The 56,401-nt window shown below is 38.1% G+C and overlaps 1 protein-coding gene across 2 annotated transcripts; it reads right to left on the reverse strand.

Annotated features, from left to right (window-relative positions):
* Window positions 1-3,342: 3,342 nt before the first annotated feature.
* zcchc2 (zinc finger, CCHC domain containing 2) lies at window positions 3,343-46,745 on the reverse strand. Of its 2 annotated transcripts, none has more exons than XM_061922173.1 (14): window positions 45,867-46,745; window positions 40,001-40,121; window positions 37,583-37,650; window positions 30,918-30,989; window positions 27,164-27,264; window positions 21,890-21,993; window positions 21,654-21,716; window positions 20,065-20,119; window positions 19,765-19,888; window positions 17,655-17,716; window positions 17,388-17,455; window positions 16,482-16,610; window positions 11,010-12,377; window positions 3,343-6,290 (listed from the first exon to the last, which is right to left on the reverse strand). In XM_061922173.1, the coding sequence occupies exons 1-14, from the start codon at window positions 46,581-46,583 to the stop codon at window positions 6,229-6,231; spliced, it is 3,114 nt and encodes a 1,037-aa protein (XP_061778157.1). In that variant the 5' UTR covers window positions 46,584-46,745; the 3' UTR covers window positions 3,343-6,228. The 2 variants fall into 2 exon arrangements, with proteins under 2 accessions (XP_061778157.1, XP_061778156.1); XM_061922172.1 differs by having other exon boundaries at window positions 37,583-37,653.
* Between the last annotated feature and the right edge of the window lie 9,656 nt (window positions 46,746-56,401).

Here is a 56,401-nt window from a genome sequence, read left to right on the forward strand (position 1 = left end):
CTGAAGGAACTCTCCTGACGGAATAAATAAAGTACTATCTAATCTATCTAATCCAGTGTTGCCGTAAGGCTGTGACGTAAGAGGTCTATATAAAGGTGGGTTGTGGAAGGTGAGATATGGGTATGGAGATAGGTGTAAAGAAGGGAACAATAAAGTGGTGGAGACCGGACCTGCTCTCATGACTCCCTTTTATTATTTTATTTTATCAGTACCCAAATTATGCGAACCCAGGACACTCGGCTACATTGGTGGCAACGGTGGGATTATTTTAACTGCTGTGTTGAAAAAAAAGAAGAAGAAAGTTTTATACGGGACACGTAAGTTTCGAGTTAGCTGCTAAGCTTCCCGGCCATTTTGCGGACACGTGGTGTGGTGACCACGACTCTTTTTAAGCCCGGAGGCGCTGTTTGACGGACACTCACACGGCATGAATGTCGAAAGTGGACTTTTTGTTTAACCGCTCCTTTCACCGACGGAGGGAGCCGACAGCGACTGCAACCAGGAGCTGGTGAGGATTTCCGGATCCTCCCGACTCGTCCCGTGGGAGACTGGGGGCAGCTTTTAAACAAAGACAATTAATGGACCGGTTCGGGGCCAACCTGTCGGCGAGTGTGCGTGCTCCGGGGGAGAGCGTGGAGGTGTTTGCTGCGGGCGTGGCAACCAGCCGGGTTGCGGAGGCGTTCCCGCGGTCTTGCTGCTGGCCCTTCGCGCTGAGAGACAGCCGACGGTGGCGTGAGAAGTACAGAGCGTGTCGGACCCGTCGGTGCCCTTAACGTCCCCGTGGGCGGGTCCCAGGTTTGTCGGCCCACCCGGAGGGTGGTCATGGACGTTCTGGATGTGGCCCGGAGGTTCCCATGGGGGCCCAAGGGTGTTTCCCCTTCAATTAGACTCTGTATGTTGCTTGAAAAAAAAAGGACGCGCACCACTGCCTATAACCCCAAGTCTGATAGCATGATGGAGCGTCATAAACGGACTATCTTGCAGGGGGTCACTGGGGCAACCTCCTGCGCACCATCGGACAATCTCGCTGGGGGCGACCTCCTCCACATAATTGAACTATCTTACAAATGGGGCGATTGGAGTGACATCCTTCGCATCTGGGAGTTTTTGCATGTTTTGAGGGGCCAGTGTGTTAGCCTATGCAATACGGTGTAAAAAAATATATTGTTGATTTATTTTGATTTTTTTTTCTTTTCTCTGTTCTATTTCCCCTTGTTTGTTACCTATTTTGTTTGTGATGAAACGGGGACGTTTCTAATTGAGGGGGGGGGACTTATGTAGCAAACAGTTCAGGGTGTCCCTCCAGTGTTGCCGTAAGGCTGTGACGTAAGAGGTCTATATAAAGGTGGGTTGTGGAAGAAGGTGAGATATGTGTATGGAGATAGGTGTAAAAAAGGGAACAATAAAGTGGTGGAGACCGGACCTGCTCTCATGACTCCCTTTTATTATTTTATTATTTTATTTTATCATTACCCAAATTATGCGAACCCAGGACACTCGGCTACACTTCTTTTTTGTTTGCTGTACCAAGGCCATACTTTATTCTGGAACAAAAAAATAAAACCATGTAAAATACAGCATTTTATCGCATTTCATAAATAGGGTAGCCCTAAATCACTAGTGTCTCAAAGGGCTGCACAAACCACTACGACATCCTCGGTAGGCCCACATAAGGGCAAGGAAAACTCACACCCAGTGGGACATCGGTGACAATGATGACTATGAGAACCTTGGAGAGGAGGAAAGCAATGGATGTCGAGCGGGTCTAACATGATACTGTGAAAGTTCAATCCATAATGGATCCAACACAGTCATACCTTCAATGACAACATTGAAGGTATGGAAAGCAATTTACCCTCTCACGTATTCATTTTCTTCCATTTACTCACAGAAAATGGTGGCGGACGTGATCTAAGGCACGCCACCCTCGCCACACACACACACACACACACACACACACACACACAGGTACAAAGTCATATACATTCGTAACAATATATATCAGTGAACGCACCACCCTAACCAGCTTAACACAACACAACACGGCGCGTTCTGGCGAGTCCCCAATTTTCATGTTGACTTGAACTCAAGATGATGTTGACCGCCAGAATGCGGTTTTTATTATAAGATAAAATTCTGAACATTACAAGCTTGAAATTACAAACCTGAGCTTTTGCTTTTGTAGTGTATGCTGTCGGATCTGACTGGGCCACAGCGGCGTGTGGTAACCGGACCCTGATGCGTCGTCCACGGACTCGTCCTGCTGCACGTGTTGTGTACAAATCGTCAAACAAACGTTCGAACTTCTGACTTCGACTTCGGACTGCCGCCCCCCTACCGCCCCCTTCTTCCTCACCGCCCCCACTAACACTAATAATTACAGTGTTGTCCGGCTGAATTTGAGTGTTCGAAGGTTTATTCTTCGGTACGGCTTGAGTTTGAAAATACCGGCACTTTACTTCCTGGTATGGCTGATGGGATTTGTAGTCCTTTAATGTAGTTCTGCTTATATGTGTAATGTGTGACTCAAACAGAGCGCCTGTGTTCTCTGTTTCTTTTAGTATGTTGTCCATGAATCACGGCGACATTATAAATAATTCTGATCACATTCAAAACATTATATGACATTAATTAATGGTGATAATAAAATGCTAAAATTATTAAGTTAGGATAAAATCACAGTGATTGATAATATTGTATCATTGATATCATTGTTGACAACAATATGGTTCAGTTGATTAATTCATGTCTATTATTTACATAATGATGATACAAGTCATTGTTTTGTTGTGTTCATGTTTACTTTTAGGCTATTACCTGCTGCTGCTACTGTTGCTGTGATAGTACCAAATAAAAAGAGCAAAAAGTGCACAGCGAGTAATTCCTTTCATGCTGAGGGACGACCTTATTCAGAGAGTCAATATGGAAAAAATTGAACAATATATATATATATACACACATATGTACATTTATATATATATATACAGTAAATATATATACATGTATATATTTATGTATACACATGCATATATACATATGTATATATATGCATGTATATGTATAAATGTATGTGTTTATATATGTATATATTATATATACATATGAGTATATATGTATATATATATGTATAAATATGTTTATATACATGTATACATACACACATATGTAAATATATGTGTTTATATACATGTATATATACCCACACATTTATATATATATATGTAAGTTTATATACATGTGTATATATACACACACATATATTATATATATATATATATATATATATATATATATATGTGTGTGTTGGTGCATGGGACCCAATAAGTGACCCTTAACAAAATATTTCTTATTCCATGTATTGCTTTTAATTTAAATGAAAAGTTTGCATAAAATCCAAATCCTGCTAAAAAAAAACATGTCAGACCTTCCAGTATCAAAGTACAGTAAACATTTCAACTGAGCAGGAAATAAGAGTACATACAGTATATGTACACGTCATAATAACCCATGAGTGTGATTATATGATTGACAGGACATCACAGGGGGTTAACATGGCTGGGATGAAGTCCTGCTCAGTGACAGTTGGTGTGAATGTTGCGTCTTGTGACTAACTGGAGGCAGCTGGGATAGGCTCCAGCTTCCACACCATCCAAAACAGGCTGTGTTAGAAAACATAAGATTTAACGTGTGGCATAAACCCACTTAAGTTTAAAAAAAAAAACCTTTTCAATGACATGGCTGCTGTGATTTTAATCAAGTGTTTGATCCATAAAAAAGATTCACTGATCTATTTGCAGCATGCTATAGATTTAGAGACTTACCAATAATACAAAAATGATGTTGCTGTCTCAATTGGCACACTTCTGGATTCTGAGTGCACAAGTGCAGCACACTTTTAGTAGCAGGATGATACAACTGCTATCAGTTGCATATATTTATTTCATGTCTGTTCAGTCAGTTCTTGCACTGGAAGACTTTAGGCGTCAAAATGACTAGAATTGTATGCAACAAGAGTCTGAAAAATTAAATAATTCCAATATTTAACACAGTGGTTCCTAACCTTGTTGGAGGTACCGAACCCCACCAGGTTCTGATGCGCATTCACCGAACCCTTCTTTAGTTAAAAATAAAATGTTTTTTTTTTTTTTTCAAATTCAAGACAAAGTTCTAGGTTTTTGGTAACACTTTAGTATAGGGAACATATTCTAAGCGACAAAGTCTTAATCTTGTCATGATCTGTGGTCTGGATCATGTTTTTGTTAGTTTTTGGACTCTTTTAGTTCCTGTTTGCGCTCCCTTGTTTTGTTTGGTTACCATGCCGACTTATGATTTTCACCTGCCTCTGGTGTTCCGACCGTGCACCTGTTTCTAATTAAGACCCTTATTTAAGCCTGTCTTTGCCAGTCAGTCGGCCTGGCGTCATTGCTTGTTTTCATGCGATAACGACATTTCGTGTTGCTCGATTCATTCCGTGTTTATTTCTTGCCACAGTTTTGTGTTCGTTCGAAGCCATAGTTTATTTGTTTCATGCCACAGTTTTGTGTTTGTTCCCCGCCATAGTTTGTTCGTGTACCTCATGCCCTGCCAAGATTTATAGAGTTAATAAATATGTTCCTACCTGCAAGCCTTGTCCGGAATAGTCCGTTTGCATCCCAGGAGAACAAACAAAACCCCCCCATGAAAGAAAAATCATAAGTCGGCATGGTAACCAAACAAAACAAGGTATCGCAAACAGGAACTAAAAAATAACAAAACCATAATCCAGACCATAGATCATGTCAAATTTAGAATTATTTGAACACTAGGGAAACATATTCTAAGTAATAAAGACTTAATTTTGAGTTATTTGGTTAGGGTTAGGGTTACGTACTTACTTAATAATGACTAGTTAAGAGCCAATATGTTACTAATTTGCATTTTAATAAGCAACTAATTAATGGTGATTATGTTCCCCATACTAAAGTGTTACCATGTTTTTTTTACTGGTGCACAAAATGAACCGTGCATGAACATCACCTTCTTCAAACAACAAGACCAACACAGTGCATAAACTCACAACAAATTACACACCTGCCAATCAGTCAGCTGTTGCCGTATCCGTAATACGCCGATAGGGAGATGTTTGTATTTACAGGATGAGTCGGGTGTGTTTTGACCTCCGCCGAACCCCAGAGGCCGACTCACCGAACCCCTAGGGTTCGATCGAACCCAGGTTAAGAACCACTGTATACCAAGGAAGTACACTCAGTAAAGTGCACGGACAGAAGTATTGCCATTTGAGACGCTTTAATCTTTCAAGTTCAAGATATTTTAGTGAAAAGTTTGTCATTCACAGCAAATATTAATAATAAAACAATATTAAATTATAGCTGGCTGATTTTAATTCATCTGAACTGGACTAAGAAATGCTTTTTTTTTTTTTTTTTTTACAGTATATGAAAGTGTACTAAGCAGAGTAAAGCCTTGCTTGAAATGTTCAAACGTTTTAGTGCACTCAAAATATTTAAAACAAAACCAAAAAGTTCCAAACAGTAACTGCCTTTGAAGGCAATTATGTCGCAGTTCATGCACTTATTACACCTCATCTTTGAAGTGTGCTTGCTCTTGGGACGCTGGAGCACTAAGAACAGTAAAATGCAGTGCACTGAAGAATACCAGGATGTTGCACTTAAAAAATGGTGAGTGCATTCTGATGGCCACTTAGCACCCTAGTAGTGGAAGGGGAGGGGCTTACTTGACACAATGGCGGCCGAGGAGCAACTAGCGGAAGTACAGTAAATACTTCCAATGGCCGAGTGTGCAATAACAGTAATAGACTTGGAACCGCAATCAACTGTCAACATTTGCACACTCGGCAACGTTAGTACGCGATAAACCTAGTTATTTAAGTGTACTTCAAGACAATGACAGTCATCTGTCAAAATGTGCACACTCGTTAGTACACAGTGTACTGACTTAAGTGTTCTTAATGAGCGTTGATTAGTTTCCTTCATCTTCACATGATGCCTTCAGGTACCATCAAACAAACAAGGAGAGAGCAGTATTAATGCCGACACAGCATAAACATGGCCTTTAAAAATGGCGTCCCCGACAATAAGTTAAATGTTTCCCGGCCTCAGTGCAAAAAGAGGATTAAGTTGAAGCTCATCAACAAGATTCAGGCACAAAAACCTCAGCTTTGTCCGCTCAGCCCGCTGTTGTCGTCATGGCGACAACATCTTCATGTCATCAGTAGGCGTTGTCGAGTGTCTCTGACAGCTGTGCTGATGCGTACTTTAACCGGAACCTTCCTGCAGGGAAAACAAAATCAAACACTTTCATCTGCAGCTCGACGCGCTTGTGTCGACGCGCTGCCGACCACGTCAACATAAGTGGTTGTCGACATGACCACAACTTGCTGTTGTTGATACAGATGTATCAATTATAGATGTACAGTATGCATGTACATGGGAGTACAGAGTACTCACAACTCTACAGACGTTATCAAAGTATAAATGTATACAAGTATAGACGTATCAAAGTATAGAGGTCTACAAGTATAAATGTAAGTATAGATGTATTATATAAGCATACATGTATACAAGAATAAACGTATCAAAGTGTAAACGTATCAAAGTGTAGATGTATATAAGTATAAATTTATATAAGACATATCAAAGTATGGATGTATATAAGTATAAATGTATACACGTATAAGTGTATATAGGTAGAGATGTACCAAAGTATAGATGTATATAAGTATACATATATACAAGTATAGACGTATCAAAGTATAGAGGTATACAAGTATAATTGTATGTAAGTATAGATGTATATAAGTATAAATGTATACACATATAAGTGTATATAGGTATAGATGAATATAAGTATAAATGTATACAAGTATAGATGTATCAAAGTATAGAGGTATACAGGTATAAATGTATGTAAGTATTGATGTATATAAGTGTAAAGGTATACAAGTATACCTTTACAGGTATAAATGTACCAAAGTATAGATGTATACATGTATACAAGTATGGACGTATCAAAGTATAGAGGTATACAAGTGTAAATGTATGTAAGTATAGATGTATATAAGTATAAATGTATACAAGTATAGACATATAGAGGTATACAGGTATAAATGTATGTAAGTATAGATGTACATAAGTGTAAAGGTATACAAGTATAAGTGTATATATGTATAAACGTACCAAAGTATAGTTGTATATAAGTATAAATGTATAAAAGTATAGACGTATCAAAGTATAGAGGTATACAGGTATACATGTATGTAAGTATAGATGTATATAAGTATAAATGTATACAAGTATAAGTGTATATAGGTATAAACATACAAAAGTATAGATGTATATAAGTATAAATGTATTAAAGTATAGACGTTTCAAAGTATAGAGGTATACAGGTATAAATGTATTTAAGTATAGATGTATATAAGTGTAAAAGTATAAGTGTATTTAGGTATAAACGTACCAAAGTATAAATGTATACAAGTATTAGTGTATATGGGTATAAACATACTAAAGTATAGATGTATATAAGTATAAATGTATAGACGTATCATAGTATAGAGGTATACAGGTATAAATGTAAGTATAGATGTATACAAGTGTAAATGTATAAAAGTATAAGTGTATATAGGAATAAACGTAACAAAGTATAGATGTATATAAGTATAAATGTATATAAGTATAGAGGTATACAGGTATAAATGTATGTAAGTATAGATGTATATAAGTGTAAAGGTATACAAGTATAAGTGTATATAGGTATAAACGTACCAAAGTATAGATGTATATAAGTATAAATGTATAAAAGTATAGACGTATCAAAGTATAGAGGTATACAGGTATAAATGTATGTAAGTATAGATGTATATAAGTATACATGTATACAAGTATAAGTGTATATAGGTATAAACGTACCAAAGTATAGATGTATAAGTATAAATGTATAAAAGTATAGACGTTTCAAAGTAGAGAGGTATACTGGTATAAATGTATGTAAGTATAGATGTATATAAGTATAAGTGTATATAGGTATAAACGTACCAAAGTATAGATATATATAAGTATAAATGTATACAAGTATAGACGTATCAAAGTATAGAGGTATACAGGTATAAATGTATTTAAGTATAGATGTATATAAGTGTAAAAGTATAAGAGTATATAGGTATAAACGTACCAAAGTATAAATGTATACAAGTATAAGTGTATATGGGTATACAATGAATTGATTAACGTGGACCCCGACTTAAACAAGTTGAAAAACTTATTCGGGTGTTACCATTTAGTGGTCAATTGTACGGAATATGTACTGTACTGTGCAATCTACTAATAAAAGTATCAATCAATCAATCAATAAACATACTAAAGTATAGATGTATATAAGTATAAATGTATAGACGTATCATAGTATAGAGGTATACAGGTATAAATGTAAGTATAGATGTATACAAGTGTAAATGTATAAAAGTATAAGTGTATTTATACCTCTATAAATTTATACTTATGTACATCTATACTTACATACATTTATACCTGTATACCTCTATACTTGTATACATTTATACTTATATACATCTATACTTTGGTACGTTTATACCTATATATAAACGTACCAAAGTATAGATGTATATAAGTATAAATGTATACAAGTATAGAGGTATACAGGTATAAATGTATGTAAGTATAGATGTATATAAGTGTGAAAGTATAAAAGTGTAAGTGTATATAGGTATAAACGTACCAAAGTATAGATGTATAGACATATCAAAGTATAGAGGTATACAGGTATAAATGTATGTAAGTATAGATGTACATAAGTATACATTTATAGAGGTATAAACGTACCAAAGTATAGAGGTATACAAGTATAAATGTATGTAAGTATAGACATATCAAAGAAAAGATGTAGTATATAATAAGCATACATGTATACAAGAATAAATGTATAAGTGTAGACGTATCAAAGTATATATTTATATAATTTTAGATTTTTGTATGTATACATTTCTATAAGACGTATCAAAGTATAGATGTATATAAGTATAAATGTATACAAGTATAAGTGTTTATAGGTAGAGATGTACCAAAGTATAGATGTATACAAGTATAGACGTATCAAAGTATAGAGGTATACAAGTATTAATATATGTAAGTATAAACGTATCAAAGTATAGATGTATATAAGCGGAGATGTATATACCTATTAATTAATTAAGCATATCACAGTATAGACGTATACAAGTACACGTGTATATACAGTAGGTATAGATGTATCAAAGTATAGATGTATATAAGTATAAATGTATACAAGTCTAGACATATCAAAGTATGGATGTATATAATAGATAAATATAGACGTATCAAAGTATAGATGTATATAAGTGTAGATGTATATAAGTATACATTTCTATAAGACATATCAAAGTATAGATGTATATAAGTATAAATGTATACAAGTATAAGTGTATATAGGTAGAATTGTACCAAATTATAGATTTATATAAGTATAAATGTATACAAGTATAAGTGTATATAGGTATGGACGTATCAAAGTATAGATGTATACAAGTATTAATGTATGTAGGTATAAACGTATCAAGATGTAGATGTATATACATATTAATGTATATAAGCATATCAAAGTATAGACGTATACAGGTACAAGTGTATATAGGTATAGATGTATCAAAGTATAGATGTATATAAGTATAGATAAATATAGACGTATCAAAGTATAGATGTATCAAAGTATAGATGTATATAAGTATGGATAAATATAGATGTATTAATGTATAGAGGTATACAAGTATAAATGTATGTAAGTATAAATGTATCAAAGTATAGATGTATATAAGTGAAAATGTATATACATTAGGGGTGTAACGGTACATGAAAATTTCGGTTCGGCACGTACCTCGGTTTAGAGGTCACGGTTCGGTTCATTTTCGGTACAGTAAGAAATCAACAAAATATACATTTTTTGGTTATTTACCAAATTTGCAAACAACTTGTTGCTCTGATTAAATAAAATGAAAAAACATTTCTTCTACATATAAAAAGTTTAACATTAAACAGTTTCCATTGAAACTGTTTAATGTCAACTCATCATGATTGTATCAACTTATTACAGCATTTGGGAAGCCTGTAGTATACTTTTATTATGTAAAAGGCTGCTACATTACTAATGATTCATGTAACTATAGCTGAAAAAATAGTACAATTGCAATAGGAGAGACTATTCATCCCTAAACACAATGGAGTTCAATGAAATAACAGGCTTTGCTGTCCCTAACACACGCACACGCACGCGCACACACACACACACACACACACACACACACACACACACACAGAGAAATGAGCTAACGTTACGCTAAAAGCTAATTAGCCTTCATCTCAAGCCTATACTGTGAGCGAGCTGAGCTGCAGTTTAAGTTTCTAGAAGGTCAACGGGCTCATAGTGATGTTTGTAATAGTTGTGACGAGGAAGTGTTTAGTATAATTTGGGTAGAGTGCGCTGCACCCCTGCTAAACGAATATCTCTGCTCGACGCTAAAGCATTGACTACATCGTTCTGAAGTCTGAATACGCACTGCTGATTGGCTGTTACATCGCTCTGAATACGCACTGCTGACTGGCTTTGTATGTAACCAATCAGATGGTTGTGTGGGCGGGACAATGAGGCAGAGGCAGAGGCAGAAAGCAGAGCAGCTTGTGAAGACTTCTGCTTCCGAACTTGTTCGGTACGCCCGCGTGCCGAACCAAAACCCCCGTACCGAAACGGTTCGATACAAATACACGTACCGTTACACCCCTAATATACATATTAATGTATATAAGCATATCAAAGTATAGACGTTTACAAGTACAAGTGTATATAGGTATAGATGTATTAAAGTATAGATGTATATAAGTATAGATAACTATAGACGTATCAAAGTATAGTTGTATATAAGTATAAATGTATACAAGTAAGGATGTGTGACGGTTGCCTACCTTGCTGTGTAGATTCGATGGAGGGCTGCTTACAGTCCTGAGCATAATGTCCGCTCACACCACAGTTGCAACAAGACGTGCTGCCAGTCTTCTTGTTCACTCCTACGCCCCCCAGAGCAGCAGGGGGCAGCATCCCCACAGGACCGGGGTAGACCTGCTGGTAAACACGCTGGAAAAAGGCAGCTGCCGGCGTGATCTGATGCTGCAGGTTGTAGCTGGCGGCCGCCACCACCTGAGTGCTCAGCATGTGTGCCGGCACGTCGGCATGGCTGTGAGAATGCGAGTGGAGGGGGCTGTAGGGGTGGCTGGGGGGAGGGGCTGCGGCGTAGAAGGCGCCCCCGTTGGCCTGGTGGGGCGGCTGCTGGCCCTGGGTGAGGTAGCTGTTGATGCACAGGCTTGTGAGTTGGAAGAGAGGAGGCGGGACACTGAAGACCTGCCGTGCTGCTGCCGCCATTTGATGATTGGGAAAGAAGAACGGCGCTTGGCAGCCGCTCACGCCACCCCGACCGCCGCAGTTGTTGTGGCAGCCGCACGTGCCGCAGCCAATCAGCTGCTGCTGCTGCTGTTGGTGAGTTTGTTGGAACGCCAGAGGATTGCCACAGGAAGCGCTGGTGTTGCCGAATGACAGACACTCGCTGTGTGGCGCGCTGTGCGTAAGTGCTGGGCTGTGGCTGGGGGCGGGGCCCGGGGCGTGTGTGGGCACAGCCGGAGGAACAGCAGCTTGCACAAGTCCAGGAGAGGACACAGGTCCAGCGGCTGCTGGCGCACCTGCAGGGGGGTAAGCAGGAGGCAGACCCGATGGAAGAGTTAAGCCAGCGTGTTTGTTGTGAGAAGTCTCCCCCACAGGAAGTGCGGCCGTCAGGTTTGGATTGACGGCCGCCGCATCCTGAGGCAGCTGGGAAGACGGGAGGCTGATAGCTGCAGTCGTGCAAGTGCTCGGTGCCACTCCATCAGGACCACCTCGAGGTTGGGAAGAAGACATTTTGAACCTTTGGACCAAAGGCTGGAAACCAAAAGTCGGGATGATGTCCCTTTTCTCCGTTTCCACGTGGCCCGACATCACCGGAACCATGGGAGGCATCTGCACAGCCGCTGGACCGGAAGGTAGCTTTGCGTCCGGGAGAAGGCTTTTGCCGGGAGGCGGAGGAGGCACTACAAGTGAGTCACAGGCGCCGTTGGGGAGCACATACGGCAGAGGATGCATTAAGGAAAGACGGGAAAACTGAGTGTTCTCCATCATCATCTGGTTGCGAGGCGCTAGAGGAGGGTCGGACATCATGTCCCCCACTGCGCTTGGATCGGTCTGCTGGCCGAAGAACACGTCAGGACCGGGTAGTTTGCAGGAGTCATCAGAGTGGCAATCAGTTTCTATGGGAAGAGGATTTAAGAATAACAAAAACAATTAGCAGGCTGATAGTAGGAATTATGACAAAACTAATACTTTCCTAAGGCAGTGGTTGTCAAACCTTTTTCACTAATTACCACCTCTCCAAGTAGCACTGTCATCTTTAAGATACAGTAGCATAGTAGGCCTAGGAACTTATTTAAACAAGGCAAAAGTTGTATTTAACAGGAATATTTAATAACCGTAACACTGTAGCATTACACACAGTTTAAACAGCAACACTGTTTGAAAATAGCAAAATAAAACAGTGTACTTAAAGGCCTACTGAAACCCACTACCAACCACGCAATCTGATAGTTTATATATCAATGATGAAGTATTAACATTGCAGCACATGCCAATACGGCCGGTTTAGTTTACTAAATTACAATTTTAAATTTCCCGCTGAGTTTCTTGTTGAAAACATCGCGGGATGATGACGCGTACGCGTGACGTCACGGACTGTCAGGAAATATTAGCTCAGCACCAGTTACGGCTAACAGTCGTCTCTTTTCATCGCATAATTACACAGTGATTTGGACATCAGTGTTGCTGAATCTTTTGCAATTTATTCAATTAATAATGGAGACTATAAAGAACAATGCTGTTGGTGGAAAGCGGTGTATTGCAGCTGTCTTTAGCACCTAGACACAGCCGGTGTTTCTTTGTTTTTAACACAGAGCGGTCAAGCGAACATGTTTCTCTACGTCAACCAGCATGTTTTGGATGGGAAAATTGTGATATATATCTTACCGGAGACATCATTGGATTATTCGTCCTCCTGCAGTAGCTGTTTAAAAGGCAGCTGTGAGCTTGGCTCATCGGCTTCTCTCTGAGACTGCGTGTTTACTGCAGCCATCCAACCTCGAGATATGTCTTTACAATCTGACTAAAACACTATTAAAACAATAAACAGATAAGGGATCTTCCAGAATTATCCTAGTAAATGTGTCTAATTACATCTGAAACGCTCACACTGCTGCTGCCCGGAGCTGTCGCTTTTTATTTTATTTTATTTTTTTCTTCTAGTCCTTCGCTATCAATATCATCATCCACAAATCTTTCATCCTCGCTCAAATTAATGAGGAAATTGTCGTTTTCTCGGTTCGAAAATAGCTCTTGCTGATGGAGGCTCCCATTAAAAACAATGTGAGGACGTGAGGAGCCCTCACCCTTGTGACGTCATCGTCTGCGACTTCCGGCATGAAAACACATCATACGAAATTCGGGTTGGAATTATCCTAACTTCGCATGTCTTTGATGTCAGCTATACTTTGATTGGTGGATGGGGACGAAATTGAATAGTCTCGGAATGAAGCGATTGTCTTGCTGTTGAAGTAGAAGTAGAGTTATATACTGTTGAGTTTGTTGCTTTAAAACGAGACTGTCAAAAAAATAGGTACGGTCCGTAGTGTCACGTGTCGATGTAACAATAAAAAGAAGGGATCCATTTTAGAGAATATCAATACACCACCTCAAGTTTTTTTGTCCATCTCTAATTCAAAGTACCGTTTATATATTTGGAAAACTAAATTGCATAAGCATCCCTTGATTGAACAATATTACAGCACGTGTGTCAATATAAACAAGTATAAAATCATTCTTAACATCTTAACGAGCAGTTTCTTTCACAACATTACAGCTACTCAAAGTGTCAACTGCTAGCCTCAGACATCAAAAAAGAGAGGTAAAACAAAAGTCGTGAATATAGGGGGAAAAATGATAAATAAATACAGTGATAATGTTGAACAAGCAGAAATGCACAAAGCAATGTTTGTTTACAGTGGAAGTCTACTGCTTTGTCAGCACCTGCAGTGAGCAAACTCGTCCAAAAGATGGCGCCATAGCACAGATAACACACCCTTTCGTTTACGTTAGGTTCTGCATGTCAAAGTATTCCGATTTAAGGTGTGATGCATGAAAATGCACATCATAATCAAATCATTTTTTTCAGGGTCTGTGTTCACAGGAATGTACATGGATTTGTGGCTAATGTTGATGTTATATTTATTTTCAGGACACTGAAAATAAATATATTTTTTGTCAGTGTCTGCTAAGAAATATTCTGTTCCATGGACAAATTAAATACTTATGTATTTGAGGACGCGTCTTAGCATATAATTAAACATAAACAAAATGCAAATCTTAACGTTTGACATGGATAAAACAAAGACCTAAACATGGAAATATTGTAGGCTTTCATTTCATCCAGTGTGCCGTCTACTTTGCTTTTGGGTTATATCACACAGAACATGTTCTGCATACCAACTTTTTCGTATTATAAGTCGCTCCGCAGCATAAGTCGCACCGGCTGAAAATGCATAATAAAAAAGGAAAAAAACATATATAGGTCGCACTAGAGTATAAGTCGCATTTTTGGGGGAAATTTATTTGATAAAATCCAACACCAAGAAGAGACATTTGAAAGGCAATTTAAAATAAATAAAGAATAGTGAACAACAGGCTGAATAAGTGTATGTTATATGACGCATAAATAACCAACTGCCTGGTATGTTAACGTAACATATTATGGTAAGAGACATTCAAATAACTATAACATATAGAACATGCTATACGTTTACCAAACAATCTGTCACTCCTAATCGCTAAATTCGTTGACGTGTTTGTGTGACGATTGCTGACATACGCCTAGTTTCTTACGTGAATGAGATAAATGATATTATTTGATATTTTACAGTAATGTGTTAAAGGCCTACTGAAACCCACTACTACCGACCACACAGTCTGATAGTTTATATATCAATGATGAAATATTAACATTGCAATACATTCCAATAGGGCCGGTTTAGTTTACTACATTACAATTTTAAATTTCCCATGGAGTTTGCTTTTCAAAACGCCGCGGAATGATGACGCATATGATGACACGTGGGGGACATTTTAGCCCAGCACCACTTACGGCTAAAAGTCGTCTCTTTTCATCGCGCAATTACACAGTATTTTTGTTGCTGAATCTTTTGCAATTTGTTCAATTAATAATGGAGACGTCAAATAAGAATGCTTTTGGTGGAAAGCGGTGGATTCCAGCTGCCTTTAGCAACCGAAACACAGCCGGTATTTCTTTGTTTGTTGTGAAGCTTTAACACAGAGCGGTCAAGTGAACATGTTTCTCTACGTCAACCAGCAAGTTTTTGGATGGGAAAATTGTGAGACTTGAGTGGATTACGCGACCTCATCCTGCAGCTCAAAAAGGCAGCTGTGATATTGGCTCCTCGGCTTCTTTCAGAGACACTGGCGTTCACCGCAGCCATCCGACTTTCAGGTATGACTTTATAATCTCACTAAAATAATATTAACACAATAAGCAGATAAGGGATTTTCCAGAAATATCCTAGTAAATGTGTCTAATTACATCTGAAACGCTCCCACTGCCGCCGTCTGGAATTGTCGCCTTTTCTTTTTTTTTTCCGCTTCACTCTAACTTTCCTCATCCACGAATCTTTCATCCTCACTCAAATTGATGGGGAAATCTTCGCTTTCTCGGTCCGAATTGCTCTTACTGCTGGTGGCTCACATTAGAAACAATGTGAGGATGTGAGGAGCCCTCACACCGGTGACGTCACGCGCACATCGTCTGCTACTTCCGATACAGGCAAGGCTTTTTTATTAGCGACCAAAAGTTGCGTACTTTATCGTCAATGTTCTCTACTAAATCCTTTCAGCAAAAATATGGCAATATCGCGAAATGATCAAGTAAGACACATAGAATGGACCTACTATTCCCGTTTAAATAAGAAAATATCATTTCAGTAGGCGGCCTTTAATAATTTCAAACATAAATCGCTCCGGAGTATAAATCGCACCCCGGCCAAACTATGAAAAAAACTGCGACTTATAATCCCAAAAATATGTTAGATCCAGGATACTTATGTATAAACAAGACCTGGAGTTTGCTCGAAAGCATAGCAAGAAATAGACAACAGTTCCAGGAGCAAATACGGGTCTTACTCGAGAAAATGTTACACTTACTGTACTTTGATCAGTGAGAAAATGAGAGGACAATAACAGCACAACACAACGGTTCTTTCACAATCTCAGAAACACAAAACCATGACTTTGGGTTTTACCTCTGTTATTATCGTCCTCACTTTCCAGGCTCTCAGCTCCTCTGTGTTGAGGACTCGATGGAGAGCTGTAGCTCTCTGATGAAGTTTCACCAAATGTGTCCAGACCAGAACCCTCAACTGCAACCAAACCTGTTTTGTAGTAGAAACACACATTTAAATGACCACCTAGACTTACGGAGCTGCATTTGTGTGCATGGATTAGAACCACTAACAAATAGACAGCAGTGGACTTACTGTGTATATTGATTTACTTTCCTTTGTGTGCTTATTTTTATCAGACTTCAGAGTAGAGAATATCAACCTCAACTTATTTTTTCCATCTCTAATTCGAAGGACTGTTTACATATTTGGCAAACAATTGCATAAGTGTCAGTTAAACAATATTGCAGTATAAAACAGCAAGTGTAAATATAAACAAAAATCAAATAATTATAGTTGCATACTACTTACAGTTACAAAGTCTCTGAGGCAGAAGAATATTAGAACGTTTCCAGTAACAAACATGTCCGCATCATTCAATTTACTGAGTCCTGAGATTAACTTCATAAATGATTACCACTAATAGGTATCACCAAAAAATATTACCTCTCAAATTCTACATAAAAACAGCAGAAGTAGGTTAAAGATGGTTAATAATGAATACGTTAGTGATTTAATTACCTACCATTGTTCTTTGACTAATTTCACTTGATCAAACCCTTTAAAACATGAAATAATAAAAGTAGGTATGATTCCTGCCGATTCAGTATTCGATCAATGTTGGTGTATGCCAATACTAGAGTCTCCAATATCAGTATCTTATTGGAAGTGAAAAATGTGTGGCAAGACACTTCTATTGAAAATGCTTCAAACAGGAAACTGCTAACTTTTTTCAACTTGAACCTTACATCACTTGTGACCACCAACCTTTGATTTGAGCCAACCCAGCTGGCAGTAGATTACCATTGGTCAGACAAAATCCCTTTGCAGCATTTCTGGACACAAACAGATGGAAAACAACAGTGAAGAACAGACACAGGCTTTCAGTAACAATAAGTCCTGTTAATTTCCAAGAATATTTATTCTGATTTATTTGTCATATGTGTGCCAAAATCTGACGAGGAGTTTATCTCAACATTGTTAGTGTAATATCCTATAGTAAATGAAATATCCTTACTGCAGATTGCTACACACCTGTCATTGGGCAGGACTCTGTTCTTAGTCTTAGTGACTGGAAGGCTTCTCTTCTGTGTGTCCTGCAAATATACAGCAAGACAGATACAACGTATGACATCACTCTTCTCTGGAAAGGGTGTTTTCACTTTTTTCATTTTTTATTGACATCATTCAAATTAACTCTGATTCAGCATTTTTGGCACATTATGTTGGTGAATAAACAAGGCTCATCTTTAGAACTGCAATTTCGGGTGCATTCACACTGCATCGTAATGACGTGTCTTGCCCACTAAGCTCCGTTTACTCCAGAAGAGGAGGGCAGGATTTTGTTTTGATGGGCATGTCATGCGTCCAATCTCACGTGAGGATATCAAATCAAGTGAAACTAGAGATATTTTCTTTCAAAACTTCTAACTTTTCTTGATGCCCTTTTGAGCCCCTCAGTGCTATAGTGATCTAACTTTGTATTATTTTCCCCAAAAAATTTTAATCTAAAATTCACATTTTTAATCTAATTTAAATTTAGCACTGACATTTCTACTTTGGATTACACAGGCAGTCCTTTTGATACAACATTAAAGTGTCCCACAAATAATTATAATACACTACTGCAGTGGTTCTCAAACGGGGGTACGCGGGTATGATATAGACCAGGAGTCCCCAAACTACGGAATCAGCCCCGCCAGCGTCCAAAATCCGCCCCGTGGGAAGTCCCACAAAAAAAAAAGATAATGTTGTTTTTTTATTTTTTAAATCCGTCTTTTTTTAATCTATTTTCTACCACTTGTTACTCTCGGTGTCTCCTAATCTCCCAAGCAAATCATATTGTCCTTTACATGTGTAAGTAAACTTTGACCACGACTATATGTATGTGTGTATATATATATATATATCAATCAATCAATGTTTACTTATATAGCCCTAAATCACTAGTGTCTCAAAGGGCTGCACAAACCACCACGACATCCTTGGTAGGCCCACATAAGGGCAAGGAAAACTCACACCCAGTGGGACGTCATGGGAATACATCGGCGGCTACATCCAGCGGCCTGTGAAGCAGGGGAGTCTAGTAGCAGCGGGGGCCGTCTACGGAGCAGACGCCAGCGGTGTGATCGGAAACGCGGATGCCGAGCGGGGCTAAAAACAAAGCAGAAGGCTAATCCCCACAGAACACCACTTTCCTCCATCCCGAAGACGGATTTAGATGGAAAATGCGAGACTAGTGGTCTGGGTAAGGAGTCAGTTAAATTAGAACAAGTTTTTTCTGCTTTGAGTGTTTCAGAGTTGGACATGTGTTTTACTGAGGTGGCTAACTATGATGTGTGCAGTTTATCAAAGCAACAATATATATATATATATGTATATATATATATGTATATATATATATATATATATATATATATATATATATATATATATATATATATGTATACATATATATATATATAATACTTTAGGTCATATTTTCCATTCTTAGACTTAGACGAACTTTAATGATCCACAAGGGAAATTGTTCCACACAGTAGCCAAGTTACAAAGGATGGAAAGGATAAGGATGGTAAGGATAATGCACACAAGGGCACAAAAAGAGGGCGAAAACAATAAATATGAAATAGACTAATAATGTACCACAGTAGCAATGTAAAATATAACATATGTAATATTTACACATTATGAATACTGATAAGCCTTGGGCTAGGAATCCTCAAAACGGGGTCCTAGGGACCCCATCAAGTCATAAAAATGGGGTCTCACAGTAAATTTATGGGGGGGCGGGGTTCGGTGGTAGCGGGGTGTTTATTGTAGCGTCCCGGAAGAGTTAGTGCTGCAAGGGGTTCTGGGCATTTGTTCTGTTGTGTTTATGTTGTGTTACGGTGAGGATGTTCTCCCGAAATGTGTCTTGTCATTCTTGTTTGGTATTTTGGTTCACAGTGCGGCGCATATTTGTAACAGTGTCAAAGTTGTTTATACGGCCACCCTCATTGTGACCTGTATGGCTGTTGATCAAGTATGTATTGCATTCACTTAAGTGTGTGCATAAAAGACACAATTAATGTGGCTGGCCCGACTCGCTATTACTATGGAGGTAAAGCGGACGTGATGGCAGGTTGTAGAGGACCCTGCTCACCTGTTCACACTCCAGCGTGCTCCTCAAGGTGCAGCTTCTCTTCCTCCTTTCTGCTGGAACGCTGAGCTCGGCAACGTGAGGCCCCCTCCGACTGTCTCCCCGAGGGCCTTTAGTACAAGACGGACTAAAGACAATAAAAGCACAAAAAAAAAAACAGAAAGAGCTATCAATCTGTCAGTTCTTTACGTGTCCGAGCCGGGCGAGGTTTCCCGTGTTGGGTCAAATAAGCCGCAGTAGTATTGCATGCATGTTTGCCTGAAACTATTTCCTACTATTCAAAATAAGAGTTATTTTACTCACCATTGACTGGTACTCTTGGTTCCATGCTTCTTCTTGTCTCTCTGGCTGTATGATTCTAGGTTGAAAAAATATGAGAGAACATATTGTATAATTACATTTTGTATATAAAATGTCATGAGATACACAGAAAAAAATTAAAGTGAAGTGTGTTATTTCTGAATGTTTGGACCGGATTAATTGGATTTCCATAATTTGAGAAAGAATATAAATAATACTTTTTTAAATGCCCATCCATCCATCCATCCATGCATCCATTTTCTACCGCTTATTCCCTTTTGGGGTCGCGGGGGGCCCTGGCGCCTATCTCAGCTACAATCGGGCGGAAGACGGGGTACACCCTGGACAAGTCGCCACCTCATCGCAGGGCCAACACAGATAGACAGACAACATTCACACTCACATTCACACACTAGGGCCAATTTAGTGTTGCCAATCAACATATCCCCAGGTGCATGTTTTTGGAAGTGGGAGGAAGCCGGAGTACCCGGAGGGAACCCACGCATTCACGGGGAGAACATACAAACTCCACACAGAAAGATCCCGAGCCTGGATTTGAACCCAGGACTGCAGGAACTTCGTATTGTGAGGCAGACGCACTAACCCCTCTGCCACCGTGAAATGCCATTTTATCAAAAAGGTCTGATTCCAAGTGGGCCTTAAAGAATGTTCATAATGTTAAAGTACGTCATACAAATAATCTTATGTGAATAAAACACACTATAATGGAACTGTTGGTGTCTGACTTCTCTTGTATATTTAATGCGGTCAAGGTAAAGGATAATCTAACTTTCGAAGAGTCACAATTAGATGAAGATTTTTGCAATTTCACAGTGTTTTCCATACAGTCATTTACTTGTGGCGGCCCGCGACAAGTAAATTTAGGTCTGCCACAAGTCCAAAAAAAATCGGGACAAAAAATATTTTTCATTCAATATCTTGTGATACAGCCAGTTAGAACTTTGCCTTCCAAGTAATATTTTAATCATGTTCCACAAAACACGACTACATTAAGTGTTTTGAAAATTAAAGTTTTAAAATTGGGCAACAGTCTTTCTCAGCAGCACAAGCAAGCACGCAATGTATGTGGCTTTTTACTCTTTATTTCAGGGTAACCAAGTGACAGTGGCGCAGGATGGTGATCTCATTGTTAGTTTTTGTAAGGTGATATTTAATTGAATACGAATAACACATATTTGACTGTATTATAGCTAATTATATAGTATGACATATTAACACTGTCCCAGCCATGCCGCATAAGAGTCCGTGGGAAATACTGTCATTATTTTATGACTGTGTTTTAGATGTATTTGAAATGTTCTGTGTACAGTCTGACTGACCCAACTGTTCATTTAGATATTAGTTAAGTTAAAACTCAACTAACATCACCGTCGGAGGAAAGTAACTTTATCTAAACAGAGGACCACCAATAAAAGTTTTTTCCACATGACTAGTTAAAAGCAATAGCATTTCAAAACATAAACACACAAAAAAATGGTTAATTCCTCCATTAAACCCCAAATATTTTCAGTTTAATTGCAGCAGTAATTATAGCATCAAGGAGGAAAAAGAGTAGGTTGCTGAGCTGTCACCTTCATCCTGACTGGAGGCATCAGAAATATTTCCTTGGAAGTTTTTCCCCAGCTGGGAGTTGCCTGTAGAGAGAACATCACATAACACGTGTTGTAAAGTCTTCCCTGCAGTAGTCATCAGCTCTGATTATAAGTAAACTTGCGCAGAATTTTTACGGAATAGAAAAATGTCATGTTTGGACCTGTAGGTAAAGAACACAACATTTGATCAGATCAGCTGTGTTGAAAATACTTACATCGGCAGCAAGAGAGTTTTGTAGAGTAACTGGAGTCACAGTTGAAGAAGCTGCACACCTTTCTGGCCTGTCTGAAAATTGGAGGGGCAGCAAGGAACTTTTCCCTAAATGGAGTAGCACCAGGAAAAAAAATCATCAGAGATCTTACTTGGTGAACATGTTACATGAAATAAAATCACATTAACACCATTCGACATGTCCAGAAAGAAGGCCAACTTTTAATTATGTCTTTGTAATTAATAATAATAGCATCAGTCTTTGAATTATCAAATTTTTTTGTAGTCGACATGATGTGGTGCTTACTATGGATGCACAATATTTTATTTTTTAAGCCGACAATAGAGATAACTTGCTGCTTCTGAAGACAGATACCAATAACCAATTTATGTACTATTATTAAAATGTTTATTTGACTTTAGTTTGTGATTTGAGGCAGCTAATTTAGCAGCAGGCATATTTGTAGGCTTTAAAAACACTGTCATAGCGATAATGCCGTTACAGATGGCTGATAAGGTTTGATGTCCTGAAGCGCTGGTTTTTTTTCCTATTGTGTACGTATGTGCAGTGTGTAATGTGCAATTTTTTGGGGGATGCAGTACCAGGGTTTTCCATACATATAATTGATAAAAGCCGCCATACTTTAAAGATTAGGGTGTTTTACATGAAAACATAAATTTAATGTATTGTAGCATCCAGAAGAAGTCACACAAAATCTGATGCTCCTTTCAACTTTTATTGCCAATCTTAAGCTAACAATATCTAATAATGTAGGTGTCATTACAGTTTGAAATATATAGAGCCTATTATTTGTGTGTGCATATATATATATATATACACATAAATACACACATATATACTGTATATTTATAACTAAAATGTATTTATTTATGAAAGAGATATTTTTGTTAACATGTTAAAGATGTTTAATAAAAATACAAGCATGTTTAAGACATGTATCATGTTGTAATTGTATTCGCAATAAACTCAAACCATAGCCATAACATACAGATTATTTTATTTGATAAAAACAACAATTAAAGTCGGTGTATTCTGATTACTGGCATTGACTGGAATTAGACAGTATTCACAGTAGTACTCTTTTCTTTTTAATACCACATGAAAGTGGTTGGATTTTGGCATCTTATTTGTCCTTTTTCATATTCGATTTCATACACTTTACAAGAAAAACATTGACGGAAAACTCCGTAGCTTGCTAGCTTGTGTGTGCTAGCTTTCTGACAATCTTATTGTGTTAGCCCAGGCAGGATAGAGCAGCACTTTTATTGTGAAGACAGGAACTGAGCGGTCGGTCTTTGGGGTTTTGACAACAAGCACAAAAAGTCTGTTGAGATAAAAATACTTTTTCTTCTTCCTGTCAGTCGTTTTTTTCTTGATATTGAGCCCGCTGCAACCAGCGTTATCTCACAAGATCCTCGGGTGCTGCAAATGTCAATCAAGTGATGAAAGTGATGTCATAGTGAAGATTGATGATCGTTAATTTTAAAACTTTTTTTAATGCCTGCTGGCGATCGACTGACACGCCCTCCGTGATCGACCGGTAGCTAGCGATCGATCGGTAGCTCATAATTGACATAATGGGCACCCCTGCATTAAACCATATCAATCGTATTTACGATTTGCAGAGCATGTAAAAATAAAGTTTAAACATCACAAAAAGCCACAAATTCAGTCAGCCCATTTGAATATTCCGCTCCGGTATATTTTTGGCGATTTCCGTATATTCTACATCACTTAAGCTTCTGCACTCTGACCATGTTATCAGATCAGTCATACTGGAAATACGCAAATATTGGAAAGAGATGTGGAGTTTATCATTCACAATCCTTAATTAAGACAAGAACACATATGCTAAATAGTAAATAATAGGTATTTATTTACAATTTAGCATATGTGTTCCTCTATTGCACCCATAAAACTCTAAAATACATCTCAAAACAGCCAAAAATACTCTATATACATGTTATGACCTGAAAATGAACCAAATATGAGTGATTTTGTTATTATAAGCGCTAACGCTGATGGACTATTTCAGCGGCACATTGAGCTGTGAGCTAATGCTATGTGAGTTCAAACCTCGGCTGAGTCATACCAAAAACTATAAAAACGGGACCCATTACCTCCCTGCTTGGCACTCAGCTTCAATAGTTGGAATTGGGGGTTAAATCACCAAAAATGATTCCCGGGCGCGGTGTTGAGTCGAATGCAGAGAATAATTTCGCCACACCTAGTGTGTGTGACAATCATTGGTACTTTAACTTTATGCTGCTATTGTTGACGCACTATAAGATGGCGGCTGCTTCGGCTTCATCTTATACTTGGTAAAAGTAAATTCTAGATTATAATTTATGCATCATTTACCTGGTAGTAGACAAATGTGGCTGTGGACCGACACACTGGTCCACTTTAAAATCAAAGAGATAGCAGAAAAGACATAGTTGCAACAAATGTTTTAACCTTTTTTGAGGACTGGGAATAATTATTCATCCAAACGAGATTATGTGAGCGTTCCGTCGGTCGGCATCCCAGCGAGAGTGGAAATATTACAGTAAGTGTTTGTTTTATCATGGTTTGTTATGGTTAGTTTGTATGTTTAGCACTTAGCAATTCTGTTGATGGTACTGTTACAATAATGCTCCAAAACAATATTATGTAAGAAAGAAGATTTATCACAAAGACAACACAGCAACTGAAAAAAAAGCACTGCTTGTTGCTACTGTGAAAATATCAACCTAAAGCTATCATCTTGCATTGACCTCAAAATGTTTGCCTTTTTAAAAAAAAAGATAGGCATCATAGTAGGGCTGGGCGATATTGGCTTTTATTAATATCTCAATATTTTTATGCCATATCACGATATACAATATATATCTCGATATTTTGCCTTAGCCTTGAATGAACACCTGATGCATATAATCACAGCAGTATGATAATTCTATGAGTCTACATTAAAACATTCTTCTTCATACTGCATTAATATATGCTCAATTTAAACTTTCATGCAGAGAGGGAAATCACAACTAAGTCAATTTACCAAAACTGTATTTATTAAATACTCTTCATTCTCTCGCGGGTGACTTTTTAAATGAAAGAACAAAATAGTAGTGCTGCTACCTTTTGTAGCAACACTTCTGCTGCATACTTTGCATATTGCTGCTGCTGAATATCTTCCCGCTTGAAGCCAAACCACCGCCAGATGATGGACCCCCTGCTGTTTTTTTGGGCATTAATTGTTTTTCCTCCATTTGTGATCAGTTTCCGTTTCTCTCTCTTGTAATGTCACTCGCACCGCTCCGCTTGCACGACCTGCCTCAGCTAACGTTAGCCATGCTGCTACCTGTCTGCTCGGTGAGGGTGTATGACGCTACAAGCGCGACAGTATGTGACGTATGTACGAAGGTGGGCTTGTTTTACGTCTCTGTGAGAAGGAGAGATAAGAAGGAGTGAGAAACGCCTGTAGTGTAATGCCCACAGCTAAAAGCAACTGCGTGAGAATGTATACTGGAATATTACGATATAGTAGTGCTGGGCGATGTTGCCTTTCTTTAATATCAGAATATTTTTAGGCCATATCGCGATATACGATATATATATCGATATTTTGCCTTGGCCTTGAATGAACACTTGATGCATATAATCACAGCAGTATGATGATTCTAGGTGTATACATTAAAACATTCTTCTTCATACTGCATTAATATATGCTACTTTTAAACTTTCATGCAGCGATGGAAATCACAACTAAATCAATTGAACCAAAGTGTATTTATTAAAGTTATTATGCAATGGTTCAAACATTCAAGTCATTTCCAAAACATAAATTGCAAGATTGTCAGAGACATTTAAAGTGTCAAATAAAAATGAGTTGCATAATAGGAAATCAAAGTGTATTCTTCCTACGGTTATGAAATTCTCTTCATACTCTAGCGAGTGACTTTACAAACGATGCTACATATTAGCAGTAATGCTACTTTTTATAGCAACGCTTCCCCCCCCACACTTGACAAATTAAGGTTGTCTGTTCCACATATTCCCACTTGAAGCCAAACTACCGCCAGACGATGGAAACCCTGCTGTTTTTATTAGGAATTAAGTCTTCCTTCATTTGTTACCAGATCCGCACCATCTTTCTCTCGTAAGACTATGTTAGCAGCTAACGTTAGCACGTCACCTATGTGACGTGACAGTTTGTGAGGTATGTAAGAATGTGCGCCTGCTTGTCTGTGAGAAGGAGACACGGGAAAGAGAGAGGAGAGCCTGAAGTGTACGCCCGCAGCTAAAAGTCCTGCGTGAGAACGTATACTCCAATATTACGATATAGTAATTTTCTATATCGCACAGAGACAAACCCGCGATATATCGTATATATTGATATATCGCCCAGCCCTACGTTATAGTAATTTTATATATCGCACAGAGGCAAACCCGCTATATATTGTTTATATCGATATATCGCCAAGCCCTACATCATAGCAAATAATGTGATGACATTATTTTCATGCCATGACCAAGACGCACTTACACAGGTATATTGGCAATGTAACTGTCTTAGTTATGTTGCAAACAAACACTGGTGAAAACAGACTCGGTCGAGACGCACTGTGCGGCACACCAAAGATCATCCGGAAAAGATGAAACCAGCAAAGTGAGGTATTTACGTTATAAGAAGTTAAAATGGGAGGTAAATTTTCTGAGAAATTGCATTTTCTAAACTGATAGAAAAAAATGACCACTGTAGAAGACACTGTGTCTCACAAAGTTAAAAGTTGAGAGACAGTGGATTTTCCCTTTGCACATAAAATACTTGTCGTAATAAATATGATTAGAATATTTTAGCACTATGTTTGTGTTTAATTATAGTAAGCGTGTTAATACTAAACAATCCTGCCACTTAATTTTACACACATTGGCATTTTTAAAGTCTTTATATATATATATATATATATATACATATATATATATATATATATATATATATATATATATATATATATATTTTAATATTGTACCGTGCCTTAATATCGTTAAATCTCTAATCGACAGGGTCCACAGAAATGAAACTGATGTCCTCTGTGTGTGTGTGTGTGTGTGTGTGTGTGTGTGTGTGTGTGTGTGTGTGTGTGTGTGTGTGTGTGTGTGTGTGTGTGTGCGTGTGTGCGTGTGTACTGGTGTGCAAGCATGCAGTGCTTAGCGGGCAAGCAGAAATGGGTGTTGTAGCTTTAAAACATGTGTCGGTGCTGCAAATAGGAAATCTACCTGAGGCTTTCCTCGACTTCTCTGCTCTCGTAATAGTCCCCTTGGCTCAAAAGTCTCAGGAGGCCTTTCTCAAAGGTCTCAGTGCACTGATCTTTAGGAAGCTGCAGAAAAAAAGGATGGTAAGCTGACATTAACACATTATAATGCGTAACCAACTGTCCCACCACTGTATAAAAATCGTGTACAAAAACCAAAGTCAAATCATGACAAAAATGGGGAGGTCTACTGCAAGGTTATTTGGTAGGTCTGCTGCAATTTGAATTGGTTATTTGGTATAGATGTGCATGTTTAATTTAACTCTAGTGTCAAAGTAGGAAATCATTTGATCAAATCAGTTCATCTGCTGTGTCTCTTTTCTGCTCTCCTCCAAGTCGGGACCCAAGATGGACCACTCCTCTTTGCATCAGTTAAGTTTTTTCTTCCCCTGATGTGCAGCCCTTTGAGACATTTCCGATTAAGGTCTATATAAGTAAACTTTGATTGATTGATAGAAAAGGCTTGAGGCAAAACATTGCTGGATTGCAAATACATGACCAAGAGCCCCTGACGCCCCCTTTTCTTCAGGTTTTCATATGGAAGGCAAACATTTAATATGGCTCCTGTTTATTTAGATTCAACAGCGCAGAAGTGAGTATTTTAAAGGCTTGGAGGTGAATACACAAACCGGATATCATAAAAATCAATAGGTGGATCTATACGCTATTATGAATTGGAATGCATCCATACAGTCTTATGAAATTAAAAGATTCAACGTCACCAAAGTAGGGTTTTTAAACCATCTGGTTGACCACACTTCCCTCTACACTCAGAAGGAGTCGAAGTACAAGTTACGGATACATAATTTCTTTCCATCTGGATGATACATTCATTAAATTGTAATCATGAAAGACAATGTTCAAAGTATTTGTTCATTGTAAGTAACAGAGATTATGTGAATCTTAAAAAAACACGACTCAAAATTATTTTTTTAATAATTAAATAAATACAAATAAATAAATAGCACATTTTCAAAATAGGTTACAGGTTACAAAAGCTAATTTGGCTGCTGATTTATGATGTCCATGCACAGTGACTGGCGACGTAATGAATAGGAATTGCGGTACAAATGTGAATGGATTTTATCTAGCACCCCAAGGAAGTAACCTATTTGATGGATGTTAATGAATGCCGTGTGAGCTTTATTTTTTGTTGTTGTCATTCAATTCACTAATAAGTTTATACAGTTGATCTGTTGCAAATTAAACATTTTGCTGAGATTTATAATTCATGTCTGCATTTTTTTAATGTAGTGAATTTCATGTTTTAATGTGAGGTAAATTGCTTACCTGTTGTCCAGCAATGTTAGTTTCAACAATATTTAGTGATTACTATGGAACATGAGACATTTATTATTGTAGTTCAAACAATTTAAGTCCAAGCATAATGGGGAGATTCTTTCTAACAAAGACGAGCACTTCAAGATGCTCAGGTGTCAGCCTGCTCTTGTGTTCATCAATGATGAGTGCTAAAAAGCCTCTCACTCTCAAGAGTCATTAAAATGTCTTACAAATTTACCACCACGCTTGACTTTATTGTGGCATGTTTTGCACTCCACCTCTTCATCTTTTTCGTTTTTGTGGGGTAAAACAATCCCACACAGCTGACATTTTTACCGTAACTTTTAATTCACACGGCCGTCTTAACGGTTAGAACACAGACCTGTGGATGTGTTGGAGGTGTGCTGGAAAATACGGAACGGAGCGTAGGGAGCAGCAGAAGAGTGAAATGTATCACTTAAATTGGTGCGTTTTTTTAACTGGATCTGGATCGGCATTTTCCCATGCCTTGCCGATACGCATTTTTTTGGCAAATATCGGCGGCCGATCCGATCCAAATATCGGATCGGGACAACCCTATAATGGACTATCTTGGAAATTATGTAACAACTTTTACCAAAATCTCTTTAAGAACCATTTTCAACTTTTAATTTGATTCTTGCAAGGAACACTGTGTTTTCTCACCAAATGCTTGAGTCCGAGGCGACGGCAGCCGGATGTGATGTCACATTAAACCCAGCAATCAGTCAAGACACAGAGATGTAAATATTGTGGTCGTTCTAATGCCTAATTTCTTGCGCTGTTGTAGTAGCTAGTGTAGTATGACGTCACATGTTTTTTTTACCATAGTGTCAGTATAACCACAGTTTAATGCTCATTTTTGACAGATATTAACTTAAGGGCCTTTTGGTGCTACACACACGTGCATGCTAAACTGCACCACGTCGCTCTAAGATGAGCTGAAAGACGGCCCAGAGGACAGTTGAAGGCAGATGTAAGAGACGTCACACCCTTGTTCACAGATGTTCCATGTTTAAGCATCCGGCTTGGCCTTTAAACACATAGTGACCCAACTTGATCTATGGCCGGACGCACATGGAACTCGTTCTGGGCCCAATGTGTATTGATCATGGGCCAATACACATACAGGAAGGAACCAGCTTTTGGAGAAAGGAATTGATGTAGCTAAGATGACATCATTGGGGATATAAAACTGGGTATCGGTCTCAGACACAGCAGCGATATCAATAGCCTGGACTGTAGAACCAGCTCGTTGTTTAATAACAGATTGTCTTTGTTTAACAATCATCATCCTCTAGCCTGGGAGGAGGAGACAGACCAACTCAACAAAATATTGCAAAAAAAAAAACACAGCAGGTGGAAAAAAGCACTGCTTGTTGCTACTGTGAGAATATCAACCTATCATCTTGCATTGACCTCAAAGTGTACATAAAATGTTTTTAACTGTATTCTCTGAAGGTGCAATCGTATATTTTTTTTGCTAACAGTTAAATGCTAGCGTGTAACACAAAGACAGACAATGGACAAACAATCCTTTGTCCTACATGTGTGTGTCAACATATTTGGACTGACAGAAATATAAAAATATTAGACATATTCTATATTCAGCAATTTCCTTTTATAATTTTATAGCTGCTGGATGATTTAAGGGGCTGATTAAAATGAATTCAATTTATGCATTTTGGTGTCATTCAATATTTTTTTTCAATGCAAGTGATTTTTTATTTACTTAGGAAATATATTACCATTATATCTACTACATGAAAATACATCTTTCATTGTGCATTTTCTTAAGTTCGAGTCGTTTCAGATGCTCAACTGCGCTGGCGATGCGTTCCTCAGCCTCACGCAAAAAATTAAGTGTCAGTGTGCATACGCATGTTTCTGTTGTTTAGATTGCGATTCAAAAAAGGTGTTACAGATTTTAGATTTGTGCTGCTGGTAACATGAATGTGCAGAAAATTATCAAATGTCTCCGTGGTAAAAGCCCCATTGTGCATGCAAAATCCTCTTTTGTTTGTTTATTTATTTATGTTAGTAGATAACACACAAAACTCATAGTACACGCTATTTTACTGTTTGCACACGCTGCCGCGTGCGTGGTATTTTCATCTTAGTAAATCAAGTACATTTATGTACCAAATTGAGCAGCGATTAAATTACTATTTCAGTATGGCAGTGCAAAATTAACTGAATGCTCGAAAAAAAAAATCAAGTGGTTCTATAATGTACACAATGTTTGTGATTAGACATTGCACTGTGAAAGCTAACCTTCTGTAAACACAAGCACAATTTAACGAGTTTAGTGTCCAAGGTGTACACCGCCTTCCGCCCAAATGTAGCTGAGATAGGCTCCAGCACCCCCTGCAATCCCAAAAATGGACAAGCGGTAGAAAATGGATGGATAGATAGTTTACCTTAAAAAGAAAATTTTCCAGTTCCAGATGAGTCTTGGTCACGTTACTAGAGGAAGAGTCGGACCACTTTACCTGAAACAGTGCATGGAAAAGTTACAAGAGGATTAGAACAACATATTAATTAGTGAGTGTAAATGCACTGTACATATAACAATGAATAAGTCAGAAGTCATAATGAAAACAGCAATCTTGAATCAAAGACTTATTTTCCCCTCAATATGCTCCGGGGAACTATTTTAGTTTGTGTCAAATTTACAAATTTCAGGGGAAAATAACAGTTATGCAAAACACAAATGTGGGCCGCAAAGGATGCTGATTCTCAGGAGAATATGACATACAGTGCAAGTCCTATTTGTGTTTAACTGTCAAAACACTGCCATAAATCCTTGATCCTCATTCATTTTCCTTATGTATCTCGACGAATTCACAAGCAAATGCGAAAGCTAGGGCTAGTTTCAGTTCTGGTTATGTTGTCAACCACTTATGTTGACTGAGTCAACCAACTGAGGCTAGTCGACATGAAGTTTCTCCATCAATTTTCTACCGCTTATTCCCTTCGGAGTCGCGGGGGGCGCTGGTGCCTATCTCAGCTACAATCGGGCGGAAGGCGGGGTACAACCTGGACAAGTCGCCACCTCATCACAGGGCCAACACAGATAGACAGACAACATTCACACTCACATTCACACACTCGGGCCAATTTAGTGTTGCCAATCAACCTATCTCCAGGTGTTATTCTTTATAATCATTCAACCCGCCACATGTAAGAAGAAATACCGTATGTAAATAAATACTTAAAGGTCTTAAACATACACACAATGAGTATGTAAACTTTACTAACTGCTAATGTCATGTTGTCCTTCATCCTGAAAAGTATTTTGGACAACGTAAACAGCCTCTCTGTAGCCTAACAATGCAGTCTTGAACAAAATTAACCTACTATTCATCTATATTTCAAATGTGTACTTAAACAAATGGCCCATTTTGCAAACACATATATCCTGGTCTATTTAAAAATGTCTCAACAGCATTTTAGGAATTAGGTCATGATGTTCTGCAACACTATCAAGTAGGTCTCCATAAAAAAAAGTCTGGGAAACGCTTGTGTATGCGGCACATGTGTTTAGTTTAGAAACAGATGGGAAATAATGACTTAATTATACATTTCAAGCCAACAAGGCGGTTTGTTTCTCATCTCTATCTGTCACTGTACATTTTTATGCAGGTATAAACACTTCCTTTAAACAATGTGTTTAATGGTTTTATGATGATATTAAAAGCTTTCATAAAAAGAGATTGTAATGCCGTCCTGTTTTCCTATGATAGACTTGTCTTGTTTGTTTCACAGTCGGCCACACAGCCAAGAGATCGATGGGTGTCAGTATCTGTCAATGCATCCCTTTGTGCAGTCAGCATGTCCACATCTCAAAAACATGCATGATCAACTAATTTGAGACTTTGAATAGTATGTCCTGTGATTGACAGGTGACCAGTCCAGGGTGTACTCCACCTCTTGCCCAGAGTCCATGGTATAGAAAATGAATGACGGATAGCCATTTAGGGTAGGAGGATCAATCCAAAATTCGATACCAATGGTAATATCACAACCAGATCGATATTAACTTGATAAGATATATCTTTAGCAGTCATGTTGTATGTTTTTAGTTCTTGTTCTGTTTTTTTGGGCAGTCAAAGAATGCATTCAATCAAGTGTTCCTTTTAATTAACATATACCTCTCTGTAGGCCTGAGCAATATATCAATTGTATCCATATATTGGAGTTTTTTGTTGCAGACGAATTTAAGAATTACAAAAAAAAATGTTTCATCTTGCTCCGGCATGCTTTTTGACCAGCAGGAGCTTCCGTAGCCTGCACCATCCTCTTACTTCCTTAGCAGCACTAGCAAAACATAGCCTATGCATATGCTAACGGGAGCAAGATGTTTGTTCCAAAGAAAAGAAAAGTGTTGCCAGTACTTTGGTTTTGCGTCAACGGGTGTGGAACAAATGACCGCACACGACAAAGTTTATTTATAAAACACAGCAGCACAAAAAAACCTATTCCAGGAACCGAAATTAAAGGCAGAGTGCGGGAAATACACTTCTTGCCAACAAAACCGCAAACAAAAAAAGGGCTCAAAAGTAGTTTACCATGGTGAAATCATTTACCCAAGGTATCTATGATACAATGTATGATGAGAAAGAAGAACAATGCACAGCGCAATCACTAAAGCAGTCGCCAAAATGTGTTAATGAAAAAGCCTTTGTTTATCCACTTACTGAGACAAACTATAGTCCTCCATGTGTTACTTGATTTGGATACAATGTATAATACTACCTTTTTAATTTACAGAAGTATTTTAATCAAGACAGAAGTTTTAAGTTTGCACTTCCTTTATCGATATGCAGTGTTACATTTCTGTAAACAGAAGTATTTTAATCAAGAAAGAAGTATTGCTTCCCAGAGGAAGCTCGAAATGTATCCATCCATCCATCCATTTTCTACCGGTTATTCCCTTTTGGGGTCGCGGGGGGCCCTGGCGCCTATCTCAGCTACAATCGGGTGGAAGGCGGGGAACACCCTGGACAATTCGCCACCTCATTGCAGGGCCAACACAGATAGACAGACAACATTCACACTCACATTCACACACTAGGGCCAATTTAGTGTTGCCAATCAACCTGCTCAAAATGTAGTTCTTTGAAAAATATTATAATTTTTGATCAAATAAACACAAAACTTGCTTTAGATTATCCCTGTCATTTGTATTCAATGATTTCTTTAAAAAATAAGAAGGAAAAAAATCTGGAAAGATATCGTAAATTTATTTTTTTGTGAAAAAAATAATATTTTATTTTTGCTAAAGAATGCTAAAGATGCTAAAGAAAAAAATAGCGGACAGACAAGATGGAGCAAGATGAGCTAATATGTCCAAACAACAAGTATAGGTTTCGGTATGAATGTCATCATTAGCGGCTGTCCTCTTCAACAAAACCTAACTAAACATTAGGACCATGAGACCTCAGAGAAACAGTTTGACACCAAACATGTTAATTTTAAGATTTATGAAGCTTATTGTTAAAGTCGTATTTTATCATCATTTAATTTGTGTTTTTTAATACATGAAGAAATGGAGTGAGTGACCAAGTGGCCAAGTTAGTTTAGTGATAGTGCTCTGCTTGTCAACATCAAGAGGGCAAGTAAAGACCACACCAGCGTGAGTCAGCTGTTGTCGGATTCTGGCCAAAATGTCAGATAAGGCACTACAAAACCAGCACATTCATTTTGAAACACACCGCAACACAAAAAAGGCGGCGGCAAGAAGGTTAGGGGTTTGTAGCACCATGCCAATGGATGGACAGTTTTCACAATTGAATCAATATATTACCAATTCATGCATGGAAATTGATATCGGTACACACATTTTTGGTACTTTTGTGTGTTCCTAATTCTGAATGTTGTATTTTTAATGTCAAGACACCCCGCTCGTTTTGTGGCAAGAAGTGCATATAAAATATAAGTTAATCAATGACAAGGGACTCCATAAGAAATCTGTATTTGCATACGTGTTCCTAGGACGTCTTTACAACAGGAAGTGAATACATGTGCCGTCACATAAACCGAAAGTGAAACAAACAAATCCCGTTTTGCCTTTTTAATCATTGTTTTAAAAAACACTTTAAAACTCTAACAAATCAAAACGGAAGACACAAATATTTTAACACTCAAATAAAAATATGTATCTAAAGAAGCCAGAACAATATTTAAGGCTTCTTCTGCAAAGAAAGTACATTGTTAGTCTATTTATTGTATATTATTTAGTTAAATAAACTTGGTTAAAAGCTTTTTAGTGTATGTATTAGTACGTTTTGAGCACATTCAACAATATTGTCATAATAACTGTGATCATCTTGGTCACAATAACCACGATATAAAATGTTCATATTGGTAAATATCTAGATTTGAAATAATACTTTTCTGTGACACCAGTCATGGAAGACGAGTTGTTCCACCAAGGTAACAAAAAGGAGATGATTGCACTACCGCCTGAACATCCATCCATCCATCCATTTTCTACCGCTTATTCCCTTGAGGGGTCGCGGGGGGCGCTGGCGCCTATCTCAGCTACAATCGGGCGGAAGGCGGGGTACACCCTGGACAAGTCGCCACCTCATCGCAGGGCCAACACAGATAGACAGACAACATTCACACTCGCCTGAACAATGGTTTGTTATTTTTGTTGACAATACTCAATTGAAACTAATGTTATTGTCAGAACACCATAAGTATGATTCATATACTGTGTGGTTGAGTACCTATAAAGGTAAAAAATTAAATATCAAGCACAGCCTCAGAAGCATCCACGTTTTGTTCAAGTGTCTTATTCACTTGCAATGCCATGAAATCCAACCCTTAATCCTGGTCTATTTTCATGACCCATTTGTATTTGAAATACAAAACCCAAAAGCAGTGAAGTTGGCGTGTTGTGTAAATCGTAAATAAAAACAAAATACAATTATGTGCAAATCCTTTTCAACATGTATTCAAATGAATCTACTGCAAAGACAAGATACCGTATTCCCTGAAATTGCCGCAGGGCATATAGTATGCGCCTGCCTTGAATTACTGCCGGGTCAAACTCGCTTCACAAAATAATTAGCGCATGCTTAGTATTACCGCCTGGTCAAACTTGTGACATCACGAGTGACACTTTCCCTGTCATCATTTTCAAAATGGAGGAGGCTGATTTCAATACTGATAATTTGAAATCGCATAAAGGGAAGAAGATTAAGAGCTATTCAGTAGGATTTAAGGTCCACGCTTACATCACACTCAAATTTTTACAGCATGCCTTTGGTAAGTGCCAGAGTGAGAAGAGGCTTTAAAATAATTAGCACATGCTTACTTTTACCGCATGCCTTTGGTAAGCGCAGGAGTGAGAAGAGGTTTTAAATTAATTAGCGCCCCGGCGGCAATTCAAGGAAATACGGTACTTAATGTTCGAACGGGAAAACGTTGTTATTTTTTGCAAATATTAGCTCATTGGAATTTGATGCCTGCAACATGTTTCAAAAAAGCTTGCACAAGTGGCAAAAAAAGACTGAGAAAGTTGAGGAATGCTCTTCAAACACTTATTTGGAAAATCCCACAGGTGAACAGGCTAACTGGGAAAAGGTGGGTGCCATGATTGGGTATAAAAGCAGCTTCCATGAAATGCTCATTCATTCACAAACAAGGATGGACCTAGGGTCACCATTTTGTGAACATATGCGTGAGGGTGCCATGATTGGGTATAAAAGCAGCTTCCATTAGATGCTCAGTCATTTAAAAAAAAGGACGGGGCGAGGGTCACCGCTTTTTGAACCAATGCGTGAGCAAATTGTCCAACAGTTTGACAACAACATTTCTCAACGAGTTATTGCAAGGAATTTAGGGATTTCACCATTTACGGTCCGTAATATAATCAAAAGGTTCAGAGAATCTGGAGAAATTACTGCACATAAGTGATGATATTATGGACCTTCGATCCCGCAGGCGGTACTGCATCAAAAACCGACATCAGTGTGCAAAGGATGTCACCACATGGGCTCAGGAACACTTCAGAAAACCACTGTCGGTAACTACAGTTGGTCGCTACATCTGTAAGTGCAAGTTAAAACTCTACTATGCAAAGCGAAAGCCATTTATCAACAACACCCAGAAACGTTGCCAGCTTCGCTGTGCCCAAGCTCATCTAAGATGGACTGATGCAAAGTGGAAAAGTATTCTGTTGCCTGACGAGTCTTCATCTCCAATTGTTTTTGGAAACTGTGGACATCGTGTCCTCCGGAACAAAGAGGAAAAGAACCATCCAGATTGTTATAGGTGCAAAGTTCAAAAGTCAGCATCTGTGATGGTATGGGGGTGTATTAGTGCCCAAGGCATGGGTAACTTACACATTTGTGAAGGCACCATTAATGCTGAAAGGTACATACAGGTTTTGGAGCAACATATGTTGCCATCCTAGCAACGTCATCATGGACGCCCCTGCTTATTTCAGCAGGACCTTGCCAAGCCAAGTGTTACAACATCGTGGCTTTGTAGAAGAAGAGTGCAAATACTAGACTGGCCTGCCTGTAGTCCAGATCTGTCTTCCATTGAAAATGTGTAGCGCAATATGAAGCCTAAAATACCACAACGGCGACCCCGGACTGTTGAACAACTTAAGCTGTACATCAAGCAAGAATGGGAAATAATTCCACCTGAAAAGCTTAAAAAATTGGTCTCCTCAGTTCCCAAACGTTTACTGAGTGTTGTTAAAAGGAAAGGCCATGTAACACGGTGGTAAAAATGCCCCTGTGCCAACTTTTTTGCAATGTGTTGATGCCATCAAATTCTAAGATAACGATTATTTGCAAAAAAACATTAAAAATCTTGTCTTTGCAGTCTATTCAATTGAATATAAAGGATTTGTAAATCATTGTATTTGTTTTTTATTTACGAAATACACAACGTGCCAACTTCTCTGGTTTTAGGTTTTGTACGACATTGCTAATAAATTACAAATCTTCATTGACAAATCATGCTTATTACCAGTGTGTGTGTGTGTGTGTGCGTGTGTGTGTGTGTGTGTGTGTGTGTGTGTGTGTGTGTGCGCGCGCACGTGTGTCTCAAAGGATCTTACCTCAAAGGTATATTCCTTGTCCATTCTGGCCCTAGAGATGCCCTTCAGCACAATTCCCTCTATATGCACTGCTGCATCAAAACAGAAGAGTAATACACAAGTATTAATTGATTGAATATTAATTGATTATAAATCAGGAATAAACATTAAAGCAGGATGAATGTAAAAGTGCAAGAATCTTGATTCAGAAGGTTGATTCCATTGGCGATTAAGAATGTAGATCCATAATGCTGATTAAAATAATGCATGAGCAAAATGTGCTAATAGCAGCAGATTAATCAATTTGAATAAAGAAAAAATCCTTATGTCTAAAACATACAAAAAAGGAGGGATATTGTTTAAGCCTTTGAATGTAACTTGCAATTGTATTGCTTTTAAATAGTAAAATATTTTGATGGATGTCTTTTACAGTACATTCAGTATATTTTAATTATCGATAAAAATGAAGTCAAGCTAAAATGTAAGATGGACCAAACTTATTTCTAACAACATTTGGACCTAAAATATAAATCACTATATTTATTTGCCCAAGACAAACAAATTATGGTTGAAATAATACAATTGTTGTGAATTACTGTATATACTTATTTGTAAAGTTTATTTCGAGTTGTTATGGTATTGGTACAATTGAATAACATTGGATAACTTTTTCATTTCCGATATTATACTGATATCAGAGCTCTGAGTATTGGCTGATACCGATGTTCTTTGTTTACTATTTTGCAGTGTGGAATTTTAAAAAAGGTTCCATCAAGTGAAATGAGTCAAACAGAGAACAATGGTAGGTATAAAAAAGTTTTTACCGATTATTAACTGTCAGGAATTAACATATTTTGTCTTTAGGTTGAGAAGGAGTGATGATTGTTTTTGGGTGGACACCTAGTAGTCACAATAATTCTCACGATGCAGTGTGTTGAATGATGCAAACACGTTTTTTACAGGATAATTTATTATACGCTTCTGGAGACGTCATATGTGCAAATCCTTAAAAGTCCTAAACATACACAGATTGCAACTATAATAATTTGATACTTGGTTATGTTGACAAATATGCTGTTTTAGACTGCAATATTGTTCAATGAAGGACACTTTTTATGTACGTCTACTTTGTGTGCTTATTTAGCTTTTGTGTAGCTGCTAGCTCCGAGGAGCCTGTAGCATACCATTTTTACCTTTTATAAATGACGATACAAGAGAAGATCAACCTTGTTTGTTTTTTACAGACAAATTAGATGTTAATTGGTTATCCAGCTTTGCACAAGTAAACACACTGCAGGACAGCTTTTATCAGAGATTACATCACACATTTTACATGCTATCACATATAATCCCATACTTGTTTATTTGTTAATATCAGACCAACAGAACACTGACTGCTATGGCCAGAAAGGGTTAGTTTATGCTGTTTAAGGCTTGTGCTAACTGGCATAATCTTAAAGTTAAAGGTGAAGTGCTGGTGGGGATGATAAAACAGCGAGTTAATTTCTGAGGGCTAAACATTAGCAATTGTACTCAATTTATTACAGTTTTATTTAATTTATTTTAGGTTTTTTTTTTATCAGGTTCGGGAATCTTTGGTCACCTCAACAATTATGATTCAAGAGCTGTTATCTTACATTATTTACTTTTTAAATTTGGTCTCAATTCTGTACACTGCTGCTGGAATTTTAATTTTCCTGAGGGAACTTTCCTGGAGGAATTAATAAAGTACTATCTATCTATTAATCAAAGTACTATATTTCAATGAATAAATCTATCTATCTATCTATCTATCTATCTATCTATCTATCTATCAATCTATCTATCTGATTATGAAAGAGTTAATGTATATTTGTGTTATATGTATATTGATGCATGTTTTACCACAACTTTTCCTTTTGTCTCACTACATAAGCATCCGTCACTTGCAATTGAAAAAAAACAAATGATTGCATTTGTAATAAAACACAAGAGTTGAATTCATTTTGCCACTTCAGTTAAAATTTTGCAGCTTAACTCCGTGATGTCTTTTCTGCCCAAAGGTCATAAATTAAGTCTTACTTATGGCATACATATTACAGTGCAGTGGTTGCCTTATTTTCCATTATAATGTTGTGGTAATCACAATAGGTAAACACCTAAAGCGGTTTCTGGGTTAGGAGGAACTTTTTTTTTTCCCATGCTGATGTAACCATTGTGTTGTTTACGTTAAGAAGATAGTAAAAATGCTGATGCATTCCAGTAACACATCGCCACATTGGTGAGCTTTTGACGTGAGCAATGTCAAACATCACAATGCATCTAAAAATTGGACATTTTACCCTTTACTAGTTTTTTTACTGCATTTTATGTCCTTCACTTGTTCTTTGTACTGTGAGAGTGACTTAAGAGTTAAACTCAGGATGAGTTCCAACAGTAGCTAGCTGTGTTATTACTCACCTTCTCTTTTTATCGCCCGGCGCCTGGAGCGTCGGTTTTGACAAGGAGGATGGGAGTCTGCACATTCTGCCAAAGTCAGAGGTGAAGATGCCAGATAATCACCTTTCTGGCCCGACAGATCCTTGTGTTAAAAACAGACAATAGTTAATGAAATCACTTACAGTCTGTATCTCCTACCAACCACATGGATTAAACAACACATCTTTATTTTGACCGTGCAAGAGTCTGTCTATTGTTTTCAATTACAAAAAAAGAGTGTGGTTTTCAAATACTAACTGGTGAGAGTGCATAGTGCACATTTAGAAATGTACTGACTGATTGAAATATTCTATTTTAACTGCTAGCTCAGAGGTGTCCATTTGCGGCCTGCAGCTAAGTTTTTAATGGCCCGTGGAACATTCTAAAAATAATATTAGAAAAAACCTCATAAGAGCATACAGGTGAAATAGATTGAGAAAAAATATTGCAGTGTTGATTCTAATAACACAAAGCTGCCATGCGGGCTGTTTTTTTTTAAAACTGTCATTGCTCAAAAAGTAATAATGTTTCAAAATGAATATTGTTCATGAATTATTGACCTATCGAAGGCTCCAATGACTTCACATCAAATATATCACTGGGGGGAAAATATTCCACGTTGTGTGTTTGCCATATTTTTTTTTTTTTACAAAAAGGGCATAAAACAAACAAACAAAAAACCTTTAAAATGAATAAAACAATCATTAAAAGCTTATAACGACAGATGTAAAGTTGATATAAAGATTTAAGCGTTAAAATAATGTAAGACTTATTTTCAACTCTTATGTTAGGCCCTTCTGGATCCCTGAGAATTTTAGTGGGATTTAAAAAAAAAACTGTCATTGTGCACAAAATAATCCAACCATCCATCCATTTTCTACCATATTGAATCAAAATAATTGTTTTTGCCATAAAAAACAGGGCTTTAATAAAAAGGGCATAAAACGATAAACATAATAATTTATTATATTGACAGATAGCGAAAGTTGATCAAGAGATTTAAGCGCTGTAAAAAAAAAAAACATATATATTATTGTTAACATTTTTAAGACTGAGAACCCCTTTCTAAAAATGTATGTTTTTTTTGTTTTGAAAAATATAGTTTTGAAAAGGAAACCATCAAAACGACCCATGCATGCTTTGATTTCTGCGGCCCTGGAAAAAATTTGGAGATCCCTGCTGTGTATAGTAGTACATTTAGGGCATGATTTACTATAAGTTTGCGTGTACTAAAACATCTGCAACCCTGAATAACTCACGCAAAGCTGATTTACTAAGCGCGTTCAAAGTGGACTGCGTCTGATAAGTGAGCTGAACGAGGCTTGAAATCCATTTTCCATCCGTCTTCATCAATATGAAAAATATATGCTATCGTCAAAAACGCACACAATACTGGGAGGAGAAGAAGCAAATATAATTATTTAGCAGACGCAATCACTGTTTTGTGAGCACTATTTAGCATTTTATTTAGCACGTGTCAGAAGATGTGCAAACAGACAGTTCCAAACATGGCTGTAGGATCAGTGTTTGCGCTGCACAGACAGACGAGAATCCTCTGTTGTATGTGTGTGTCTCAACATTTTGGACGGTCAGGAATAAAAAAATATTAGACATATGGTCTGTTCGGAAATTTACTTTAATTATGTTGTAGCGGCAGAATGACATAAGGGGCTGATTAAAATTAATTTAATTGACGCGTAATGTTTGTTTTTTATCAAGGAAATAGATTACTATATCTCCTATATGAACATATGTCTTTTATTATGCATTTTCCTCCGTTTCAGTCATTCCAGACGAACACATGCGCTGGTGATGCGATCCACAGAATTAAGAGTGAGTGTGCATTCGTTTGTGTTGTCCAGACTGCAATTCAGATGTGTGCTGCATCACACGAAATGTACAGGTCGGCGCATAACATGAAAGCAGAGAAAATTATCGTCTGTTTCTGTGGAAAAAGCCCCGTATAGTACACGCACAATCTTCATTTAAGCAAGGTGGTCTGCGCCACTTTTCAATTGCACAAACAGTTTTAATGGATCACAGGCAAAACACTCACTCATTGTACACACTAGGGCTGGGCGATATACCGAGTTTGTAAGATATATTGATATATTTTTACACAAGATACGAATTAAGAAAATACTGTAATATTTATAATAATTTATTTCAGGTTAAAAGGACCAAAAGCCGCTTATTTGTTGTGTTCCTTGTTCTCCCCCGTTTCCCACTCCCTCGCAATTCTCCATGGACTGTTAAACCTCTGCCCTTCCTCTTTCCAAGACATGCTTGCTTGTATAAGAACATCCATGATTGGTTGGTTGTTTACAATAATGAGTCACGATTGGTTGACAATAGGGCAGATCATGGGACCAGGAAGAGAATTCACAACATGTATGCGTCTGGATAAAACATTCATTTAGGTTGTTTACCATGTAAGCCCAAATCAAAACTGTTCTCGAGTTGCCAAAAACAAATGCCGAAGTGAGGAAGATCATAGCCGCACTTACTTGGCGCTGACCTGAAGCGTACATGTGTGACAGTCCATTACATCGTCAACTGGGAATCAAAAAGTGCTTGCAAATTACTTTTTTATCCAAGTTTGATATATTTTGTATTTTTTGCAAGGCTGTGTTATTCATTTTACGTAGAAAGAACAATTTAAAATTGTATTTACGTCATGTAATTCTGTACTACTTAAACAGTTTATTTTCTGTGCTGTTAATACCCATCTCGACTAACTAGGTTAATAAAAGTGCCACTGACTGTCTACAGTACAGTTGTCAATCACTTCAATTACAGCGGATCTCGCTCAAAAATTATATATGTATACTTTTACCGGAAAATATATCGAGATCTATATCGAATATTGAGTTTAACCCTTGCGTAATGTTCATATTGTTTTTACTCAGCCAGCGTTTGTGGGTCTAATGGACCCGTTGCATTTTGTGGCTTTTAATGCCTCCCAATCAAACACTATTATGTTAAAATACTGAACAGTTGTTTACCTTATCCCAATAAATAAATGGGTTAAATAAATGGGTTGTACTTGTATAGCGCTTTTCTACCTTCAAGGTACTCAAAGCGCTTTGACACTACTTCCACATTTACCCATTCACACACTGATGGAGGGAGCTGCCATGCAAGGCACCAACCAGCACCCATCAGGAGCAAGGGTGAAGTGTCTTGCTCAGGACACAACGGACGTGACGAGGTTGGTTCTAGGTGGGATTTGAACCCGTGACCCTCGGGTTGCGCACGGCCACTCTCCCACTGCGCCACGCCGTCCCTGTTCAGTATTTTAACATAACAGTGTTTGATTGTGAGGCATTAAAAGCCACAAAATGCAACGGGTCCATCAGACCCATAAATGCTGGCTGAGTAACAACAATATGAACGTTGCACAGAAAATGTATCTGCCAGTTTCTGCATCCCACAGGGATTCTTCTTTTATGTTTCTGCACACAAGGTTGCAACATTGTTTGTCAACACTGTCCGCTCTCATTTTCTCGCACATTTGACCCTCTGATGTTCTGTGTACCTATACACTGTCCTCCTCCTGTCTAGGCTTACAGTACAGTTTTCATTCTCTTAAAAAATTTTACGAATCCGTTCAAAAATGACTCTTCCTATTTTTTACTTTCATCGGAAAGTATATTGAAATAAATATCGAGTTTTAGGAAAAATAAAGAGATATACTTTTTCCCTAACTCATAGTACACACAATTTTATTTTTTGCACACGCTGTTTAGCGCGTTAGTAAATCAGGTCATTACTTTATTGTTTTTCTTACAAATTTCCGTTAATCTAAAAAAAACTAAATATAATTTGCTCTAGTGTGTGAATGTGAGTGTGAATGTCATCTGTCTATCTGTGTTGGCCCTGCAATGAGTTAGCGACTTGTCCAGGGTGTACCCCGCCTTCCGCCCGATTGTAGCCGAGATAGGCACCAGCGCCCACCGCAACCCCAAAGGGAATAAGCGGCAGAAAATGGATGGATGGGTATACATTAGGGCTACGAATCCTTGGGTGTCCCACGATTCGATTCAATATCGATTTTTGGGGTCGCGATTCGATTATAAATCGATTTTTTCGAATCAATGCCAATCTCGATTCAAAAACAATATTTTTCTAATTCAAAACGATTCTGTATTCATTAAATACATAGGATTTCAGCAGGATCTACCCCAGTCTGCTGACATGCTAGCAGAGCAGTATATTTAAAAAAAAGCTTTTATAATTGTAAAGGACAATGTTTTATCAACTGATTGCAATAATGTAAATGTGTTTTAACTATTAAAAAAACCAAAAATATGACTTATTTTATCTTTATGAAAACATTGGACACAGTGTGTTGTCAAGCTTATGAGATGCGATGCAAGTGTAAGCCACTGTGACACTATTGTACTTTTTTTTCTTTCTAGATGTCTAATGATAATGTCAATGAGGGATGTTTGATCACTGATTTGCTGAAATTATAACTAATATTGATACTGTTGATGATAATATTCATTTTTGTTTCACTACTTTTGGTTTGTTCTGTGTCTCCTCTCAATTGCTCTGTTTATTGCAGTTCTGAGGGTTGCTGGGTCAGGTTTGGTTTTGGAATTGGATTGCATTGTTATGGTATTGCTGTGTATTGTTTTGTTGGGTTGATAAAAAAAATTAAAAAAAATAAAAATCGATTTAAAAAAAAAAAAAGAATCGATTCTGAATCGCACAACGTGAGAATCGCGATTCAAATTCGAATCGTTTTTTTCCCCACACCCCTAATACATATATATTGTCTTGTAATTTTATCAGCCGAGTATTGTAAGCACACTCACCGTTTTGGGCGTGTTGAGTGCAACATACAGGTACTAACTGTATTGTGCAGTAGTGTACTTCATTGGTACGCACTTACACACTCAAGCAGTTAAGTATCGATTCTACAGAAGGGTGCGAATCGAAACACAGTAGCTCGCCGTACCATGGGTTTTGCGTTTAAAGCAAGATGACGACCCTCCTCTTCTAACACAAGCTCAATTTTATCGAGCTTCTTTATACGTCATTTCCATTGTGCATAAGCAATTTGCATATCGCAAGACGAGATTTAAGACGAGATTTAAGACGAGATTTTGTGGATGGTTTAGTCAGTAACCCTACATTATTATATTTTATAAATAGTAAACCAAGTTGTGGTAGTAGTTTAGTCGTGGATATACACTGTATAGTGGTTAGGGCTAGGGTTAGGGTTGGACTGATTCGAGGGCAATACTCAGTTATATTTTCCCGACTACAAATGAATAGATTTACATAAGTATTTAATAAATTATTTTGACACCAAAAACATGTATTTGCGCCCATTGATTTGCAAAATGTGCACCACACATTATTCAAATAAATAGCTGGAAGCAATTTGCAAAAAGATTGCGCTTTATACCAATTTGCAAAATGCGATTGCTCACATTGGTATTGTGCCTACAACATTAATACCCATCTTGACTAACTGGGTTAATAAAAGTGCCACTGACTGTTTACAGTACAGTTTTCATTCCCTTAAAATTTTGCAAATCCATTCAAAAATGACTCTTTATATTTATACTTTCACCGGAAAATATATTGAAATATGTATCGAGTTTTTAAAATAAAATAAAAAAAATTCCGTTCATCTAAAATAAACTGAATATATACATATATATTGTTTTGAGTGTGGTAAGCACACTCACCGTTTTGAGCGTGTTGAGTGCATCATCCGGGTACTAACTGTATTGTGCAGTAGTGTACTTCAGTGGTACGCACTTACACACTCAAGCAGTTAAGTATCGATTCTACAGAAGGGTGCGAATCGAAACACAGTAGCTCGCCGTACCATGGGTTTTGCGTTTAAAGCAAGATGACGACCCTCCTCTTCTAACACAAGCTCAATTTTATCGAGCTTCTCCCGAAGCGTCTCTCGCTGGTGGAAGTGGAAAGCCGGGTGAAGAGACGCCATAGTGAAAAGCAGCGCTAACTGGTTCAACGGTCCGGCGGGGATGTCGGTCGTCGAAAATCCACAGGTTTGCTCCTTCCCCAGGCACGTACTCCCGCCCTGACACGCCGGGCGGAAGGAGCGGTGGTGAGGGTCCCTGAACGGAGGAAGGGGGTAGTTCTTGTAGAACAAGCCCAGGTCTACATGGTTCAGTACGCGGAAGAGTACCCCGGCGCATTCCCTGCTGTCAGACCCGAGCAGAGACAAACAAACCAGTAATTTCGCCCTCACCACCGAGTCGAACACGTCCGTTAAGACCCCCAACTCTTGCTGGTTGTTCGCACGGAATTCAAAATCCCGCAAAACATGATAGTCTTTCCGGGCTAGGTCCTCCAAGTAGGAGCCTAGAAAGCGGAGCTCCAGGGGCTGGCACATGTGCATCAAGCCGCACATGAACTCCACCCGCTTGGCCGGGTTGAGGTGAAGGCCGAACCACTCATAGATCGTCTCCTTGTCCAGCTGGGCCGGATCTACTTGGTGGGCTCCGGGTAAACCATCCAATGGGTCTTCGTCCGGCGTTTCGTCGCTCGTTTTTATCGGTAGTTTCATCTTCGGCATGGTCGAAGTCAGAGTCGGGCTTCAAAGTCAGAATGGCGGAATGACATAACTACATGATTGGCACCTTTCTACACCGTAAAGATGTCGTTGACTGTGTTGCTGCTGTTAGCATTGTGCTGGTAGCATGTCGCTGTTAGTGGATACTATGCTGGGCGGATCGAGACACATGTCGAGTGGGGGTCGATACCAGCCTGACGACGTCGATATTTTTCAGCTTTAAGTTTATTTTCACTAAAATATGTGTTTGTTGTTGATATTGTTATAATAGTAGTTTTTATTGATTGACTGAAAGTTTACTAGTACCTTTCTTGTGTTTCGTGACACTTCAGAAAACCACTGTCACTATATAAACACAGTTTGTCGCTACATCTGTAAGTGCAAGTTAATTAACTTGCATGTTACGAGTTGAGTTTATACCAAAAAGTTATATTTTGATTTCATCTGACCACATGACATTCTCCCAATCCTATAAATAAATGGGTTGTACTGGTTTCAATCATTCTATCAATCAATGTTTACTTATATAGCCCTAAATGTTTACTTATATAGCCCTAAATGCACAAACCACAACGCAGACCACTACGACATCCTCGGTAGGCCCACATAAGGGCAAGGAAAACTCACACCCAGTGTATAGCCCTTTTCTACCTTCAAGGTACTCAAAGCGCTTTGACACTACTTCCCCATTTACCCATTCACACACACATTCACACACTGATGGAGGGAGCTGTCATGCAAGGCGCTAACCAGCACCCATCAGGAGCAAGGGTGAAATGTCTTGCTCAGAACACAACGGATGTGACGAGGTTGGTACTAGGTGGGGATTGAACCAGGGACCCTCAAGTTGTGCACGGCCACTCTCCCACTGCGCCACGCCGTCCCTCTGCTGTATCATCCATGTATCTATTTTGGTATAAACTCAACTCGTCTTGTTTGGAGGAAGAAAAATATTGAGTTGCATCACCTACTGTGATGCATGGGGGTTAAGGGGACAGGACGATTGATCCGTGTTAAGGAAAGAATGAATGGGGCCATGTATCGTGAGATTTTGAGCCAAAACCTCCTTCCATCAGTAAGAGCTTTGAATGGTTGACCAAACACTTATTTTCCACCATAATTTACAAATAAATTCTTTAAAATTCCTACAATGTGAATTCCTGGATTTTTTTTTCACATTCTATCTCTCACAGTTGAAGTGTACCTATGATGGAAATTACAGACCTCTGTCATCATTTTAAGTGGGAGAACTTGCACAATCGGTGGCTGACTAAATACTTTTTTGCCCCACTGTGTGTATATATATATATATATATATATATATATATATATATATATATATATATATATATATATATATATATATATATATATATATATATATATATAAATCCCCCTGCGAGTCGGGCTTCAAAGTCAGAATGGCGGAATGACATAACTACATGATTGGCACCTTTCTGCACCGTAAAGATGTCGTTGACTGTGTTGCTGCTGTTAGCATTGTGCTGGTAGCATGTCGCTGATAGTGGATACTATGCTGGGCGGATCGAGATACATGTCGAGTGGGGGTCGATACCAGCCTGACGACGTCGATATTTTTCATTATCCTTTATATTTTCCCTAAAATATGTTTTTGTTGTTGATATTGTTACATTAGTAGTTTTTATTGATTGATTGAAAGTTTACTAGTACCGTTCTTGTGTTTAGTGACACTTCAGAAAACCACTGTCACTAAACACAATTCGTTTCTACATCTGTAAGTGCAAGTTAAAGGCCTACTGAAATGAGATTTTCTTATCTAAACGGGGATAGCAGGTCCATTCTATGTGTCATATTTGATCATTTTGCGATAGTGCCATATTTTTTGCTTAAAGGATTTAGTAGAGAACATCGACGATAAAGTTCGCAACTTTTGGTCGCTAATGAAAAAGCCTTGCCTTTACAGGAAGTAGCAGACGGTGATGTCACCGGTGTGAGGGCTCCTCACATCCTCACATTGTTTATAATGTGAGCCTCCAGCATCAAGAGCTGTTCGGACCGAGAAAACGACAATTTCCCCATTAATTTGAGTGAGGATGAAATATTTGTGGATGAGGATATTGATACTAAGGGACTAGAATTTTTTTTTTTTTAATTAAATAAAGTAAAAATAAAAAAAGGCGATTGCATTGGGACAGATTCAGATGTTTTTAGACACATTTACTAGGATAATTCTGGGAAATCCCTTATCTTTCTATTGTGTTGCCAGTGTTTTAGTGAGTTAGATAGTACCTGATAGTCGGAGGGGTGTGTCCACGGGTGTGTTGACGCCAGTCTCTGAGGGAAGTCACGGGAGCTGCATGGACGGCGCAAGCTCCGCTGATCTCCGCTGATCTCCGGTAAGATGCGACTTTTTACCACAATTTTCTTACCGAAACCTGCCGGTTGACAAGTGGTCAGGATCCATATTCACTTGACCGCTCTGATCCATAGTAAAGCTTCACCTCCGGGAATTTTAAACAAGGAATCACCGTGTGTTTGTGTGGCTAAAGGCTGAAGCTTCCCACCTCCATCTTTCTACTTTGACTTCTCCATTATTAATTGAACAAATTGCAAAGGATTCAGCAACACAGATGTCCAAAATACTGTGTTATTGCGCGATGAAAAGAGATGACTTTTAGCCGCAAGTGGTGCTGCGCTAATATGTCCCCTCCAACCAATAACGTCACAAACACGTGTCATCATTCCGCCATGTTTTCAACAGGAAACTCCGCGGGAAATTTAAAATTGTAATTTAGTAAACTAAAAAGGCCGTATTGGCATGTGTTGCAATGTTGATATTTCATCATTGACATATAAACTATCAGACTGCGTGGTCGGTAGTAGTGAGTTTCAGTAGGCCTTTAAAGCTCTACTATGCAAAGCGAAAGCCATTCATCAACAACATCCAGAAATGCCGCCTGCTTCCCTGGGCCAGAGATCATCTAAGATGGACTGATGCAAAGTGGAAAAGTGTTCTGTTGTCTGACGAGTCCACATTTCAAATTATTTTCGGAAATATTCGACATTGTGTCATCCGGACCAAAGGGGAAGCGAACCATCCAGACTTTTATCGACGCACAGTTCAAAAGCCAGCATCTGTGATGGTATGAGGGTGCATTAGTACCCAAGGCATGGGTAACTTACACATCTGTGAAGGCACCATTATTGTTGAAAGGTACATACAGTTTTTGGAACAACATATGCTGCCATCTAAGCGCCGTCTTTTTAATGGACGCCCCTGCTTATTTCAGCAAGACAATGCCAAGCCACATTCAGCATGTGATACAAAAACGTGGCTTGGTAAAAAAAGAGTGCGGGTACTTTCCTGGCCCGCTTGCAGTCCAGACCTTTCTCCCATCGAACGACTGAAGCTCTACATAAAACAAGAATGGGAAAGAATTCCACTTTCAAACCTTCAACAATTAGTTTCCTCAGTTCCCAAACGTTTATTGAGTGTTTTTAAAAGAAAAGGTGATGTAACACAGTGGTGAACTTGCCCTTTCCCAACTACTTTGGCACGTATTGCAGCCATGAAATTCTCAGTAAATTATTATTTGCAAAAAAAAAAAAAAAGTTTACGAGTTTGAACATCAAATATCTTGTCTTTGTCGTGCAGTCAATTGAATAAGGGTTGAAAAGGATTTGCAAATCATTGTATTCAGTTCATATTTACATCTAACACAATTTCCCAACTCATATGGAAACGTGGTTTGTATGTATATATGTACAGTGGGGCAAAAAAGTATTTAGTCAGCCACCGATTGTGCAAGTTCTCCCACTTAAAATGATGACAGAAGTCTGTAATTTTCAACATAGGTACACTTCAACTGTGAGAGACAGAATGTGAAAAAAAAATCCAGGAATTCACATTGTCGGAATTTCAAAGAATTTATTTGTAAATTATGGTGGAAAATAAGTATTTGGTCAACCATTCAAAGCTCTCACTGATGGAAGTAGGTTTTGGTTCAAAATCTCACGATACATGGCCCCATTCATTCTTTCCTTAACACGGATCAATCGTCCTGTCCCCTTGGCTGACAAACAGCCCCAAAGCATGATGTTTCCACCCCTATGCTTCACAGTAGGTGTGGTGTTCTTGGGATGAAACTCAGTATTCTTCTTCCTCCAAACACGACAAGTTGAGTTTATACCATTTAGTTCTATTTTGGTTTCATCTGACCACATGACATTCTACCAATCATCTGCTGTATCATCCATGTATCCATTTTGGTATAAACTCAACTCGTCGTGTTTGGAGGAAGAAGGATATATTTTTGACAGGCACAATTGGTTTACGGTGGATATTTTGACCATGTTTTCCCGCCGTTGATTTAATTATTACATGTAAAACAAGTAAAATAAAATATATACATTTTGTGTTTTACTTTAAAAAAAGAATCATGAAAAAAACAAGTCAAGTTATCTGTTTTTTTAGTGGTGGTTTTGCAACAAATGAACTGATGATACACAGATTACTATAGACCAGTAGTTCTCAAATGGGGGTACGCGTACTCCTGGGGGTACTTGAAGGTATGCCAAGGGGTACGTGAGATTTTTTTTTTAAATTCTAAAAATAGCAACAATTCAAAAATCCTTTATAAATATATTTATTGAATAATACTTCAACAAAATATGAATGTAAGTTCATAAACTGTGAAAAGAAATGCAACAATGCAATATTCAGTTTTGACTGCTAGATTTTTTGTGGACATGTTACATAAATATTGATGTTAAAGATGTATTTTTTTTGTAAATAAATGTTTGGAATTAAGTTCATGAATCCAGATGGATCTCTATTACAATCCCCAAAGAAGGCACTTTAAGTTGATGATTACTTCTATGTGTAGAAATATTTATTTATAATGTAATCATTTGTTTATTTTTCAAAACATTTTTAGTTATTTTTATATCTTTTTTTATCCAAAATAATTCAAGAAAGACCACTACAAATGAGCAATATTTTGCACTTTTATACAATTTAATGAATCAGAAACTGATGACTTAGAGCTGTATTTTACTTCTTTATCTCTTTTTTTTTCAACCCAAATGCTTTGCTCTGATTAGGGGGTACTTGAATTGAAAAAATATTCACAGGGGGTACATCACTGAAAAAAGGTAAGAACCACTGTCTTAAATTGTTCCATGGTATGTAAAAAGGGATATAATTATAAATGGTATTGACGATAAACTGTGGTAAAACTAGTTAGTATTACAGTTTTGAATTGAAACTGTCATTAAAACCGCTATTGATAACTGTACTTTGGTAAACTCATGAACCGGCAATACTGTTTATTTAATGATTATTAATGATTATTTAATTGATAGCTAGTGCGCTGATGTCTAGATATCATAAATGCTAACATGAAAACCAAAAATATTAAGGCATTTCCTCATTACAAATGACATATCCTAATTACATTTGAATGCATGGTATAAATGTTTTCCCGCATTTGATTTAATTAATACATGTGAAAGAAGAAAAACAAAACATACTAATGTTGTGTTGTATTTTAAAAAAATAATCTTGAAAAAGTATAGTAATTTGTTTTTTTTTTAGTGGTGGTTTTATAACAAATGAACGGGTGATACACCAATTGCTATAGACCATTGTCTTAAATTGTTCAATGGTATTTTTAAAAGGGATATAACTATATATGGTATTAACGATAAATTGTGGTAAAACTGGTCAGTATTACAGTTTTGAATTGAAATTGTCATTAAAACGGCTATTGATAACTGTACTTTGGTAAACTCATGGACCGGTGATACTGTTTATTTAATGATTATTAATGATTAGTGCGGTGACGGCTAGAAATCATAAATGCTAACATGAAAACAAAAAATATTTAGGTCTTTCTTCTTTACAAACAACATACCCCAACCGAAACTTGTATAAATACCTTTCTTTCTGACCAACTAAGATTATTAATTGTGTACTTTGGATCTGTTAGAAGAGACTGATAGAGTTATAAAAGGAGGTATCTACAACAGGAAGTGAACTTATATAAAGTTGGCATTTATTTAACTATTATTCTGAAAAAATGGTGAAAATATTTTCAGCGCATGTACATTTTAATGAATATTCTACATTTCAGTGATGAAAAATGGGATATTTTTTCTCACGATAGCTGTGATATGAAATTTTCATATTGATACTTTCTTAATTTATATATTGTTAAATTGTTCAAAAAAATGTTTTTTTTTTAATAAAAAATATAGTTAATTGCCTGAAATCTTTAGTCTGTGTTTTATTACGATTATAATTATGATTATCAAACTACAGGGAAACTGACAAAAATAATTCATGATCTTGACAAACGTTAGGTTAAAAGTATCAGTATTGGCAATTCTGTCAAGGTATCGAATCGATACCAAAATTTGCCGTATTGTCCACCTGTGTTTACTCCTTCTCCTACTTCCTATTTTCCACTCCGTTATTTCCGGTAGAGTAGACAAAAGTAGTCCGCGCATCGCTGCTCCCTGTTGGCCGATTCATAGTATTGCACTGAAATGTAACACGTCAATCTTCTTTAAATTACCCACTCGTAAAAATAAAATAAATCTCCGGTAAAATGGTATTGAATTTCATATCATAAAATTAATTTTAATTCATTTGGTATCAACAGTATTCAAAATGGAAAGTATGAAAGCTACACATGTGCTTAAAGTTAAAAAATATACATGAAGGTCACCATAAAACAGTGGTTCCCAACCACCGGACCGCGGTCCGATTGGTACCGGGCCGCATAACAATTTTTTATTAATTTTAAATTGTTTTTTAATTAAAAAAAAATATATATATATTTTTTCAATTTTTTTTATTTTTTATTAAATCAACATAAAATACACAAGATGCGCTTACAATTGGTGCACTAACCCCTCTAAAAACCCTCCATTTTTCATGACAAAAACCTGCCTTTTTCATGACAAAGAAGAAGAAAAAAAAAAGAGAATCCCTCACGACTGCATTCGGGCGGAAGGCAGCGTACAGATAGAGAGACAACATGCACACTAGGGCCAATTTAGTGTTTCCAATCAACCTATCAATAATGATTTAAAAATATCAATGGCATCCATTCATCCATTTTCTACTGCTTATTCCCTTTTCAGGTCGCGGGGGGGGGGGGGGGGGGGCGCTGGCGCCTATCTCAGCTACAATCGGGCGGAAGGCGGGGTACAACCTGGACAAGTCGCCACCTCATCGCAGGGCCAACACAGATAGACAGACAACATTCACACTCACATTCACACACTAGGGCCAATTTAGTGTTGCCAATCAACCTATCCCCAGGTGCATGTCTTTGGAAGTGGGAGGAAGCCGGAGTACCCGCAAGGAACCCACGCATTCACGGGGAGGACATGCAAACTCCACACAGAAAGATCCCGAGCCTGGGATTGAACCCAAGACTGCAGAACCTTCCTATTGTAAGGCAGATGTACTAACCCCTCTTCCACCGTGAAGCCTATCAATGGCATATCAAATAAAATGTAAATAAAAATTGGAGGGGGCGGGGGGTGTTTGGTGGTAGCGGGGGTGTATATTATAGCATCCCGGAAGAGTTAGTGCTGCAAGGGATTCTGGGTATTACGTGTGTTACAGTGCAGATCTCCCGTCCAAAGGCAAAACTTCTAGCAGATTTTGAGAAAACAAAGGAAAACCAATATATCTTGACGCTGTCTTACAAAGATCTACAAAGTCATCAAACGTATAGATGTTTTCTTGAGCTTTCATTTTCTTGCCGATTGAGCCATGGGTTGAATCTGCTCTCATGAACGTGTGCCCTTTCTCCAGATATTTTATCACAATCTCGGGTGGGCCCCATTCTGCGTTTGCACATTGGGCAAGAGCTGTGTACAGCGTCCAGTTTTTATTTTGACTTCCACAGTTATCTGCCCAAAAGAGTATGCAAGGGGAAGAATCAAGAACAATACATTTAATGAAGGTGCTTGCAACGTCCTGGGCCAATCTTCCAAATATCCCCTCGTGCCATAATATCACATAATCAGGTTGACCGTCGGCCCCCATTCGTGCAAATGTCTCATTAAAGACAATAAGGCGACTGACAAAGAAGATCTGATTGGTCCCTTGAGATACTAGGTTTTTCTGTTGTATCTACGCGGTTATGTGGTAGTTGCTAGGTCCTGCCATGCGCGTAACAGCTTACTTACGGAACAAATGACAATATCGCATACACTAATGTAAAGCATATCACCTAGGAACTCCAAAATTATTATCAGCTCAGTTTTGACCAAAATTGTTACTGGGTTTTGCCTTTGGTCGGGAGAGATGTTCTCCCGAAATGTGTTTGTCATTCTTGTTTGGTGTGGCTTCACAGTGTGGTGCATATTTGTAACAGTGTTAAAGTCGTTTATACGGCCACCCCCAATATGATCTGTATGGCTGTTGACCAAGTATGCCTTGCATTCATTCGTGTGTGTTAAAGTCGCAGATATTATGTGACTGGGCCGGCACATTGTTTCTACGGCGGAAAAGCGGACGTGACAACAGGTTGTAGAGAACGCTAAAGGCAGGGAGAGGCAGTGAAATTCGGGAGGGTTGGCAAATGCGTTGTTACAGCGGCGCCACCCCTGTATTTTACCGGCGGGCCAGCTCTAATTTTAATTTGCTATTACCTTTACGGCCAAATGAATTCGAACTCCGGGCCAAGTTTGACACCCATGATATAGTCAATGCAGTGGTTCTTAATAAGGGTTCGATCAAACCCTAGGGGTTCGGTGAGTCGACCTCAGGGGTTCGGCGGAGATCAAAACACACCCGACTCTTCGTGTGAATACAAACTTCTCCCTGTTGGCATACTACAGATACGACAACAGCTGACTGATTAGCAAATGTGTAATTTGTTGTGAGTTTATGCACTGTCTTAGTTTTGTTGTTTGAAGAAGGTGATGTTCTTGCACGGTTGATTTTGTGCACAGGTAAAACAAATATGGTAACACTTTAGTATAGGGAACATATTTACCATTAATTAGTTGCTTATTAACATTCAAATTAGTAACATATTGGTTCTTAACTAGTCATTAAGTACTAATGAATGCCTTATTTGGCATGGCCTTATTATAACCCTAACCTTCTAACCCTGACCGTAACCCTAACCAAATAACTAACATATTCTATTACTTAGAATATGTTCCCCTAGTGTCCAAATAACTCTAAATTAAGTCTTTCTTACTTAGAATATGTTCCCCTATACTAAAGTGTTACCAAAAACATACAACTAGAAGCATTTAAGTCTCACCTTAAACTCGTTTGTATACTCTAGCCTTTAAATAGACCTCCTTTTTAGACCAGTTGATCTGCCGCTTCTTTTCTTTTTCTCCTCTGTCTCCCCCTCCCTTGTGGAGGGGGTCCGGTCCGATGGCCATGGATGAAGTGCTGGCTGTCCAGAGTCGGGACCCAGGATGGACCGCTCATCAGGACCCAGGATGGACCGCTCGCCTGTGTATCGGTTGGGGACATCTCTACGATGCCGATCCGACTCCGCTTGGGATGGTTTCCTGTGGACGGGACTCTCGCTGCTGTCTTGGATCCGCTTTGAACGGAACTCTCGCGGCTGTGTTGGAGCCACTATGGATTGAACTTTCACAGTATCATGTTAGACCCGCTCGACATCCATTGCTTTCGGTCCCCTGGGGGGGAGGGGAGTTGCCCACATATGAGGTCCTCTCCAAGGTTCTCATAGTCATCATTGTCACTGGCGTCCCACTGGGTGCGAGTTCTCCTTGCCCACTGGGTGTGAGTTTTCCTTGCCCTTATGTGGGTTCTTCCGAGGATGTCGTAG

The sequence above is a fragment of the Nerophis ophidion genome, linkage group LG15, assembly GCF_033978795.1.
Source record: "Nerophis ophidion isolate RoL-2023_Sa linkage group LG15, RoL_Noph_v1.0, whole genome shotgun sequence".
NCBI lineage: Eukaryota > Metazoa > Chordata > Actinopteri > Syngnathiformes > Syngnathidae > Nerophis > Nerophis ophidion.

What these genes read in the sequence shown, in the direction of transcription:
- zcchc2 (XM_061922172.1), bottom strand. Translation starts at nt 46,583, where the DNA reads ATGCCGAAGATGAAACTACCGATAAAAACGAGCGACGAAACGCCGGAC. An exon ending in CTTTAAACGCAAAACCCATG is followed by an intron (nt 40,122 to 45,866) that starts GTACGGCGAGCT and finishes TTTTAACACAAG; the next exon opens with GATCTGTCGGGCCAGAAAGG. An exon ending in TGAGGACGATAATAACAGAG is followed by an intron (nt 12,378 to 16,481) that starts GTAAAACCCAAA and finishes CTCTTCCCATAG; the next exon opens with AAACTGATTGCCACTCTGAT.